At 41.8% G+C, this 59,779-nt stretch overlaps 2 protein-coding genes across 2 annotated transcripts in view; one reads left to right on the forward strand and one right to left on the reverse strand.

Annotated features, from left to right (window-relative positions):
- MYH7 (myosin, heavy chain 7, cardiac muscle, beta) overlaps positions 1-646 on the reverse strand; it is a 21,323-nt gene extending 20,677 nt beyond the window's left edge. Inside the window, exons 1-2 of the mRNA XM_006883311.1 lie at positions 446-646; positions 3-98 (exon numbers count right to left, since the gene is read on the reverse strand). Coding sequence (XP_006883373.1) covers positions 3-98; positions 446-646 — 297 coding nt within the window. The remainder of the gene's footprint in view (positions 1-2; positions 99-445) is intronic.
- Positions 647-30,182: 29,536 nt separating this feature from the next.
- NGDN (neuroguidin, EIF4E binding protein) lies at positions 30,183-42,188 on the forward strand. The gene is made up of 11 exons (XM_006883151.1): positions 30,183-30,214; positions 30,582-30,641; positions 31,446-31,517; positions 38,935-39,072; positions 39,315-39,399; positions 39,485-39,537; positions 39,816-39,939; positions 40,047-40,215; positions 41,201-41,357; positions 41,497-41,554; positions 42,034-42,188. Exons 1-11 carry the CDS (start codon positions 30,203-30,205, stop codon positions 42,051-42,053), a joined length of 948 nt encoding a protein of 315 aa, XP_006883213.1. The 5' UTR covers positions 30,183-30,202; the 3' UTR covers positions 42,054-42,188.
- The last annotated feature ends 17,591 nt before the right edge of the window (positions 42,189-59,779 follow it).

Raw genomic sequence — 59,779 nt, forward strand, 5'->3', positions numbered from 1 at the left:
GCGGGCTCATGCAGGAAGGTCAGCATGGCCATGTCCTCGATCTTGTCAAACTTGGGCGGGTTCTGTTGCATCACCTGGTCCTCCTTCACTGTCACTGTCTGCAACAGCCCATAGACAGACCTTCCCGTCACCCCACACTGTTCACCCTGAACCTCTCTCTCCTGCCGTCACAAGGAACACTGTAGAGTTTTCTCATAATGGAAGAAAAGTTATCAGGACATTGGGGCTTGAGAAGAGAGAGCAGTAGTATATCGCAGAGAAAATAGGTTGAATATTGGGAATGAGAAAGGCTCTTTTGAGGGTTTGGACCCACACCTAAAGGAAAGGACATTCTGACTGTCCTCAGGTCTGTGAGGGGTGGATGCTAGCTCGACTCCTCTCTTGTGTGACCCCAAGAATGGAGGTATCCAAGTGTCCTCTCACAACAGCCTTGCCACCTACCTACCTTGCCATTCTCCGTCTCAGCGGTGACTTTGCCACCTTCTCGAGACACAATCTTGGCCTTGACAAATTCTTCTTTGTCATCAGGCACAAAGACATCCTTCTTGAGGTCAAAGGGCCTGGTCTGGGCCTCAAGCCGTTCCTTCTCTGATTTGCGCAGGAAGGGAGCAGCAGCCCCAAAGGCGGCCATCTCCGCATCTGCCATGGCGACTCCTGCTGTGTGAAGGAGAAACAGCTCAACCTCTTCCCATCAGCCTGATTTCCTCTTCCCCTCCTTGGACTGTCAGTGCAAGCAAAATTCTCAAGAGTCAAAAGGGGTCAATGGCAAGCTTGTTCTTTAAGCAGAATGATCTCACCAGCCCTCACAGGGTAGAAGGATAGCTAAGTTCTGTCCTTATTGAGTATCTCCTTGCAGAAGAAAGAGTACTATTTGTTTCTTGTGGAGGCAGGAATCTAACTGCTTTCCTCTTTGACGCTCACCTGTCGATGACCCTGCCTTCGCTAGTTAAAGGTATGAGCCTCAGAGTAGTCAAGATATCCTCCGCAAGGCAGGGCAAAAACTAGAGCTCTGTAGGCATGCCATCCTCCCCAGACTCTGTCATCCTCATCTTCAACTCTTCTTACCTTGGCTTCCTGGATGTGTCTACAGATGGGGAAGAGGCACAGGCCTGAAGGAACCTGGACACAGGGAAGGCAGTGTCATCATAGCCTAACCTGGCCAGCATCATCTGCCTGCTTCCCTTTGACTCTGCCCTCTAGCACTCATCCTTTCCCCTCACTCCTGAAAGCGGCCTGGAATTGAGGGTCAGCTTCTCTGATGCCATCTACATTCTTGCTTTTCAAATGTTATTCTCCAAGTACTAGTAGTTCTAGCAGTTTCCCATTATCGCCTCAACTCTGAGCCTTACATTCCCTTACTCCTAGAAGATAACCCACCCTTGCCTACATACGTCCAGTGACTGTCTGAATCACCTGAGAAACAACTAAGAGCCACATCTATTCAGTGCATTATAGTCCACAAATAAATGCACATTCTCTTACTGAACCATCACCCCATTTTACAGATGAGGAAATTAAGTTAAAGTGACCTGCCTGCCCATAAGTACATAACAATAAGTGGTAGAGCCAAGATTTGAACACAAGCCTCATATATCCAAAGCTATCTCTCTTCCATCATATCCCTACGTTTTTCTCAGACAATGTGGACATTCTCAGTGAGGAGATACCATGGGCATCCTGTCACAGATACACCCATCACAAAGCTAAATGCTCTCCACTTGTCCTCTTAGGGACACATATAATACAGCTCACTCACATTCGTACAAAGACGCACTCTTGATAATTCAGCACATGAGTGCCCTCAGCAGTGTGTCGTATTGGCCTTAAAAACAGATATGCACACTTAGATGTGGGTAAATAGACCCGCACTGCAGTATGTTCTCATGGGTATAAAGACGAGATACACACACATTCACCACTCCTGGATGTACACACAGCCATCTCCACATGCCTGGACAAGAGCATGTATATGTTCTAGACCTTCTATGTGATCTTTTTTCTGACATCCTCTTCCCTCTCCCTCATTTCACAACCTGGGGCTCCTTATCCCAGAAGACATTTGGCCCCCTGCTCCTACCTGAGAGCAGCAAGAAGAGAAAGACACAGAGCAGAAGAGGAGGCTATAGCGTCAGACCTGGTCTCAGGGGTTGTATATATGGGGCAGCAGGGCGCCCCCACCCCCACCTGCACCCAGGCCCTAGCCAGATTTAGAAAGGGTTGTTGTCACTAGAAGCATTTCCCCCAGGCTGCCCCCCCCTTTCCCAAACAGCTCTCCCCTCCGCCCTCCCCCCACTTCAGCTAGGAAACAATTGGAAGTGGTCGTCATTGTTATGGCATGGAGTGTGCAGGGTCTGAGTTCCAGGGGGCGGGGTGGCTCAAAGTGCAGCAAAAATATCTCCTAGGCCAGACCTCACATTCCACAACTGGTAGGGGGTAGGAGTAACGGACCAGGACCACCAGAAACTCAGGCAGGCTGGACCTCAGTCCTTCAGCAGGGCTGTTTCCTAGCCCCTGATGCTGCTGGTTTCTTCCCCCCTCACACCCCCCAGGACTTCCACAGTGTCCTCCCTGGTCATCACTCCCCATCTGGGTCCTGTATCCTACTGTGAAATGGGAGGGGGCTGCCTGCCAACAAGAGAGAAGGGTTGGGGGTATGGGCTCAGAGTGAGGAGCTAGACTAAAAAGCAGTTTGAAGGCGACTTCCTAGCCAAGAGGCCAGGGCAACAATCAGGGAGCTTAGATATGCAGACTCTGGCTTGGACACCAACTTCCCTGGACCAGCAGGGCAATGTGCTGAGGTCACTGAGCCTCTGAGCCAGAAAAGCCTTCACTGATCTGTCCAACCCCATCATTTTACGGAGAAGGGAAGTGCCTTACTTAAACAGTCACACAGGGCAGCAAGCTTCAAGAAGGAAAACCTCAGCAGAGGAGAATGGAGTGGAAGGGAACCTGGGAAGGCAAGCTCAGAGCCCAAGGAGGAAAGGACATTCTCTCTGTGTGGGGAGGGAGAACCCTACTGTATGGCAGGAGCAGAACCAGCTTTCTAGGGTCTTACTCCAGAGCCCTTCACCCTGCCCCTCTGGTGCTGAATGCCCTAACTCCAGCCAGACACTCAGAGCTGCAGCTAACATAGCTGCTAGCTACCCTAACCAGCACGATGCTGTCCAGCCCACCTGCCCTCTGGTGTTCTGTGAGGCCATCTCTGCCCAGGTCCAGGTAGGACTGATGTTCTTAACAGGTAGGATAAGAGACAGGAATGAACTATTCCTCTCCTCCAGACCATTAGTAACAGACATTGAGGAGGAAGGGAAAGGGAGCAGAGGCTCAGCCGAAAAGCACAGAACACACTCCCAGTGATAGATGGGCATGCAGGCTCCACCAGCTCCATTTCCAGGCAACTACTCTGGGGTTTGGTTTGAAATTGCCCTCCCTTCCTTCCCATGCCCAGTTCCTCAGCGCATGCGGATTCACTCATCTGATTAGCTTTCAGCTTGGAAGGGAAAAGCAGGCCTGGGGGATGGGGCACAGAGCAGGTTCATTTTGAAGGTGAGGTGGGCATGGTGGGGAAGGACAAATCCAGGTGTAGGCCTCCATGTGACTTCTTGGTAAGCAAGGCACAGTCGGAGGACACTGAGCTGCTGGAGTAGGGAGGGGGGATGTATGCAAAGGGACCGGTGAGGAGCCATGAACACTGCTGCAGTCACAGCTCTGCAGTCACAGCTCTGCAGCCAACATGGTCCTGGTAGGCTCCACTGTTTCCATGGCCAGTAGAAAATGCTAGGGGTCCCCCCAAGCCCTTGCCAGGTGCGGGGGAGTCAGGGCCAATAGAGCCATCAGACACTGCTACAGAAGAATAAAAACTATTTCATTCATCCCTTCCAGCTTTTCGGGCATAGACATGCATTTGTGATTTCCCAGCTACCAGGCTCAGATGCAGGCAATTGAGATCCACGTAGGAGAATGTTGTCTTCACCATGGGCCTGCCGCCTAGGCTGTGTAGTTAAGATTTTTCTACATTCAGTAGAATCAATGACATGTTGCTTCCTTCCTCTCAGGCACTGGCCTATTGGTGCTTGATGTTGCTATTCACTACACACTGTTGTGAACTAGAATCCACCTCTGTGCTATGTATCTTCTGCAGATTGGAGGGGATGATGTTCTTAAATATCCCTACCTACTCCTCAGAACCTCTAGTGCCTGTTTGCCTCCACTATGATTCTCTTTCTCTGTTCAAAGCTGTCTGAAGACAGAGAAGCTTTGTTGAGCATTTGTTGTTGTAGCATAGAGTAGGAACCAACCGATCCATAACTTACCCTCCAGCAAGTTTTCAAAGGTAGTTAATTGCATGGGAGGAGATTGTCCATCCTTCTCCCACAGAACAGCTGGTGGACTCGAACCACGTGTCTTTGGGATTGCAGCACAGCTTCCTGCCACTAGGCCATCAAAGCTCCTTTTGTTTAGCACTTACTGAGTTCTATTGTGTACACTTGGTACAAGCAGTCAGGAAACCAGAAGACATATTGCACTGGGCAAGCTCACTGTCAGGAATTGCTCCAAACTTCTGAGGAGCAATGATGTCAGTTTGAAGACTAAGGTGTACCTGATGATTCAGAACATGGTCTTTTCCATCACTTGCTATGCATTTGAGAGCTGGACAATGAATAAGGATGACAGAAGAATTGATGCCTTTGCGCTGCGGTGTTGGAGAAAAGCACTACCCCATGGACGGCCAACAGAACAAACAGGTATGTCTTGGAAAAAGTGCAGACAGAGTGCTCCTTAGTGGCGAGGATGGTGCAACTTCGTCTCACATGCTTTGGCCATGTTGCTACGAGAAATTATTCCTTGGAGAAGGACATCATGCTTGGAAGGGGTGGAGGCTCAATGAAAGAGAAGATCCTCAACAAGATAGATTGATACAGTGACTACAGCAAGGGGTTCAAATGGATCAGAGATTATGAAGATGGCACAGGATAGGACAAGGCTAAGATCTGTTGTTTAAAGGGTAACTATGAGTCGTATTCAACTCGATGGCACCTAACAACAACAATATCCATTGTGTACCAGGCATTGTTCTAGTAAATGAGGATAGACACATAAGAGCGATCCAAAGAAAGATACCTCCTTGGATAGATCTGCTTAGTTGTTGTAGTAGTGAAATTTGGGGGTAAGCTTAGAGCCAGAGGCTTTGCATGCATGCACATTCCTGATAGAAAAAACTTGAGGGTGAGGAGCAGGGATGCATGGGAGCAATTAAGGATTGTGCAGCATATACTACAGAGTGACGGCAGACAAGACAAAGGAGGGCAAAGCAAGTGCTATAAATAAAGAGGAGTGGGGCGAAGGGGGGTGGGCAGGCAGCTCCACCAAGGTAGACCAAATAAGGCCTGGAGTGGAAGGAAGGTGATCTGTCTCCCCTCTTCACCCTCCCCAGCATTGTGCCTGCTTTGTCTGGGTCCTGTCACCACCCTGATCAAGTGTCAGACCCAAACAGGAGCCATTTGCTGTCAACATGCCAGAGGAGAAGTTGCTAAATTTACTACTAGGAATGGAGGGAGACCATTAGGGAAAATTAGAAGTGACTTCAGCATGGAAAGAGGGAAATCAGAAGAGAACCCCAAAATTCAAAGGGAAGGAGAAATGACACAGTCAGAAGTAGAGGACTTGGTTCAGGAAAAGAACAAGGCACATGGGAAAGGATAACCTACCAGGGAGGAGGCAACCCCCCGCCCATTTATCTGCCCCTGGAAGCTCTGACCTTGGGGGGCCCCTACTCTTGTACCACACGAGCCTAGGATTAGAGAGCCCAGCTTTGTGCCTGTCTCAGGTTTCCCTTTCAAACAGCTGCTGCTTCTTGTCATTCTTTTGTCTTCCTGCTGTCTCTAAAATCTTTTGTACCTTTCACCCCAACCCCCCAAAACTCTAGTCTCTGCTTTCAGACAGACAGGGAACAGCTGGAAAGGTGGAGGCGGAGAGACAGGTTTGGGGCTGGTTCAGTTCAGGTTTAGGGTGGTTTAAGAAGGTAGATATTGATTTCACTGAAAGTTTGCGGTTAGGTGCCATTCAGTCAACTAAGACTATAAAGACTGTAAGAGCAGATTGAAACCTTGCGCTATCTTGTGCTTTTCTTACAATCTTCATCATGTTCAAGCCCATTGCTGCAATCACTGTTTCAGTCTATCTGGTTGAGGGTCTTCCTCTCTTTTGCTGACTCTCTACATTTTCAACCATAACAAATGTCATTTTCAACCATAACAAATGTAACTCACCAAAAAGAAGACTTTATGGAGAGGCCAGCCTGGATTCCAGAGCTGGAGGCCTCAGAGTGCATGGGAGGGCAGCCTGGTGAACAAGTTTGGATTCATCATAAAGCTACTTTGAAAACTAACTCCTTCATTTGCTAACTGTGTGATCTAAGCCAGTTATGGGACCTCATTGATTGAATCAATTTTGCCATCTCCTATGTGGAATAGAGAGCTTTGGTAGCTGAGTGGTAAGGAGTTGCACTGCTAATCCAAGGCTTGCAGTTCAAATCCACCACCTGCTCTGTGAGAGAAATAACTATCTTCCCATGCAATCTGAAAACCTACTGCTTCTGAAAACGCACTGAAGGGTCAGCTATGAATCTGTTCTGACTTGAGAGTTCATAATAACTACTATGTGGGACAGTCACATTTCTTTTCTGAAGTTACTGAGACAGCACTTAGAGATTAACACAAATAAAGAGTTTAACATAGTGACAAATACATAGTAGGCCCTCACAAAATAGAAGCTTTTATGACTAGGACATAGATCCAAGGAAACCATATTGCAGTCAGATGTTGCTGTTTGCCATTGAATTGGAACAGACTCAAGCCTATCCTTCTCTCATAAAGTAGTTGGTGGATTTGAACTGCATGCCTTTGGTATTGCAGTGCATCTTCTTACCACTAGGCCACTAAAACTCACTATGTATTTTGCAGAGAGATAGGTCTAGTTAATCTACCCTAAATTTTTTATTTCCCTATATTTCTCAGTCCCACTAAGTCAACCTGGATCAAGGGGTCAGTGGTCCGGGTCAGGGTAAGCCAGAACATATAGCAGCCTTGATGTCCCTTCTGTCTAGATTGTGACAGCCATTAGGAACAATGAGACCAGGAAGGCCAAAGTCCCAGGCCATCTACACCTAGTCCACGTCCACCCTGCCCCTCTCAGTAGAGCTAGGTCGCCATTGGCCAAGGACTCCCAATGCGAGTAGAAGCCTTCAATGGAATCTGCTTCACCATCAGAGCCAAGCAGCAGCTAACTTTTTTGCATTCTGACCAGTATATCTGAAGTATTCTAGGCTACTTGGAAGTGCCTGGTAGGACTAAGCTGGCTTTAAAGCCTGGGAGTTGCAAGTAGAGGGGAAGCAGACTAAACTGGGACCCTCAAAAAACGGGTAGTCTTTGGATGACTAGGGGTTCTTCAGGGTTTTGACCATCTCCTGGGCTAAAGCCAGACTGACCTTAAGAGGAAGAGATAGAGAGAGTTAGATATTTCTAGAAAAAGAATGGCCTGGGTACTATGATATGAAATAACTTGACAAACTGAAAACTAGCAACCTAGAAGTCACCTGATGGACATTTTGGTATCTAGACCTGGAGCCCTGCACATTTTCCTATATTAGACTCTAATTAGGGACTTGACACAAGTCCTTATTTCTTCACCTGAATAGTTCTTTTCAAGGCTTCTCTGTGAAAGTGTCACATGACTGCCAGGTCTGGATCATTGTAGAGACTGAAAGACCACAGAATTTATTAAGAGTGAAAAGTAATTGCTCAAAGACCAACAGTCGGAGTAATCAGTAGCTCCCTTTGCAAGCGGAGAAGAGATTATGCTCCCTTCTCTCATCAAAGACTCCCTTCCCTTAAGCAGGCTTCCCTAGGACCAATGCCAATTTCCCACCTCTTCCCCTCCCCCCATAAATGAAAGTGGACTCGCACAAGCACACATGTTTTTACATGTGCATGCCGTCCATCTTTGAATATACATATAATGGCACAGTCTCTGAGCAACCTCTAGTTTTAAAGCAAAGCATTGCTGTTTGATGAACTTGCTAGGAATATCTTCTTCCCAGCTACTGGGCGCCCATCCCAGGCCAGCCTCAGCCTAGTCAATCCATTTTTCTTCCTCCCTCCAGTTGAGTCCCAGACAGTCAGTCAGTCAGTCAGTCAATTATTTCCTTTACTGAACCCTGCTGTGTGTCCAGTTCTATGGGGCTGGGGGAAGGGGAAGGGTAGCAAAAGACAATCACTCACAGGCACAGGATTATAGACGCTTCCATCTGCTACAAATATTAAAAACCAATACTGTTGTTGTTATGTGCCATCGAGTCGCTTGCGACTCATAGTGACCCTATGTACAACAGCCCTAAACTCCGCTCTGTCCTGTGCCAATCGCACTGTCTCTGACACTCCCATTCCAATTATCCCAGTCACTGAATCAATCCACCTCATAGAGGGCCTTCCTCTCCTGCACTGTCCCTCCACTCTCCCAGGCATGATGTCCCTCTCTAAGGACCGGTCTCTCCTCACAACATGTGCAAAGTATGTTAGATGGAGCCTCAGAATCCTTGGCTCTAAGAAGCCACCCAGTTTAACCCTTTCCAGGACAAATCTGTTTGTTTTCCTAGCAGTCCATGGTATTCTCAATACTCTTCTCCAGCACCACAGCTCAAAGGCATCAATTCTCCTTCTATCCTCCTTGGTTATTGTCCAATTCTCTGATGCATAACAAGTGATTGCGAAGACCATGGTCTGTATCAGACGCCCCTTAGTCTCCAGAGAGACACCATTGCTCTTCAGTACTTTGGAGAGGTCCCTAACAGCTGACTTTCCCATGGCAATGCGCCTTTTAATTTCCTGGCTGCTGGTGCCAAGACTGTTGACTATGGAGCCAAGCAAACTAAAGCTGTGTACAATGTCAATCTCTTCACCATCCATCCTGATGCTGCCAATTGGTCCAGTGGTGAGAATCTTTGTCTTCTTGACATTGAGCCTCAATCCATATTGTAGGCTGCAGTCCTTGATACTCTGCAGCAGGCGCTTCAGGTCCTCTTCAGTTTCAGCACGCAGGGTTGTGTCATCCGCATAACGCAGGTTGTTGATAAATCGTCCACCAATCTTGACCCCACATTTCTCCTCATAGAACCCAGCCTCCCGGATAATCTGTTTTGTATATAGGTTGAAAAGGTATGGAGATAGGATGCATCCCTGGCGTACGCCCTTCCCAATTTTGAACCATGCAGTGTTCCCTTGCTTTGTTCTGACGACTGCCTCCTGGTCCAAGTATAAGTTTCGCATTAGAACGATCAAGTGTTCTGGGATTCCCATTCTTCTCAGAGTCAGCCATAGTTTGTTATGATCTACAGTCAAATGCCTTTGCATAGTCAATGAAGCACAGATAGACATTCCTCTGGTATTCCCTGCTTTCAGCCAAGATCCATCTAACATCAGCTACAATATCCCTAGTACCACGACCCCTTCTGAAACGAGCCTGGACTTCTGGCAGTTCTCTGTTGACGTGCTGTTCCAGTCGTTTTTGGATAATCTTCAGTAAAATCTTGCTTGCATGTGAAATCAGTGAGATTGTTCTGTAGTTTCCACATTCTGTTGGGTCACCTTTCTTTGGGATAGGAACAAATATCGATCTCTTCCAGTCAGTTGGCCAAGTGGTCGTTCTCCAGATTTCTTGGCACAATTTGGTGAGCACGTCCAGGGCAGCATCTGTTAAGTGAAATATGTCAATTGGTATACCATCTATTCCTGGAGCCTTATTTTTTGCCATTTCCTTTAAAAGCAGCCTGAACTTCTTCTTTCATCACCATAGGCTCTTGCTAGACATAAATAATTTGGTCCAGATCTGGAACAACCCAGAGGCATACAAGTTCCTGTTCAGTGTGAGCTGAAATCATTAAAGGTTTTAAGGTAATGGAAAACTGAAGCTTGAAGGGCTTTATGAACCAGTGGGAATGAAGAAGTGTTCTAGATGATCAGCAGAAGAATGGTGCGATGAGAAAGACAAAGGATATATACCTGGTCAGATCACTGTGGTTCTGAAGATACAACCACAACTCAACAAAACCAACAAGTTGAATTCAACCCATGGCAGGGAGGTCACATTATAGAGAGGGAGGGGTTATCTTCATGTGGTGTGCCTACCTGTATCAGGCCTCATGTACAGTGTTTTAGACACATCCTCTCACTCAGTACTCATATTTGTCTATCAACTGAATATGCCTGGGCAACTGGATTCAGAGCTAAATTAAGCTAAATGAAAATGTTTAAATTTGCTCAGTGAAAATTCTTTTGCCCATTTTGTAATTGGGTTATCAGACTTTTTCTTTTGGAGGTCCAGGAGTATTCTATAAACTTTCATTATGAGACTCTTGTCTGAGATGGTTTTGCCAAATATTTGTTCCCAGTCAGCAAGTTTTCTTTTCATCCTGTTGGAAAACGTTTTTGATGAACACAGGAATTTAATCTTTAGAAGGTCCCATTTATTAATTTTATCCTCTTCAAATTGTACATTCCTGGCTGTATTTGGCAGTCTCTTTATACCGTAGACTAGGGCCTCTAAGTTTGATCCCGGTTTGTCTCTTATGAACATCAAATGGCCAACAGACATATGAAGAAATGCTCCAAATCACTGGCAGTAAGAGAAAGGCAAATAAAAACCACGATGAGATGCCATCTCACTCCAGTAGCAGTGGCAAAATTTAACAGGACAGCAAGTAATAAATGTTGGAGAGAATGTGGTGAGATATAAACTCTTATACATTGTTGGTGGGATTGTACAATCATACAACCACTCTGGAAAGCAGTTTAGAGCTTCCTCAAAAAACTGAACATAGAAATTACACGTGACCCAGCTATTCCGACTCTAGCCTGACTTGTTACAAAATACTTTCCATGAACTTTGCCTTGTTTCCAAGACATGCAGAGTGGAAAATATGCTGAACACCATGAAGAATAACTAAAGATTCTAGACCAGGAGCATATCACTGTGGCATCATGAAAGCAGGTTTGAGGGGCCTGGCAGGGACATTGTTGGGCACATCTAGAAGAGGAGTCTGGGAGACACCAGAGCAGCAGACAGCAGCAACCAAAGCCTGGAGAAGAGTGAGGCCAGTGGACCAGAAAACCACAGAGCAAGACAAGATAGCACTTTAAAGGAAGAAATAAATTGCTTTGCCGACAGAGTAGGTACAGAGAATGAGAAAAAGTCATGATTGCATGATGTTGGCAAGGATGGGGATCAAGTGGAACAGGCTTTTAGGCAGGGGGAAGGACAAAATATTTTATTTAAGGGGTTTTGAAGTAACAGCGGAACATCTGAGGAAAGTTATCTTGCATCTCTTTAGGAAGTTGAAACTATGAGGCTGGTGAACAGGCTGGTAAATGAGAACTGACTGCTCACAGGCCATGATGGGAGAAGCCTTGAGGTTGGATAAGAGATCTCTGAAATGAAGGCATAGAGAGAAGATTAAAGGAGTGAGGAGGTATCAAAGATGAGAAAAGAAGCTCACAAAGAACCAAACTGAAGACTCAAAGAGAATAAGAATAGTTTCCTAGAAAGGCAAAAAGGTATAGAATGTTTTAGGTACAGTAATGCTTTAAGAAGAGCAAGTGACCAATAATATCAGATGCCAAGGAAGAGGTTGAATATAAAGAAGGCAGAGAAGAGGAATTTAGGTGATCTTGGAGAGAGCAGATTCTGTTGAGTTGCACATAGGGCACAACCCAAATTCACCTTCAGTGAAGAAAGGCATGAGGGGACAGAGAGTGAAAGCAGAGGGTGTAAACAATGCATTTGAGGAATTTGGCAGTAAAATGAAAGAGATTAGACAACAGTGAAAAGGGAAGAGGGCCAAGGGACATGTTTTTAAGATAGGAGGATCCTGAACATGTGAGCAAGGATGAGTGGGGCAGGGGTGTGTTAGGTGTATATATAATAAACGATGCCTTTGCCCTGTTCTCCATTCACTTTCACATTTTCTGGTCCTGTTTTCCTATCTCTCGCTTTCTTTTTGGAAGCTGAGAGGCTGTGCTAGAATCCCTGGAGAGCTGAGTCCCACCTCCACACAGTGAGCTCACACACAGGAGACACTATTGTCTTCCTCCTCATCTTTGGGCTCAGAGCAGAGTCAGCCTCAGCCATGCCTCTGATTCTTCAGCTCCAGAAGGGTCTCAGCAGCTTGAGCTCCATGATACAAGGACAAACATAGGACTAGAGGGTAGGGATTAGCCCTAGCAAGTGATCTGGAAACACAAACAATACTCAGTGGCTCAACTTCTTCTGTTTGCTTATGCTTCAGTATTTTACCTTTACCTAGAAAGTTCATAATCCTGGTTTGAAAGTACAAATTGCCTTTTCATACCTCACCCCATAACTCAGCCCTGAAGTAACTTCTCGGCCTCTCTAAGAAGTGTACTTGCTCATGTTCCCAGAGAAAATGATGCTCTGTGTTTCAGCATTTCTGCTGCTGGGTGTGCAAGGCCAGCTTTTGTACAGAGTCTTCATTCTAGTTGCTTTGCTAGAAATTCCCCAAAGTTCTCCATAATACTAGAAACCAATTGAGTATTTTATAAACTTTTGTTATGAGACTCTTGTCTGAGATGGTATTGCCAAATAGTTGTTCCCAGTTGGTAGGTTTTCTTATCACCTTGTTGGGGAAAGTTTTTGATGTACACAGTGATTTAATCTTTAGAAGGTCCTATTCATCAATTTTATCCTCTTCAGATTGTGCATTTCTGGCTGCATTTGGCAGACTCTATGACGTAGACTAGGCTTTCTAAGCTTGATTTCTGTTTGTCTCTTATGAACTTCATGGTTTGGGGCTTTACTCCCAAGTCTCTGATCCATCTTGAAGTGATTTTTGTGTATGGTGTGAGATGTGGATCCTGTTTCAGTTTTCTGCAGGTAGCAGTCCAGTTTTGCCAGCACCATTTGTTGAAGAGGTTGTCATTTCCCCATTTGATAGGTTTTATTTCCTTGTTGAATATCAGTTGACCAAAGATAGCTGGGTTTACTTCTGTGTTCTCAATTCTGTTCCAGGCCTCCACAAGAAAAAGACTGATAACTCAATTACAAAATGGGCAGAAGGTATGGAAAGAATTGTTACAGAGGAAGATATTCAAATGGCCAATAGACACATGAAGAAATGCTCCAAATCATTAGCAATAAGAGAGAGGCAAATAAAAACCACAATGAGATACCATCTCACTCCAGTAGCAGTGGCAAAGTTTAACAGGACAGCAAGTAATAAATGTTGGAGAAGATGTGGTAAGATTTAAACTCTTATACATTGCTGGTGGGATTGTACAATGGTACAATCACTCTGGAAGGAAGTTTGGTTCTTCCTTAAAAAGCCAAACATAGAAATTCCATATGACCCAGCTATTCCATTGTTTTGAATATACCCTGAGAAAATGAGAACTGAGGCACAAACGGAAACTTGTACACCAATGTTCGTAGCAGTATTATTCACCATTGCAAGAACATGGAAACAGCCCAGATGTCCAACCACAAAGGAATGGATTGAGAAGTTGTGGTACATTCATACAATGGAATACTATGCAGCATACAAGAGCAATGGTTTTGTGAATTACTACCTAACTTGAGAGGAACTGGAGAGTATTATGCTGAGCAAACTAACTCAGTCCCACAAGGACAAATGCTGTATAAAAACATTATTGTAGCATGAGTATGAGAATCCAAGGGAGGGGAAGGTGGAAGCAGAGGAGTGAGGATGGGTGGTGGAGGTGGTGTTGTTAATCATGGGGTTGCACAATTCAATGGGAGAGTGAAGAAAATGGAAGAATCTTTTGTAAAAATAAGTGTACTCAAACTTTGTAAACAAACCTGTATAAAATTAAAAAAAAGAATACATGTACATATACACACATTGTGCAGACTTAGAAAAGAGGATGATGATAAAACCCCTGAACCTGAGACTCAAGGTCAGAGTTGGAACAGAGGGTCCCAGGAAGTTGAATGCTGTAAAGGAAACTTTATAGAATCGTCAACAGCCTAAATGACAAATAGCCTCAGGGTCTCATGACTCAGTCTTGCAACTAGGAGCTGATTAGTTTAGAACATCTGAAAGGGATACTATTTTTATGTGCAGCACCAACTCATAGTTGACCCTTCAGTGGGTTTTCAGAGGTTATAAATCGCAGGGGAGAGACTGCCCATCTTTCTCCTGTGAAGCAGCTGGTGGATTTGAACCATATGCCTTTGGGTTGGCAGGGCAACTCTTTACCCTCTAGACCCACTGTCGCACTCTGAAGGGGACAGTGATGGGTTATAGCTTCAGCACTGGTACCAAGAAGAGAGAAACTTTATCAAAGAGTTTTTAACTTAGAAGATACAGACACTCTGAGAAGAAAGAATGGGGAAAAAGACAAGATGAAAAAATAGGAGAAGAACTAGGAAAGATGCATCAGCAGCCTAAAGGAGGGCAAACAAGAGTGTACAGCAGAGTATCAACAGAGGTGGGACCAGAATTGCTGAGTTCAACTGTAGGAACATAGGCAGTGGAGTGAGTTAGTCGAGACTGCCGAAAAAGAGTGGCAGCTGATTGCTGGCCTTCTGAGCACCACCAGAGCAATTTAAGAAGCAGTTTCATACATTTACCAACCAAACCATCAGTGAACTGTGTATGATGAGGTACACACCGCTCCCTCCAAATGACACAGCATAACATATCTGCCTCCCCTAAACCTCACTATGCCCCCGTCCTGCAGAAAGCAGCCAGAAGACTTCGTCACCCCCTATCACCACAAGGGTGGGAATGTTAGACTAAAAATCAAAATGGAGGTTGAAGCTCAACTCAGAATTCCCTATGCCAGGAGATTTTCCAAAACCAAAACTCAAAAAATCCTATGTCAGGACATTTTCTGAAACCAGAACTCAGAAAACGCTATGTCAGGATATTTTCCAGAACTAGAACTCAGAAATTCCCGTATTAGGACCTTTTCCAAGACCAGAAACTTTATGCACCAATGAGCTACTACGTCAAACTCATCTCACAACCCCCTAAAACACACTTGCCAAAACCCCATATAAGGCTCCTTAAACCCAACACCCAGTTTTACTCCCCTTCCTGAGTAGCCTGGTGCCCAATAAACTTTGAGAAATGTTTCAAAAAAGAAAAAGAGTGGCAGCTGTGTGTATGTATCATGAGAGGAGGTGACCTTGCCCAAAGTCAGAGTCTTATGGCTCTGAGACATCAGAGAAGGGGGCACAAACCCAGCCTAGCCTTCCGTGCCTGGCCCCTATGTCTGAGATTACAGTGTTGGCTGCTATGAACAACTCTGAAGGGGTGGTGTAAAACTAAGCAAAGGGTTCTTTTGTGGTACTGGGTTCCTAAGAATAGCTGTGGTTGAACTTGGGAGGTGTCTCTATGGTCTACATGCCCTGGCCTTGTTTTCAGAGGTGTCCCTATGTCTGGTATCCAATGGTGATGATTGCTAGTTGTTAGGAGAATGGGAATTGTCAATCCACTTCAACTTTTATTACCTCTGGTTGTCCAGCTCCGCTTTGAGAGAGGGCATAGCAACAAGGACAGAGGGCACACTGGACAAGAAATTGCTCTTAATATGTTAGGAAAGGGGAGATAAAAACTTCTAGCACTGGAAGGTAAAGATGGTGCAGGAGTCTGAGAAGAAGAGGTGGGGTTGAAGGGTGGCTAAAGTGGGGAAGGACTTCAGTGTTGGCAAAGACTTTCTGCTCCTTGGGGAAGTGGTGGAAGGAAGGAAGGAGAAAATGTACAGGGTAATGGGAAGAAGAGAAGGGATGAGGAATTTTAATGAGGCTACAAAGGAAACAAGGGACCAGAGGAGAGTGAAGGAATGACTGTGAGTTAACAGAGAGAGGAGCACGTGGAAGGAGAGAAGTGGTGAAAGACAGGAGGCCTTCTCAGGGACCAAGAGTAGGGGAGGTGGCACAGCTCTTAGAAGAGCTTGGACAAAAGACTCTCAAACTCCATTCCTGTGAGATAACAATGCTGTTCAAATCCCTCCTAATCTCCCCTCCTATTATTAGCCTCATGTCTGTCCTCTGAAAGAGGAGGCCACCGGTCACTGGACTCTGTCCTTCTCCCCTATGCCCTTGGTTAGAATTAGTCAGACGTGCCTGCATGGTCATCTGCTAACCTGGTCATCTGCTAACCACGGTCCTTGGGGCTTCTGGGCAATGTCACTGGAGAAAAGTATGGAGGGGGGCATGAAGGGAGTGGGAAGGTCATTCTACATACTCTGGGACTAAGCAGCACTTAAACACTGAAGGGATAAAGAGGTATGGCAGAGAGATAAGATCTTTGTCCTTAAAGAGTTTTCATGGCTAACATGAAAGCAAGTCTGGACTTGCTTATTTTTATTAAAAACAAAATGTTAATTTAAAACAATCAGAATAACAGTATTTTAGTTGTTGTTTACCATTGAGGAACTAACCCATAGCTGACCCTCCAGAGGGTTTTCAGAAGCAGTTAATCGCATGGGAGAACACTGCCCATCCTTCTCCCACAAAGCAGCCGGTAGATTCAAACTGTGTGCCTTTGGGATTGCCATTAGAGATTCCTAATATTAGAGTACAGTTCATAAATATAAGAAACACAGTAGCACTGTCACTGACAGGTAAAGGCAAAAGAGAAGAAGCCAATTGGAAAGAGTTTCATGGGAAAGTGAAACCACAGGGCCATGCAGACCATTTGGGTACTCAGCTTCTCTAACTTAAAGGTGAGAGAATCAAGACCAGCCAAATGTTCCCTGAAAGAAAGACTTCATGATCTATTTCTGAAAAATAAACCAGAAAATGCTATGGAGCACATAGTTCTACTCTGACACTCCTGGGGTCACCATGACTCTGAGTTGACTAGATGGCAGTATTTTCCTTCCATGGAAAAGGTAAGCTTTGAGGTGGATCATGAAAGTACTGGGTCTTGAGGAACCACGGTCATGGGCCAATGCTGTGGACATTCTGGAAATTAAAGGGGTCAAGGAGATGACTGACTTCTATGTCTGCTTTTGTGATACAGCTGGTAGGGGACAAGAGTGTCATAAGCATAAAGGTGGAATAGCAGCTTTCTGGATTTTTAAAGACTAGTATTTGTTGCTAATTATTTGAAATTACTGTTCCCCAATTTTCTCCTTATGTGTTTTCTCTTGGTCTCTCTTATCTCCAGTCTCCCAAAATATTGTTTTGATTTCCAAAACAGACAAAAGTTATTGTGTGTATTTTTATCTTGAGTTCTTTTGACTCTGACAAATTAAAATAAAATAAATACATGATGAATAATGTACCAAAGAGGGTGAACAGCTGCTGTTCTCTGTTCCTTTGAGGGTTCCAACTGCTCCTCCAGGATATGGGACATAGACCAGATTCTCTGGATCTTAGTCAAAGAGAGGATGAGAGTAGCCTCTCTTTGTCTCCCAAATCTCTAATTATTGTCCTTCTAAATTATGAAATACTCATTATTTTTTAAAAATCAACCAATAAAGAGTTCTGTAAGGTAAAAGTCATGTACAATCCTTCTGCTATGCCCACAATAATATACTACAGAAATAATCATGGTTAATAGTTGGAACATATCCTTCTGACCTTTTCCCATACATATATTAAATACACACTGGAATTTAAAAAAAAATTGGTTGTTGTGGTGGTGGTGGTTGCATGCCATTGAGTTGGAACTGACTCAAAGCTGACCCTCCAGTGGATTTTCAAAGGCAGTATATCACACAGGGATGAGGGTGAGGGGCCAGGGAGAGACTGCCCATGCTTCTCCCTCAGAGCAGCTGGTGGATTCGAACTGAGTGCTTTCTGGATTGCAACACAGTTTCTTACCACTAGGCCACCAGAACTTCTTTAAAATTAGAAAACTTTAAATGAAATGTTTGTAGCTTTTGGAGGACTCAAAGTCATGGATGATTTCAAAGGCCCCTCTTCAAGTCACCTGCATCTGGGCTATTATCAGAGTATCCATAGTAATAAACTTGCAGAAAGAAAACAATTCAAAAACAAAAAGGCCAAGGATTAACAAGTAAGAGGATATTGACAAACATACTCTGTCTCAGTCTTTCTTGTCTCCTGACATCCACCTCTCTTGGGAGAGAGGTCTCTTGGGCAGGGGATCTATGTGGTGAAAGGAGAAAGAGTTACTAGTAGGCACATGGTGGAATCTCAGTTTATGGGAAATTATTCCAATATTGCAGAGGTTATTTATTGCCTGAGCCTGCTTATGAAAAAGACTTTCCCCCACAACAGTTAGGTTGACATGATATCTGATCATTTATTCTGTGGAACTGATTCTGAACAGGTATCCTTTTATTATGCTCAGAAATTGTCTGAACATTTTTCTGTGTGGGCTCTGTAACTTATCCTGAAGGCCACATTTCTATGTGTCCTTTGTTGTGGAAAAGAGCATGGTTGTGGAGTGGCTGAAGTGTTTAGCTGCAAACTGAAAGGTCCGCATTTAGAAACCATTAGCTGCTCCTCAGGAGAAAAATGTGTCCATCTGCTTCCATAAAGATTTTAGCCTTGGAAACTCTATGGGACAATTCTACCCTGTCCATTAGGGTCACAATGAGTTAGAATTGACATGACAGCAATTGACTGACCTTTAGTCAAAAGTCAGCTAACCGTTCTGACCAAGATCCTAATATAGCTGATGACCAACACGGTTTTAGAGCCAACAGCTGGTGACAGAGGGCTGGAGTTCTGATGGAAAAGCATACGACCAGAGCATCGGAAATACCCCATTCCTTCTTCCACCCTGCTCAGTGCTGCTCCCATGTGTTCCTCACTCTCTGCTTCAGGTCCTGGACTGAGTTAAGACTAGTTGTCTGGTCTGTACCACTTTTCAGAAACCCATGCTACGTGTGACCTGGTCATTCAAAAGGTTTAGAAGTTAATAATGAGCTCAGTAATTTTGCAAAGTGACATTAATATAAAAAATATTCTATCTCTATGCATTAACAGTGAGCAATTAAAAAATTAAGAAAACACCTCCATATGTTGTTGTTGTGTGCTTTTAACTCAGAACTGACTGTCCAGTGAGTTTTCAGAGACAGGTGATCACACAGGAAGAGACTGCCCATCCTTCTCCTAAACAGCAGCTGGTGGATTTGAACTGCATGCCTTCAGGACTGTAGCATGCCTTTGGGATTGCAGTGCAGCCTCCTTCCACTAGGCCACCAGAACTCCCCCATTAACTATAGCAGCTACAGTAAATCAAATGAGATGAGAAGGTCTTCTGTATTATCTGGATGGGCCTAAAATCCAATCACAAGTGTTCTTTAAGAGAGACAGAGGGAGAGTTGATATATAAAGAGGAGGAGATACGGAGGCAAAGATTGTCATAGCACAGTGACAAGCAAGGGCATGAGGCATCCACTAAAGAGCGAGAGGAGGCAAGAAATACATTGTCTTCTAGACATCTCAGAGGGAGCATGACCCTATAAATAGTTTATTTCAACCCAGCAAAATGTATTTCATATTTTGGGGCTCTAAATTGAGGAGAAAATAAATTTCTGTTGTTTTGAGACACTAAACTGGTGGTAATTTGCTATATATAATAGAAATCTGGAGGATAGTCACCTGGCCAACTGATTGGAAGACATCCATATTTATTCCCATCTCCAAAAAAGATAATCCATCAGAATGTGGAAATGATAGAACAGTATCACTAATATCACATGCAAGCAAAATCTTGCTGAAGATTATAAAAAAAATGACTGGAATAGTAGTACATTGATAGAGAACTACAAGAAATATAAGCAGAGCTGTGTGTGACACTAGGGATATCATGTCAGATGGATCTTACTGAAAACAGAGAGTACTAGAAGGACATCTAATAGTGTTTTTTCAACTATGCAAAAGCATTTGACTATGTGGATTACAACATATTATGGTTAACATTTAGAAGAATGGGAAACCCAGAACACTTGACTGTGCTCATAGGAAACCTCTACCTAGACTAAGAAGTTGTTGTCTGAACAGAGCAAGGGAACACTACATGGTTCAAAATCAAAGAACAGGGAGGTGGAAGCGAGGGCAAGGAAGTACAATGTGCAACAATGAATAAACGAAAATCTAACTACTCTGTATATGTTCGTTAAAATCACATGTGAAATAATTTTTTTAAAATTATAAAAAAAAGAAAGGAATGCATCAGGGATGCATCCTTTCTCCACACCTTTTCAATCTATATAGGCAGAATAGATCATTTGGGAGGCCGAACATTATGAAAAAGGACGTGGTATCAAGATTGGAGGAAAATTTATCAACAACCTGCGTTATGTAGATGACACAACTTTGCTCTCCAAAACTGAGGAGGACTTGAAGTATTTGCTGCAGAAAGTCAAGGACTACAGCCTTCAATATGGATTATATCTCAACATCAAGAAAACAAAGATCCTCAGCACTGGACCAATAGGCAGTATCATGATAGAGAAAAGATTGAGGTTGTTAACAGTTTCATATTGCTTAGATCCACAATCGACATTATTGGCACCAGTAGTCAGGAAATCAAAAGATGAGTTGCGTTGGGAATATCTGCTGTCAAGGCCCTCTCCAGAATGCTAAAGAACAATTATGTCATTCTAGAGACTAAGGTGCACCTTATCTAGGCCATGGTCTTCTCAATGATGTGCTATGTATCTGAGACCTTGACAATGATGAAGAATGACAGAAGAATAATAAATGCTTTTGTGTTATGGTGCTGGAGAAGAGTCTTAAACATATCATAGACTGTCAAAAGAACAAATAGGTTTGTCCTGGAGCAAGTGAAACCACGTTGCTCCATGGAAGCAAGAATTTTGAAACTCAGTCTCACATGCTTTGGGCATGTTGTCAGGACGGGCCAGTTCTTAGAGAAGGACATCATACTTGGAAGGGTGAAAGATCAGTGCAGGAGAAGACCCTGGATGAGATGGGTTGACACAGTGACTGTGGCAATGGGGTCAGGTGAGTCAGAGATGGTTGGCTCAGGATAGGGCAAGGTTCAGAGCTTTTGTTCATAGGGTTGCCTGTGACTCAATGATCCTATCTACGTACAACATCTCTGAAGCCTGCCCTATTGAGTCTGTCTCACTGACTTCGACACACCTACCCTCATTACCCCAGTTATTGTATCAATCCATCTCATCTGGGGTCTTCCTCTCCTACACCATCCTTCCACCATTTCAAGCATGATGTTCTTCTCCAAGAACTGGTCCATCCTGGCCACATACCCAATGCATGTGAGATGGAACTTCAAAATCCTAGCCTTCAAGGAAAACCTTGGTTTCACTCTCTCCATGACAGACTTATTTGTTTTCTTAGTGGTCCGTGGTATGTTCAAGACTCTTCTTCAGCACCACAACTCAAAGGCATCAATTCTTCTATCATCCTTAGTCATTGTTCAGCTCTCTGTTGCATAGCAAGTAATAGCAAAGACTATGTCCTGGATCAGGTGAACCTTCATTTTTAGACTGACATCGTTTCTTCTCAGTACTCTGGAGAGGTCCCTGACAGCAGATTTTTCCAATGCAATTCATCTTTTGATTTCCTGACTGTTGGTGCCAAGAGTGTTGACTGTGGAGCCAAGTAAGCTGTAATTGTTAACAAATTCAATGTCTTTTCCATCTATGATTGTGCTGCCAATTGGCGCATTGGTGAGAATCTTTGTCTTCCTTATGTTGAGCTTCAACTCATATTGAAGACTACAGTCCTTGAAGTTCTGCAGCAAGCGTTTCTGGTCCTCCTCAGTTTCAGCAGGCAACATTGTGTCATCCACATAGTGGAGGTTGCTGATGAGTCTTCCTCCAATCCTGATGCCACATTCTTCCACAGAGAGCCCAGCCTCTCGAAAGATCTGTTCTGTATGTAGATTGAAAAGGTATGGAGACAGGTTGCATCCCTGACACACTCCTTTCCTGATTTTGAACCATGTAGTGTTTCCTTGCATGTGATATCAATGATATTTCCACACTCTGTTGGGTCACCTTTCTTTGGAATGGGAGCAAATATCGATCTCTTCCAGTCAGTTGGCCAGCTGGCTGTCCTCCAGATTTCCTGGCACAACTTAGTGAACATATCCAGGACAATGTCTGTTTGTTGAAATAAATCAATTGGTATGCTGTCAACTCCTGGAGCCTTGTTTTTTGCCAATTCCTTCATAACACCTTGAACTTCCTCCTTCATCACCATAGGCTCTTACTCATATGCTATTTCATGAAATTCCTCTGTGTCAGCCAATTCCTTCTGATACAGTGATTCTTTGTACTCCTTCCATCTTCTTTTGATACTTCCTGGATCATTCAACATTCTACCCAAACTATTTTTAAGTATTGCCACCCGTGGCTTGAATTTGTTTTTCAACTCCTTCAGCTTAAGAAACGCTGTGTGAGTCCTGCCCTTTTGATTTTCTGACTCCAGCTCTCTGCACATTTCATTATAGTATCTTGTTTTGTCATCCCGAACTGCCTTTTGAAATTTTCTGTTCAGCTCTTTGATTTCTTCCTTTAGCTCTGGCTTCTCGGCACTCTAATGCAATATTCAGAGTCTCATCTGACATCCATCTTGGTCTTTTCTTCTTCTTCTTCAGTCTTTGTAATGATCTTTTGCATTCTTCATGGATGATTTTCTTGATATGAAGTCATGGTACTAGGGATATTATAGCTAATGTTAGGTGGATCTTGGCAGAAAGCAGAGAATACCAGAAGAATGTCTATCTGTGCTTCATTGACTATGCAAAGGCTTTTTTTTTAAAAATTATTTGTTATGCGTGTACTGTCAAATCAGATCTGACTGGTACAGGAGGAGACTGTCCCTCCTTCTTCAGCAGAGCATCTGGTGGATTTGAACCACGCACCTCTGGGCTTGCAGTGCAGGTTCTTGCCACTATATGCAAAGGCTTTTGGCTTTGTGGATCACAACAAGCTATGGCTGACTCTGAGAAGAATGGGAATCCCAGAACATTTGATTGTGCTAAAAATGTGAAACCTATACTTGGACCAAGAGGCAGTCATCAGAACAGAGCAGGGAGCCACTGGATGGTTCAAAATTAAGAAAGGTGTCCGTCAGGGATATATTTTGTCTCCATACCTTTTCAATCTGTATGCAGAACAGATCATCCGAGGCTCTGTGCTGTACGAGGAGGAATGTGGCACCAGGATTGGTGTAAGAATCATCAACAAACTGCGTTATGCAGATGACACAACCCTGCTTGCTGAAACTGAAGAGGACCTAAAGCACTTGCTGCAGAAGGTCAAGGACTGCAGTCTTCAATATGGATTGAAGCTCAATATCAAGAAAACAAAGATTCTCACCACTGGGACAATTGACAGCATCAGTATGGATGGTGAAGAGAGTGAGATAGTTAACAGTTTTAGTTTACTTGGTTCCACAGTCAACACTTTTGTTAACAGCAGCCAGGAAATGAAGAGACGAACTGCATTGGGAAAGTCAGCTGTGGGGGACCTCTCAAGAATATTGAAGAGCAACAACGTCAGGCTGGAGACTAAAGAGCGCCTGATCCAGGCTATAGTCTTTGCAATTACGTGCTATGCATCAGAGAGAATAGGGATGATAGAGAATTGATGCCTTTGAGCTATGGTGCTGGAGAAAGAGTGTTGAATATACCATGGACTGTTAGGAGAACAAACAGGTTTGTCCTGGGGAGGGTGAAGACAGAATGCTCCTTGGAGTCTGAAGCTTCGTCTGACATACTTTGGGCATGTTGCAAGGAGGAAGTGGTCCTTCGAGAGGGACATCATGTTTGGCAAAGTGGAGGGGCAGTGAAGGAGAGGAAGACCCTGGATGAGATGGATCAATTCTATGACTGGAGTGGCGGGAATGAGTGCATTTGAGACAGCGAGGTTGGCACAGGATAGAACAGCATTTAGGGCTCTTGTACCTAGGGTCGCTATGAGTTGCAAGCGAATTGACGGCACATAACAACAACAACAAACAACAACAGTGTTTCCTTGCTCTGTTCTGAGGACTGCTTCCTGGTCTGTGTATAGGTTTTGCATGAGCACAATCAAGCGTTATAGGATTCCCATTCTCCTAAAGGTCAGCCACAATTTGTCGTGATCCACACAGTCAAATGATTTTGCATAGTCAATGAAACACAGATAGACATTCCTCTGGCACTCTGCTTTCTGTCAAGATCCATCAGACATTGGTGATAATGTCTCTGATGCTACAACCACTCCTAAACTCAGCTTGTATTTCTGGCACTTCTTTGTCTATGTACTGTTCCAGTTGTTTCTGGATAATCTTCAGCAGGATTTTGCTTGTGTGTGATATTAGTGATATTGTTCATTAATTTCCACACTCTGTTGGATTATCTTTTTTCAGAATGGGAATAAATATGGATCTCTTCCAGTTGTTCTCTAGATTTCTTGGTACAACCTGGTAAACATGTGCAGGGCAGCATCTGTTTGTTGAAATAAGTCAATTGGTATTCCATCAATTCCTGAGGCTTTATTTTTTTTTCCAAGTCCTTCAGAGCAGTCTGCACTTCCTCCTTCATCACCATTGCCTCTTGATACATTGTTCATTAAATTCTTCTGTGCCAATCAATTGGTTTTTTTTTTTTTTGTAGAATGACTCTGTGAACTCCTTTCATCTTCTTTTAATGCTTCCTGGGTAATTCAATATTCTGCCCATAACATCTTTAAGAATTGCAACTTGGGGCTTGAATTTGTTCTTTAATTCCTTTAGCTTAAGAAATGCTAAGTGAGTTCAGCCCTATTGACTCCAGCTCCTTGCACATTTCATTATAACACTTTGCTTTGTCTTCCCCAGCTCCCCTTTGAAACTTCTATTATTTTTAGGTGCCTCTGAATCTTATTCTAACAACAGAACAAAATACTGCCTAGCTAGGTATCATTCTTATAATTTGTACTGTGTTTGAGCATCTTGTTTTAGTCACTATGACAATTGGTCTTGTTGAGAGTTTTCCTCTTTTAAGATGACCATCTACTTTACTAAGTATGCTGTCTTTCTTCAAGAACTAGTTCCCTTCTCCAAGGTTTCTGAGATGAAGTCTTCTCCTTTACAGCATTCTGGCTCTATTTCTTTCAAAATAAAAAAAGATTTGCTCATTTTTCTGGCAGTCTGTGGTATATTCAATATTCTTTTTAAATACCATAACTCAGATGCATCAAGTCTTGTTTCATCTTCCCTATCCTGTTTCCAGTTTTCTCATGTGTATGAGGATCAACTATTGTCATATGGAAAGAATTAATTTTAAAAGCTTGCTCACATCATATACAAAAATTAACTCAAAATGGCAAGAATTAGAACTATAAAATTATTAGCATAAAATAAGACTGATATTACATTAAAATATCAACCAATAAAACACAAATAGAAAAATAGGACTTCCTTGAGTAAAATTCTTTCATTCTCCAAGTAATATCATCAAGCAAGTGAAAAGACAGCCTACAAAAAGGGAGAATACATTTGCTAATTACGTATTTGATTATGAACAGAACAAGAGAGCACTGCACATTTTAAAATTAAGAAAAGTGTGCATCAAGGTTGTATCCTTTTTGTCCATACTTATTCAATCTGTATGCTGAGCAAATAATTGGAGAAATTGGATTATTTGAAGAACAATGTGGCATCAAGATTGGAAAAAGACTCATTAATAATCTGTGTTATGTAGATGACACAACCTTGCTTGCAGAAAGTGAAGAGGACTTGAAACACAAGCTGTAGAAGACCAAAGATTATAATTGGCATAAAATAAGACTGATATGACATTAAAATGGATTATATCTTCAAAATGGATCATATCTCAACATCAGGAGAATAAAACTCCTCACCACTGGCCCAACAGACAACACTGTGATAGATGGAGAAAAGATTGAATTAGTCAATGATTTCATTTTACTTGGATTCACCATCAACACCTAGGGTAACAACAAGAAATCAAGAAACTATGCATACCTATGTTTGTTGCTATGTTGTTCACAATGGCAAAGATATACAAACAACCCATGTGCCCACCAACAAAAGAATGGAAAGAGATGTAGTGGTATGGCAACACAGTGGAATACTACACAGCACTGAAAAATGAGGAAGTCATAAAATATATAAAATGGGTGATACTGGAGAACATTATGCTGAGTGAAAATCTCAGTCAAAAAAGGACAAATACTATATAATACCACTTTTATAAAACAGGACTGACATGGGGGCTGAGGGACACTAAGAAAAGAGAGGATAAATAATGTACATCGCACTGAAAACAGATGAGAGAAAGAACTGTGTAAAAGGAATATATGATTAGGCATTATTTGCATGACAACAATCCAGAATAAGAGATACATAGCAAAGTGTACTGGGGGGGGGGAGGTGATTGTGCAACAACGAAAGAATTTTTTTAAGAGAAAAACCAAACTGCAGGAGGGGAGTTTGGAGAAAAATGTGCAACACAACGAATGAATGGAAATCCAAGTTTTCTGTAAACTTTTATTAAAATATCATTAAAAAACTTATAAAAATGGAGAACAGGTACAATAACCAAAAAAAGGAAAAAGAAATAAAAAGACATTTTGCATTGGGAAATTTGCATGCTATCAAGGACCTCTCCAAAGTGCTAAAGAGCAAGATGTGAGTTTAAAGACTAAGGTGCACCTGATCCAAGCAATGGTCTTTTCAATTACTTGCTATGCATCTGAAAGCTGGACAGTGAATAAGCATGACAGAAAAAGAATTGATGACTTTGAACTGTGGTATTGAATAAAGAGTAATCACTACCCCATGGACTGCCAAAGAAATCAAACAAGTCTGTCTTAGAAGAATTGCAAAGTGCAAGAGTTAAAGGGTGCTCTTTAGAGGCAAGAATGGTGAATCTTTGTCTCACATACTTTGGACATGTTGTCAGGAGGGGCCAGTCCTTAGAGACACAGTGCTAGGAAGCATGGAAGGTCAGAAAAAGAGAGGAAGATTTTCAACAAGATGGAGTGACAGAGCAACTCTAACAATGGGCTCAAATGCATTGGATGGTGAGTATGGGGCTGGATAGGGCAAGGTTCAGATCTGTTGTTCATACGGTTGCTATAAGTCGTAGTTGACCTGATGGCACCTAACAATAACATATGTGATAAGGAATTTGTTATTAGTAATAGCCAAAGCAGTTGGCTTGTTAGCATTAGCAGTTCTAATGCCCCCCAGTTGCTGAGGGAGAAAATGGTTAATTTCCTTCCATTAAAATTAAGTCTTCGAAACTGAATGGAGGTTTACATAGATAGGAGTAGTTTGGGGATTGTTTTCCCCTCCCTGTTTTAGGGTTTGATGAGGTTGGGATTGAAAGAAAAGTGACTGCTAATAGGTTCCTTTTCGGGATAATAAAAATGTTCAAAAATTGTGATATTTGCACAACTGTGAATAAAGTAATAACCTCTGAATTCCATACTTTAAATAGTTCAGATGTATGGATATGTTGTTGTTAAGTGCCCTTGAGTCAACTATGACTCATTTCAACCCTATTTCTAGGTATTAAATACTAAATCTCAGTAACATTTTACTCAGTAAACACAAGCAAATGATAGTTAATGGAGCTATTTTTTAAAAATTGCTGTTGCTTTTATGTGCTGTTGAATCAGAACTGATTCATAGCTGACCTTCTAGCAGGTTTTCAGAGACTGTAAATTACATGGGAGGAGAATGGTCATCTTTCTCCCAAGGAGCAGCAGCTGGTGAATTTGAACCATATGCCTTTGGGTTGGTAGCACAACTCCTTACCCAGTACTATATGTCAGCGCTCCAAACTGAAAGAAATAAACAATAAATTTCATGAGCTTATGTTCTTTGCCAATGCTTGCTGATTGAGTTGCAAAAGAATTTTTAAAATTTTAGTATACCATTCCAAAGAAATAAGAACTGCAACACAAACTGATACTGATATACTTACATCCATGTTTACTGAAGCATCAGATATAGCAGAAAAGAGTGGGAAATAACTCTTGGGCCCTTCAACCAACAAAAGGGTAAAGAAATTGTGGTACATTCACATGACGGAATTATTATGTAGCACAAAAAAATGATCCCAAATTTGTGAAATATGGTACAACATTAATGAAATTTGAACAAATGATGCCAAGTGGTATACAATAGTCACAAAAGAACAATTATATATATGAGCACTATAAGATAACTAATATAAAAAGCTAAAAAATTGTTTATACACACATAAAATCCATGGTTAACAATCATGAGAATCAAGAAAGGGGAGCAAAAAACAAGTGAAAATAAAAAGTTGGCTTCCTCTCCATATTTCAAGAAGGTAGGTCCGTCTGAGGAATGTAACTTTTTAATAAATCTGTCTTTACTATTTTACCCTCAAAGGAGGAAAAAAAAAAGTGAAGGAAAGGTTTATACACAAGGAGAAGCAATCTTGGCGGAATAACGATGGGAAGGGAGAAGGAAAGGGGAGAAAACTATTGTACTTTTAACAATCGCAGTTCAAGATTTTCTTATAACAAAAGGAATACTTGACAAAACGGTACCATTTCCTAACGTGTATGAACAAATAAATTTTGAAGTCCAAATAAATTCTAAGGAAAGGAAAGCTTATTTATGACCTAGACATACAGGTATTAGTTTTTGTGCTGAAATGGAAACTCTTCCTGAGGGAAGGGGGCAGAGGAAGGAGAAATAAGTAGTCATGGAACCTTGAGCTTCTAAACTGACCAAAAATTTAAAAGTCAGAAACACGGAATCTGAATGTCCACTTTCTTCTGCCTGAGCCCCGCAAAAGATTGGGAGCCCAAGAGTCCGAGATTGCTGAGTCCAGCAAAAGATTTGTGACCCTGAATGATGCGACTTCCAGGAGAAAGTTCAAAGTCAAGAGATCTGATTTCTAGGTTTGGTCCTTGCCGGGCAACATCAACAACATCTGTGCACTTTCAGTGTTATTTTTTTTTTAAGGCATATAACTCAAAAAACAAAACCATAAAACCTTCAAATCAATTTGCCATTTGAGTTGGAATCCATTTGTAGCACACCTTCCAGCTGATTTTCAGGCGCGGTAAACTGCGTGGAAGCAGTAGTGGCATCCACTTCGTAAATAATATGCCTCAGGAAACCCTATGAGCGTTGATAAATGTGAATAGTTGTAGAGGGGCTTCAAGCCTTTTGTTCACAGCGTCGCTATGAGTCGTGCTCCACTTGAAGGCAATCAACAACAAAAACAAACTGCGTGGAAGGAAGACTGCTCATCTTTCTGGCGCAGAGCAGCAGGTGGATTTGAAAGGCCTGTCTTCAGGTTGGCAGCGCCACCCTTTGCCCACTAGACCAGAAAACACCTAACACTTCATTAGGTTATGAACTGGTATATTTGGAAGTACTGAGAGACGTTGGAGTGTGGAGGAGTGAAATACAGCTTGAGTTTGACCCAAGTTCTGCTATAGCACTATCTGACCATGGACAAGTCATTATTTTCTCATTTATAAAATTACTGTGTTTTTATAAAAGTGGCACTTCTGTGGGCCTTCCCATTGTATGAGGTTGAGTGGTCCGGGGTCTTATTTAGAGATGAAGAGGGACAGGGAACCGAGTCTCTTGTCCACAGAAGCAGTGTTAGAGATCTAAGACTATGGGGTCTGTGATGAGCCTCACACGACCTGCGCTGCACCAGCAGCCAGCAATGGCGGCTCCCCAACATCGCCGCCACCAACATCTATCTATCGGCTGAAGCTCGCCATCTACCGGCTGTTTATGGTAGCTTCTGGTTCCTAAGGAACGCGAGAGGAGGGAGGGTGCGAATTCCGGGTACTGCGACATCCGGGAGCCAATACGCTCTCAGTTTACTTATCTAACTTTTTTCATTGGGCCATTACAATTGTTAGTCAACCATTTGCCACGTTTTTATTGGCTCGTCTTCAATCATTCTATTCAATCGACTACTACTGCTTTCGAAGAATATCTTTACGTCATTATGCATCCTGAGTCAGACGTTTTTAGCCAGTTCCTACAGCCTCGAAAACTCGGTGGAAGGTCGCTATGCGTAGGAACCGACTCGAGGGCAGTGGAGCTGTTTTTCATGCTGTTTGTTGCACTTCGCTCTTCCTTCATCATTTGAGCGGAAGTGACAGAGCGCTTAATCCTATTGGTTTTCAGGCTGTGGTTGTCTAGCAGGATTGCCACAGGAAATTACGCACCGGAAGGGGCGGGCTTAGTGAAGATGGCGACGCCGGTGAGTACATGTGGTTAATTTCTCACATCTCAATTGTAGACTTTTGCTTACACTTCACCTCCTCTAACGAAATATCTCAAAGTAGACGTGGCGCTGTGGCAGAGTGGTGGTGAAGGCTGCTTCAAAGAGGCGGCCTCCCCGAGCCACTGGGGCAAAAGCACCAGTCGGAAGACTTGGGGCTGGAGTTCCCATTCCTCAGTATCTGGAGGACCAGCCTTGCAGTGAGACGAGGCTATGTCTGTATGTTGGAGGAGATGACTCCCAAGTCAGATGTCTGAGAATATTCCCCCCCCCCGAGACGCCCCATTTTTGGATTATCTTGAGGAAAGAATGTGATTTGTCTTTGCTCTCCCTTACTCTTCTGTAGGAGGTGTTAGAGTCAGACCTGCCTGGCGCCGTGACACTTTTGAAAAACCTACAGGAGCAGGTGAGTAATGTCACATTTTAGAACTGGATTAGTCATGTATTGCTTTTGTGGGTCCCGCCTCCACACTTTGGCGACTTAGGAGCAGATCTTCGAAATCATATGCATATGTGAAAGTTGAGTAGTTAATAAAGAAGACAGAAGAATGCACTGTAGATGACAAAAGGACACACAGATCTGTCTTGGATACAGCTCAGCCAGGAAGATTGTCTCCCATACTTTGAATGTATTATCAGGAGGATACCCAGTCTGGAAAAGGGCATCATGCTTGGAAAAATAGATGGGCAGCCAAAGAGAGTACATGGGGTCGCTGAGAGGCTCCATTGCACCTAACAGCAACATTTAAATGCTAGCAGGTATCATAAAACTATTTAAGGAAAACCATTTCAGGCTAGATTTCAAAGTAATTGTTTCCTTTATCCAGAAGAATACAGAACACTTATAAAGAACCCTCCGAAATCATATGAATCTATTTTCTTTGGTTTTGTAGCTAAGCAACAGATGTGGGTAAGGTGACATGATCTGTGCTAAAAGTAACCCTTACACATTTATAAAGTTGACATTTCCTCACGATGCCCTCCTCTTTCCTCGAGGTTTGATAAAGATGATTGCATTTTTGAGATTTTTCTCTTTAAGATGAAAACTTTTTTCTGCCCTTTGATTGCAAACTATTTTTCTTGTAGTATCTCATAACTCAGAAGTTGATAACTGTAATGTTTCAAATAGTTTAAAGCAACTCTGTTTAATTATTGACCTTCAGCTTCTGACATAATGCCTAGTTAACTAATTTATTTGCACTTGTTTTAGGTGATGGCTGTAACTGCACAAGTACAAGCTCTGACAAAAAAAGTTCAAGCTGGAGCCTATCCTACAGAGAAGGTAAAATGAACTTAAAGTGTAAACGTAACTTGATGTTTTTAATAGTTCTTTTATTGTAGTTCCGTTGAGTCTAGTGAAGAAAGCAGATAGAAGCAATAAAAGTTATGTTACAGTCAAGGCAGGTGCTGTTAAGAGATGAGGAGAAAGATTACCCACTAAAAAGCAAAATTAATTAGGAAGAGCTTCTCAGCAGAAGTGACCCAATTTTGAAGAAGAAATTGGAGTTAAAAGGGCAGAAAGAAACATGTACAAAGACCTGAGAGCATGATGATGTTTAGAAAAGGAAGTAAGTGAATTGTGTGGTTAGATGTACGTTTTGGCTGTGTAGGGTGGTTAACTGAAATAACTGAAAAAGCAGACCAGCTAAGAAGTTGTAATATTTAAGATGCTGTTGCCTCTTTGTTAATTGTATTTTGGTTTCTTATATGGCACTTCAGGTACCTGCTAGCAGGGTCACCTAGAGTGGACAGATTTCAGTGGAACTTCTAGACCCTGACACTCTAGATAAAATGGTCTGATTTTTTACAAAAAATTAACCAGTGAAAGCCATTTGAATCACAACAGAGTATCATTTCATATAGTGTTGGAAGATGAGCTCCTTATATTGGAAGGAACTAATAGTGGCTGCAACAATGAACTCAGATATACCAATGGTCATGAAGATGTCATAGGCAAACATTTTCTTCTTTTACATAAAGTCACTGTGAATCGGAGCTCTCTTGCTTATCTCTTATAACAAGAAGATACTATTTTTTTTTAATTATTAAATTTTATTAGTATTAATGAACATTTACAGGGATTTTGGGTTTTCATTCCTTCATTGCTGTACCATTCTCTCTAACCTCTTCCTCAGTTTGTTCTTCTTCCCCTGCCCTCCGAATGTCTGTTTTAATTGTCCAATTGCCACAGTGCTTGTCAAAGCCAGTTCTGTTTAATCTCCTTTGTCAGTGTGTCCTTTGCCATTCCCTATCACTCCTCCCTGAGAGAGACTTCACCCTGATTCATAAGAAGATACTATTAAAGATAAATTAACTTTTTATGTAATAAGAAAAATTGTCAAGCAATCACAAGATTTATTATAATGGGAAAATCTGCTGTCAAGGACCTCTCCGAAGTGCTGAAGAGCAAGTATGTCAGTTTAAAGACTAAGGTGCATCTTATCCGAGCCTTGATATGTTTATTTATTTGCTATGCATCAAGAAGAGAGGAGTAAATCAATTCCTTTGTATTATGGTGTTGGAGAAGAGTACTGAATATCCCATGGGCTGTCATAAGAACATACAAGTCCGTCTGAGAGGAAGTGCAACTAGGCTGCTCTTTAGTGGCAAGTCTGGTGAAACTTCAAAGTGCATACTTTGAACATGTTGTCAGGAAAGGTCAGTCACTTCTTGGAAAAAGGCATCATCCTGGGAAAGGTAGAGGGTCTGAGAAAGAGAGGAAGGCTCTAAGATGAGATAGATTGAGAAAATTACTGTAACAGTGGGTTCAAGCCTAGCAGAGATGTTAGATGAGGATGGCTCAGGATAGGGCAAGGTTCGGTTCTGTTGTTCATAGTGTTACTGTCAATCATCTTTTTGATGGCATCTGAGCTTCAGCTTACTTGGCTCCACAATCAACACTTGTTACCAGCATCCAGGAAATCAAAAGATGAATTGCTTTGGGGAAAATCTGCTGTCAGGGACCTTTCTAGAGTCCTGAAGAACTAGGATGTCAGTCTGGAGACTAAGGTGCTCCTGATCCAGGCCATGGTCTTTGCAGTTACTTGCTGTGCCTTAGAGAGCTGGACAATGACTAGGGATGACAGAAGAATCAAGGCTGTTGCGTCGTGCTGGAGAAGAGTATTGAATGTACCGTGGCCTGTTAAGAGAACAAGCAGGTCCATCCTGAAGAGGGTAAAATCAGGCTATTCCTTGGAAGCAAAGATTTTGAACCGCTATCTGACATACTTTGGGCAGGTTGCAAGGAGGGACCAGTACTTAGAGAGGGATATCATGCTTGGAAGGGTGGAGGGACAGCACAGGAGAGGAAGACCCTGGATGACATGAAGTCAGTGATGGGTAATAGGGTGTTTCACAGATGATGAAATTGGTTCAAGATAGGGTTCAGAGCTGTTTTACATAGCATAGGGTCATTATGAGTTGGAGTTGACAGCATGTAACAACAAGAAGAACAAGAAAAATCGATGCCTATAAATTAATCTCTCATGTAATGCCATAGACTGGAAGACGTATTGTCATTTTAGGGATACTGAAATGATGAAAATTATTGTATCTTACAGTTGAAATATGGTAGTTTTCAAGTTAAGTCCTTGTAAATCTCAGGGAGTGTGGGGCATTATGGAAGGAGTGCTGTGGATCCTGTAATCTTTTGTGTACATTAGGAAAAACACTGGTGTTACTGGTTTTATAAATAGAGTTTTATCCCAAGACACTACTTAAACAGAACGTGAAATAGCTCAACAACAATGTGAGAATTGTTAGAGTATGTTAATATGAATCACTGAACAAGTTTTAAGTAGAGAAGTAACAGCAAATCTTACGTTTCAGAAAGAATGAGCTGTATTTCAAGTGTGTTATTTCATGCTTTTTCTTATATTATCTTTTGTTCTTAGTGTTTTCCTCTTTGATTTTTGCTTTATCTTCCTTTGTTTGTTTCATGTACTTCAAACCCACTTCGAACTTCACATGCTTAAACATGTCCAGACAGCCTACCTCTCAAATTCTTAGCTTGACTTTGTTCTGAGTACTACGTTTTGATTCACTTTAATGCTGTTTTTAGATGGGTTTCTCTTGGATGTTTTAGATGGGTTGCCAGCATGTATCTTTAATCTTTACACATTTATTTATTCATAGAGCGTATTCTTACTAACTTATCTTTCATGCCCTTTTCTAAGAGTGTTGTTGAATGTAGAATATGATTTTCAAGGCTGTTAACTTTTCAGAAACAAATTTCCAGATCTTTGGTTCAAACCTCCCCTGAGTATGTTTAAACCATAAACTTCCAGTTAGTAGTCAAGTACTTAATCATTTGTACCACCCAGAGACTCTTTTTCTAGGTGTTTTAAAGGCTGCAAAGTGCTTTTATATTTTTGGATCCTCATAATTATTTGTGAGGCTGAAGGAACTATTGAATGTACTTTACAGACGTAGAGGCAGTCACATAGTTTACTTGACTCACCCAGTATTGATTACTAAATTCTGAATTACTAAGTCATAGCTTAAATCCAGCTTGTCTAGCTTTAAATTCTTTGCTCATTCACCTGGGCCTAACTAGTGCCAATCTCAAGAGTCTTGAGTATTCATTTAAAGATACCTTATACTTATTCAGTCTCCTAACCAAAGAATTCTACAAGCTGCAGTATATGAGGAAGAATGTGACATCAAGATTGAAGGAAGACTAACAATTTATAATAAGCTGGTGACACAGCTTTGCTTACGGAAAATGAAGAACCTTTGAAGCATTTATTGATGAAGCTTAACTACTAATCTTTACATGGCTCGTTCCTCAACATAAAACAAAAATTCTCACAAATGTACCAGTAAACATCATGGTAAATGGAGAAAAGATTGGAGTTGACAGTGCTTTCATTTTACTTGGATCAGATTTATAGTTAACACCTGTGGAAGCAGCAGTGAAGAAATCAGCTTGGACAGACTTGCTACAGATGACCTCTCTAAAGTGTTGAAGAGCAAAGATGCTACCTTGATATCTAAGGTGCACTTGCACCAGACCATGCTGTTTTTGTTTTGTGTGCATGTGAACGTTGGAAAGTGACTAAGGAAGGTGTTGTTGTTGTTGTTGTTATGTGCCGTCGAGTCACCTGCGACTCATAGTGACCCTATGTACAACAGCCCTAAACTCCGCTCTGTCCTGTGCCAATCGCACTGTCTCTGACACTCCCATCCCAATTATCCCAGTCACTGAATTAATCCACCTCATCGAGGGCCTTCCTCTCCTGCGCCGTCCCTCCACCCTCCCAAGCATGATGTCCCTCTCTAAGGACCGGTCTCTCCTCACAACATGTCCAAAGTAAGTTAGACGGAGCCTCAGAATCCTTGCCTCCAAGGAGCCACCCGGTTTAACCCTCTCCAGGACAAATCTGTTTGTTTTCCTAGCAGTCCATGGTATTCTCAATACTCTACTCCAGCACCACAGCTCAAAGGCATCAATTCTCCTTCTATCCTCCTTGGTCATTGTCCAACTCTCTGATGCATAACAGGTGATTGCGAAGACCATTGCCTGTATCAGACGCACCTTAGTCTCCAGAGAGACACCACTGCTCTTCAGCACTTTGGAGAGGTCCCTAACAGCAGACTTTCCCATGGCAATGCGCCTTTTAATTTCCTGGCTGCTGGTGCCAAGACTGTTGACTATGGAGCCAAGCAAACTAAAGCTGTGTACAATCTCAATCTCTTCACCATCCATTCTGATGCTGCCAATTGGTCCAGTGGTGAGAATCTTTGTCTTCTTGACATTGAGCCTCAATCCATATTGTAGGCTGCAGTCCTTGACACTCTGCAGCAGGCGCTTCAGGTCCTCCTCAGTTTCAGCAAGCAGGGTTGTGTCATCCGCATAACACAGATTGTTGATAAATTGTCCACCAATCCTGACCCCACATTTCTCCTCATAGAGCCCAGCCTCCCGGATAATCTGTTCTGCATATAGGTTGAAAAGGTATGGAGATAGGATGCATCCCTGGCGTACGCCCTTCCCAATTTTGAACCATGCAGTGTTCCCTTGCTCTGTTCTGACGACTGCCTCCTGGTCCAAGTATAAGTTTCACATTAAAACGATCAAGTGTTCTGGGATTCCCATTCTTCTCAGAGTCAGCCACAGTTTGTTATGATCTACACAGTCAAATGCCTTTGCATAGTCAATGAAACACAGATAGACATTCCTCTGGTATTCCCTGCTTTCAGCCAAGATCCATCTAACATCAGCTACAATATCTCTAGTACCACGACCCCTTCTGAAACCAGCCTGGACTTCTGGTAGTTCTCTGTTGATGTGCTGTTCCAGTCGTTTTTGGATAATTTTCAGTAAAATCTTGCTTGCATGTGAAATCAGTGAAATTGTTCTGTAGTTTCCACATTTGGTTGGGTCGCTTTTCTTTGGGATAGGAACAAATATCGATCTCTTCCAGTCAGTTGGCCAAGTGGTCGTTCTCCAGATTTCTTGGCACAACTTGGTGAGCACGTCCACGGCAACATCTGTTAACTGAAATATGTCAGTTGGTATACCATCTATTCCTGGAGCCTTATTTTTGGCCATGTCCTTCAAAGCAGCCTGAACTTTGTCTTTCATCACCATAGGCTCTTGCTCATATGTTGTTTCATGAAATTCTTCTGTGTCTTCCAATTCTTTTTGATACAGTGACTCAGTATATTCCTTCCATCTTTTTTTAATACTTCCGTGATCATTTAACGTTCTGCCGAAAGCATCCTTGATTATAGCAACTCGAGGTTTGAATTTGTTCTTCAGTTCCTTGAGAAAAAAATAATGCCTTTGAATTATGGTGTTGGTGAAGAGTATTAAATGTACCGTGGACCAGTAAAAGAACAAGCAGATCATCTTGAATAAAGCCAGAATGTGTTTTAAAACCAAAAATGGTCAACAAGCAAATGGATGGGAAAACTGGTACATCTACACAATGGAGTACTATGCAGCAGTGAAAAATAATAACCTTAGAAAACACTACGCAACATGAGTCTGGAAAACATTTTGTTGAGTGAAATATCTCAGTCACAAAGGGGCAAATACTGCATAAAACCACTGTTTAAAACAATGAGATGGATATGGGAATGGAGAGAGCAGGAAAAGAATGCACTGAAATAGGGAAGGACAATCTGAAATGGATGTTTAGACATTTTTTGTATGACAATTAAGAGTCTAAAACAGGACAAGCATTACAAAATTAATTGAGGGAGGAAAATATGTATGTATGAATGAATGAATGAAAACCAATCTCTTTTTGTAAACTTGCACTAAAACCACAATAAAAAAGTAGTAGTGGATTAAAAAATAAAATAGACAAAAAATGGCAAGGCTTTGACTCACATTCTTTGGGCATGTTATCAGGAGAGACCAGTCCCAAGAGAAGAACATCATTACTTGGTAGAGAATCAGCAAAAGAGGAAGACCTCTTAACAAGATGGATAGGGCTTAAACACAGCCGCTGTTGTGGAAATGGTGTAGGAGCCCAGGTAGTGTTTTGGTTTGTTTTTATAGTATTCAGGGTAACTGAGTCAGAACCTACTTGGCACCAAACAATGCAACAGCTTAGTGAGTTGAATCTCACCTCAACCCATTGATTGTATAATCTTGGGCAATGTATTTAACCTCTCTTAAAGTTGGTCTTCCCAAGGTTGTGGACTTTGTAAATAAATTCATGTCTACACATGACTTTATTTTTTTAAAAAAACAAAACTTGGATATCATTTACTTAGTTTTTCTACCTGCAAGTATAGTGGTTTAAAAAAAAAAATTTAGAAACTCAAGGAAATGAAAAATCTACTTTAATCACCACTTTTATATAACCACTGTCTTAATTTTGAGGGAGATATTTTTATTATAAAGTAATATATGTTAGATATGGGAGAAAGATAGGTAGTCTCTTCCTATGAAATTAACTGCATCTGAAAACCCTCTGGATAGTCAGCGATGGGTCGTTTCTGACCCTACAGCACAAAACAACAATATATGTTAGATGTCAAAACTTTTTTTAAAGCAGTATAGGCACACCATTTTTTGCTTTTGCTCATTTCTTCTCCAGAGGTAACAGCTGTTAACCTTGTGCTGCCTTCCAGACATTATTCTATGCATATAAAAATGCACATCATACTTTTCACTCTACAATTAGTGCCATAGTATACATTCTGCAGTTTGCAATTGGCATATGTAAGTGGTTGCTTTTACTGGTATTTACAGTTCTTCTGTGGGAGATAAAGTCAGTACTTGGTTGTTTTGATTAAAGTAGTTTAAAATGTGGCATATCTAGACATATTTTTGGTTATCACAAATTGGAAGAGTTACTAAATAGAGGAAAACAAAATATAGCTGACATTCTATAATGCCCCAAACACACTTGCCACAGGAAAGAATTAACTGACCCAGATATCACTTAACTTTGATGTTGAGAAACCCTATTTTGTAATCTTTATTGGTTTTTATGCTCTTATTGTTTCTCAGTTATTCTCAGTGCTTTATTTCTTGAGTTGGTATCATTTTCTGTTGGCCATCTTGTAGAACTAGGCAACTACTTTGTGCAGAATACCATCAGAATTTTATGAGTACTGAGGGGGAAATTTTAAACTCTGAGAGAAACATTATCTTGTCTGTATTATACTTAGCAAAATTAGATTTATGGTTTTGATTCTTTTTTTCTTTCTTTTTTTTTAAATTCTCTTACTTAATTTAGGGTCTCAGCTTACTAGAAGTGAAAGACCAGTTGCTGCTCATGTACCTTATGGATCTGAGCCATCTCATCCTGGACAAAGCCTCAGGTGGATCTCTTCAAGGACATGCTGCGGTTTTAAGACTAGTGGAGATTCGCACGGTATGAGGAGTTTAGTATCTTGGGATTCTGAGTTTCCGAATCCTTGACTCCAAGACTATCATACAGTTGCTCTCCTTTTCAGTGAGTGAGTTTTCATGTTAAAGAAACCAAATGAAAAAAGTACTTTTCACATGTGCTGCTTTGTTCATATTTTAGATGCTTTATCTAGCAGGTTACTCTTACCCCTGATATGTGTTTAATTTGAATAAGAACTATAATCTTATTTAACTACCACATTTTAGGTTTTGGAAAAGATTCGTCCCTTGGACCAAAAACTGAAGTATCAAATTGACAAACTGGTCAAGACTGCAGTGACAGGCAGCCTGAGTGAGTGAAAGAAGCCACAACATAATGTGGGGATCATTATAGGGTTCCACAGCTTGTAGAACCTCCTGGGTTTTTTTCCTTTCAGGTGAGAATGACCCACTTCGCTTTAAGCCTCATCCCAGCAATATGATGAGCAAGGTAAGGGATTGCATTATCCTGCCTTTCCTAAAGAATCTAAACCTAAATGAGCCTTGTTGTGACCCAGGATCTCCTAGACTTCCTTTAATACTGTTAGTTCCTAGTTTATCACTTAAAAAGGTTGAGTGGGAGAGTTTCTTTTCCTGCTTTTGTTCATATTTCTTTATTCATTTATTCATATTGTTCATCTTTCTTTACTAGACTACTCTAGCTGTGCTTTTTCTTCTTTAACCTAACCAGTACTTCCTAAGTTTGAAGGCTTTGTGTTCTATTTGTAGTTGAGCTCAGAGGATGAGGAGGAAGATGAAGCAGAAGAAGGTCAATCTGAGACCTCAGGAAAGAAATCTGTAAAAGGAACATCTAAGAAGTATGTTCCACCACGCTTGGTTCCTGTGCATTATGGTATGAACTGTGGCTGCTGCTTCCTCAGCATAAATTGATTCTCTTCTGGGTTTTCTTTTTGTTTCTTTTTTGTTTTGAGATAATTCCTGTTGTTTTTTGTCACATAGATGAAACAGAAGCTGAGCGAGAGAAGAAGCGTCTGGAACGAGCCAAAAAACGGGCCCTGAGCAGTTCTGTCATCCGGGAACTCAAGGAGCAGTACTCGGATGCTCCAGAGGAAATCCGTGATGCTCGGCATCCTCATGTAACCCGCCAGAGTCAGGAGGATCAACACAGGTTTGCACTTAGAAACTTTTCATACTGTGGATACCTGTCCTCAAGATTTGAACAAATATTAAGTCTGATACCAAGAGCTCTGTATAGGAAATGTGGAGAAACTTGGGGCTTTAGTTTCTAAGAATTTAAGAGTTTCAAGCACAGAATAATAACAAGAAGAAAATGGCCTTCCCCTATCTCCCAAGTGTTCTAAAACAAATGCCATATGAAGAATATGTTCAGTTCTAGTAGGGCTTGAATTGCTTCACATCACTGCCACAGCATTCACTTCTATGGAGAAGCCGATAAAAGCAGGTTTTCATAATGATCTTGAGTTGTTGTTAGGTGCAGTCAAGTCCAGTACGACTCATAGCAACTCTGAACAAAAGATCTGAACTCTGTTCTGTGCCATCATCATACTTCCTGACACACAAGAGCCCATTGTGGCAGTCACCACATCAGTCCACTTGGTCAAGGTCTTACCCCCCTTCACCAGCCTTTCACACTACCTAGCATCATATCTTTCTCCAAAGAATAGCCCCTCCTAGCAGCATGCCCAAAGTATGTGAGACAAAGACTCAATGATCTTGAGAGGGCTAAATAAATTCAGGGAATAAAAGTGAGGCATCAGTTGCTACTTGAATATAGACTCATTGAGTTTTGTTCACAGCAGTTTCTGTGGTTGATAGATTTAGTTAAAAGACCCATTTAGAGAATCTTAGGTCTAACTGCTGGGATATAAGAATTTCCTGGTAGAATATTGAAAAGATCTTGTGTACAGGCTATGTGGGTTCATGCCTAGAGAGAAGTCCTAGACAAAGAGTTATTTCATTGGAATTGCATCATATTCTTTATGTCCTTACTTTACAACTCTGTTGATGTGCTATGAAATTTCTTTGTGTGTCTGAAAAGGGGAAGCATAAATAGCTGGGCCCAAGTTTTTGGCTGTAGCTCTCTATGTCTATTGTCTGAACTGCTCAAAATGGGTCTTGTCTTCCTCCATCAGGATTAACTATGAGGAGAGCATGATGGTTCGTCTAAGTGTCAGTAAGCGAGAAAAAGGACGACGAAAACATGCAAACATCATGAGCTCACAACTTCATTCCCTTACGCACTTCAGTGACATCAGTGCTTTGACAGGAGGAACTCCTCATCTTGATGAGGTGAGATGGAGATACAGGTTAGGAGGGTCCTTCATGTTCTCAGCCACATGTATGGGTCATGTTACCATGAGGAATTTGGTGTGGGATGCTGGTACTTGGAAGTGCACTGCCATTCCTCCACTTCTCCATCTGTCTCCAGGACCAGAATCCTACTAAGAAGCGAAAAACGATGCCCAAGAAAGGTCGGAAGAAAAAAGGTCAGTGAAAGATTAGGGCTTAGGTGACACAGATTTAGAAGGATGAATCAGAATGCCAATTTTCTTTATTTTCAACTTGGGTCTCACCAGCCTCTTAGTATTTTTATAATGGACACAAGTCTTTTTAGATGGGGTTTTTGTTTGGTGTTTTTTGTTTGTTTTGGTTTTTTTCTCCTTTCCCCTTTCCCAGATTGGAAATTGGCATGATTCACAGAAGCAATTTCTGGATTCCATTTCTGAGTTGCCAGAGTTTCTTTTTAGGCTTCCTTGGGTATAACTGTCGAAGTGTCACTTGAAGGAAACATCCCAGATCAAAATTTTATTTCCACTTCAGATCTTTCTGTCCTGGGAGGATGTGAAGAGTAACCCCCAGGGGAACAGCTTCTGCTGATCCTGTCTTTGTAGATGCCTTTTCTTTCCCTCCATGCCTTCACTCTCTGACTGTCCTTTGCCTCATTCTTGATTTCCCTTCCTTTCAGGTTTTCGGAGGCGGCGATGATGAGTGTACATTTTTCTGGTTTTTTTGGTCATCCTGGGATACTTCCAGTTTCACTGTATGTAGGATTTTGTTCTTGGAATTCATTAATTTTTGGACATGTGGAAAGCTTCTTGTTAATAAAATAGATTTTACTTACAAATTGAAGCCCTCTTTGCAGTTCTATTGTCTGAGTGGACTCACTGGGTATTGTTCGGGGGAGGTAAAAGGGTAAAGATGAGATTTTCTTGGGAAGAGAGAAAGTTGATTTTATGTATTTTTCCTTAAGAAAGTTTGGTTTGTTTTGTTTTTTCAGAAATTAGAAATTGGTTTAAATATACTGAGAGATTCATATAATCAGTTTTTCTATAAAATTTCACCTATGACTTGTTACTGTCTTAATTAAAACATATTAATGTTAAGGTTTATACTGTTTATTTGTTCTGCTAACAAGAGTCTCATAGATGAGTAGCTATAACAAATAAGATTTTATTTTCTCACTAGGAGGCTAGGTGTCCAAGTTCAAGGTTCTGGCTCTGGGGAAAACTTTCTCTTTCAACTCTGAAGGAAAGTCCTTGTCTCATCAGCCTCTACTTTCTGATTCTTTGGTGATCTCTGTGTCTTGTAATCTTGGCTTCAGCTTTATTTGCACATTTTCATTTAGTCCTTTTTTTAAGTCATTAAAAGTTACTGGCTTGAGTGCTTGCTTCGGCAGCACATATACTAAAATTGGAACGATACAGAGAAGATTAACATGGCCCCTGCGCAAGGATGACACGCAAATTCGTGAAGCGTTCCATAAAAAAAAAAGTTCTTGGCTTGAGATATACCTACATTAACCTGGTCTTATTACATAATAATCAACTCAAAATTGAACAACTCTATTGTCCAGTAGGAATCAACCCATAGCTGACTCTCCCATGAGCTTTCACAGGCTATACTCACAAGGGAGGAGAATGCCCATCTTTCTCTTGTGGAGCTGCTGGCTGCTGGATTCACACCACCTGTGTTTGGGTTGGCAGTGCCGCTCACCCACTAGGCCACCAGAGCACCCTCCAGTTTGGACAATAAGTTCAAAACCCAGTAGAACAAATTATATTAGCATTCAAAACTTGACAGTAATCCTGTGATTTCTGAGACCACGTAGACCTTCTGAATCTTGAGAAGTGGCACCTTTGCCATCAGTTTCAAGTTTGCATTCCAGGCTCACTTGCAAGTGCTGCCCTGGCTTCGGGCAACCCTATCTTCCAGTTGGTGACCCTGCTGCCTCTCCCTGGCAGACTCCCATTTTTCTGCCCCTTGGGTGTGGCAGCCCTGCCCCCTCAGCTTTGAGTAGTAATCCCTCTGGCTGGTGTTGAGTTGGCAAAACTCCAACTCTAAAACCTAGGAGGCTGCAGCCCCACTCTTTGAAATCCAAGAATCCCATCCTTTGAAACTGATAAAATCCTATTTCCCGTGCTACTTAAACAATTCTACAGATTTTTTAGCTGCTCCAGCAAAGATCTTTTCTTAAAGGACTAAAGATACAGTTTCCTCCCTGTAGGGTTCCAAGAAAGAGCTTTTTCTCCTTTCATTTCACAAAGGTCTCTTTCAGTCTAAGCTGTGGTAGGTAGTTGGATCCATCACTCACAAGCTTAATATCTTTAACAAAAGATCATACAGCCATGTCATTAGTGAAAATTCTGGGACATGTGTCCTTCCTTAGTTTATATAATAGAATTTTCTAAATTTTTTAAGTTCTATTTTAATCTTGCACACTTTTTAAAGTCTATCCTTTTTCTCTTGCATTTGAGGAAAGGAGAAGCCACATGATCCCTTTAACATCTTACTTACAAATCTCATCAGCTAAATGTATCATTTACATGTTCTCCTCCCGTGTGCTTAACTGCCTCTGAAAACCCACTGGAGGGTGGGCTATGGGTCAGTTCAGACTCTGCGATACACAACACACACCTTCGTTTTCTAGCACTGCTATCATAGAAATAGCACAAATGGGTGACTTTAACAAACAGGAATTTATTTTCTCACATTTTATGAGATTAGAAGTCTGAATTTAGGGTGCCAGCTCTAGGAAAAGTTTGCTTTCAGCTCTGGAGTTAGGTTCTTGTCTTTTGCTTCAATTTCTTAGTTGCTTGAAAGTCTTCTTGTGTCTCGGCTTCTATCTATTGCCATCTTTGCTTCCTTGCTTGCATTTATGTAATAACCTCTTATATCTCAAGAGATTGACTCAGCGTACACCCACGCTAACTCAACCAATGAGATGATAAACACGAGGATAGAAATTGGGAGAGAGATATATAATACACACTGTTCCCCACCCACTCACTGCTTTTAGGTTGATTCCAACTCAGAGTGAACCACCATCTGGTTTCGGAGGCTGTCATTCTTGGCAGGAGAAGACTTCTACCTTTCTCCACTGCAATAGCTATTGAATTTGAACTGCTGACCTTTTTATTAGTTACAGTACAACATGTAACCAACTGGCCACCAGGGCTCCTTTAATAAATATTTTGGGGAGACATACAATTAAATACTTAACAATATATCTACTAGCCACCAGGTGGCATTAGTGGTTCAGGAAATTTACTTTGGCACTTGACTGTGATCTAAAAAGCATACTAGAACTTTTTCTAATTAGCAGGATTTATTGTCATTTCCACTTCTGAATATTTTTCTTTCAAAAGTAGTGAATGTAAAAAAACCACAGTAATGAGTGTCAGTTATTGAAAGTTAGAAAGTTCATCAGGAAAGAAGAGTGAATGAGAAGACTAAGTACAAAGAATCAGATTAGTCTTATATTTACCAGCTTCTCTGAGCCTTTTTCAGCTATAAAGGCCTCAGTTTACCAGATCCTGTAAGGCCAGCTTTTTACTAAGAACTGGCAAGAAAAGACTAGCAAACAAGGAAAAAATTCCTAGCTTGAAATCTCAAGGAAAGGAAATCCCACACTAGACAAGCTCAAACCAGAAGACTAATGGGAATTACATGTATGAGTCTTGCATTCCATCCAGAGAAGACTGCTTTTGGAGTCAAATCCCTCAGTGACCTGTCTTAAAAGAACAATAAACCATATTTGGTATCTTTTTTCCCTTATCAGTCTTTGGTCACTCTGAGTTATACTTGACTCAGTGACACCTAACAACAACAACAACATCAGTCTTTGGATAATACAAAATGTGGTAAGAGGAATGGAAAGTGAGTACAATTAATCGATTGGGTTTTGCTTAATTTTTTAAAGGCTTTGGAACCCATAAGCTGCTAATTTTTACGTCTGACACTCCTGAGCAGTGTCATAGAGAAGAATGTAATTTGGAACATATTGTATCACCAAAATTATGTTGATAATGAATGAGTCAGTGAACTTGTATTCATACTCTTCTTTGTTGGGACAGGAATTTGTTTTCCATCAGAAGAAAGACTGATTGTAGTGCTGTTTTTTAGCTAATTATGATCTTTGGCAAAATACTTAACCATTGCTGACCTTAAATTTTCCACAATTCAAAGATGACTGTATTAAATCTCTGCAAATCCCTCCAACTCAAAGAGCCTATAGAGTTTTTCTCACAGATCATTTTAGAGTTAAAAGAATATCTTCCTATGCAAAGGACCCACATTTGATTTCCTTGAATGAATGCAGACAGAAAGCCACAACAATTTGAGATCCTTTTCTTTTCTGGCTCAACTAACAGAGCTTCAACTCAAATATGCATTAGTTAGAGCCATTACATTTGCTTCTTAGGACATTACATTTATTTCTTAGTTAAAGTTTGTGAATTACAAGACATTATGTTTATTTCTTAGTTAAAGTTTGTGAATTTCAAGAATTACCAAGGGCTGTTGGAGGAATTTTGTTTGAAAAGTTTACCTTGTATCATATACTGAACTAAGAAAACTTCTATACTTAATCTTTAAAAAACATCATCTTTGCTTTACTCCAGTTCAGTGAAGGAGCTCAGATACTTAGGTTAAACAACTTGATGATGGCTAGTAAACTGATGGACCGGTGCTTGGAACCTCACAGAGGACTGAGGGCCTCAATTGTGTTTATGATTGATACACACACATGCACAGGTAGTCTATAACATCTGGCTGCCCTCTTCTCCCTGCCCCTTACCTATTAAAAATTATTAAGTTCCAGACACTGTTCTGCCCTCTTGGCAGGACAGCAGAGAACAGAACAGACAAAAATCCTGCCTTTCTAGAATTCAGATTAATTCAGTGTAGTCTTTAGACTGTGACATCATGTTTTCCTTGGCCTTCTGATAGCTATTATGCATGATAAATGTGATAATCACTGCATTATGGAAACCACATTTCTGACAGGTACTGTGAAAGGTTTCTAACAAAGAATCATTTCTGAAAGTATATTGGTTTCATAAAAACTTTATAGTCAAAGATGGTAGTTTACATGGTTTCTCAGTATGTAAAACAAGTATGTGGATTTACTTGGGTTGAAGTGGGATGACGGATCTTTGACTCAATGTACTCATAATACGTTCTTCTAAGATTTCGGAAAAGCTCTGTGGAGCATATGGAATTCCATGGAACATAATTTGAAGATCACTCTTTGGTAGGTAAGCAAGTGAACTAAGAATTTTGTGATCTCTTTGTAAGTCTTGTTCTTGCTCTTATTTCTCTTACTCATGGATTCAATTCTCTGAGTGTTAAAACCACGTGTCATATTTCCTCAGTGAAATACTGAAAACAGTCCATTTTCAATATTCACTCAGTAATATCTATCGGTGTCTGTAAACTCTTGTCTGGCTTTACCATGGTGTTGAGAGTCCTGCTTTTTGTTTTAATCTAGTAGCATCTCTACTAAACTCTTAGAAGTTTGAGAATTCTTGACCAAGGCTTGTATTTTTGTCTCTCAAGCTTTGTTCTTTTATTTAGCTTTTGAGAAATTTCTATTGAGCTTACAGTGTTCTTTGTGGATACTTTGTTAGAAAAACACCTACGTATATAGATGACCTGATTCTGTATGTTTTCAGCACCATGGAGAGTTCATTCCTGGGTTAATGGGAAGTGTGGTGTGAGGTTAAACCATGGAGCTGTCGGCTGTAGACCTGTTAGCTTACAAAGCGCCTATTTCTATCCATCCAGATCTTTAGATCTGATTAGTATAAGTTGAATTAGCAGCCCTTTGTCCTCTGAAGAGTCCTCTCTCGGCTCTGGGATCTTGTCTGTAAACTCCACATTTATGTTTAGACTTAATTAACCATGTTGTTGTTGCTGTTGTTTATTATCAAGTCAAAACCTACCTATGGCTAACCTTTCTGTGGGTTTTCAGAGGCAGTTAATCACACTAGAGATTGCCCATCCTTCTCCCACAGAGCAGCTAGTGGATTCATACCATGTGCCTTCGGGATTGCAGTGCAGCTTCTTGACACTAGGCCACCAGAGCTCCCTTAATTAACCATGGTTTTGGCCAATTTATGGGAAACATTAATCCGATACTTTCTTCTACTGTAGAGGTAACATTATTCATATTGTGATGCATAATACAAGGTTTTTACTAGCCCTTAAGAAAGATTCTGTCCCCCTACTCTTCTTTGCTTATTATATACCCTTGAAGAGACTTAACAGTTTCCTTTTCATTCCTTGGGCTCAGCCTCTTTTTCTGCCTCTGCCTGGTGAGAGGCATCATTACTCTGGCTCTCTGCCCAGTCTCGCTTTTGTATTTCTTTGATCTCATTGTTCACAGGGTCTCAGAGAAGCCCCAAGAGCCATGCCTTTGCATGTTTAAGCTATTGATGCTTTTGAAATAACAGAGTGTCTATGTGTACAAAGTGTATTAAAGGTCTATCTTGAACAAATTTGGGTCAATAGGTGGCAGTAGTCACCTAGTCCCGAGGCCCCAATACCCCCTAAACAGAAGCACATTTGATGGCTATTATATTTAAGGTTGTGAGAAAGGAGGTCACATTGAAATCAAAATGGGGAGAAAAGCATTCCCTTTTGGTGCAATCCAGGAAATGTTGAAATGTACCAGATTACCTCTGTGAGAGTGTTGTGTGGAAGAAGATAGCTATCAGATAGTGAAGACATTGGGAAAAGGAGTGGGGCCTTGGAATTCAGGGAGGACGAGGGTAGTAGATCGAATGTACTAGGGCTTCTGAGAGCTAGAAGAGGCTGTTAAATGAGGACCTGGGCTGAAAGGATGAAGTCTAAGACTGGGAAGAGATAGGAGAGGGAGGGGCAGAGCTGTGTGAAGGGACCCTGGAAAGGGTGAGCTGTGAAGGGGAGAACTGCGGCTAGAGGGGGAGGGGGAGGCTGCTGTAATACTGAGCCTATCTAAGGGGGGAAGAAGGGGGAGGTATTATTGGTCTATGCTGCAGCTGCATTGGCTCCCCTCCCCCACACTTCCCAAGGAGCCAGAACAGTACTGGCAAATCTGTCTTCATATATTTATTATTATTAAAAATGTGACGGATTCTTCCTCCCTGGAAGCACAGCAAATACCACTGATCACATTTCCCTCCCCTTTCCCTCTGCAGAGGCTTGGCATTCTCCTTTTTTATTCTCGCCACTCTATCCCATCCCCCTCCCTTGGTCTGTTTGACTGTAGAGGGACCCTTCCCTTTCCTTCCCTCAGCTTGGTGGCTCCCTAGGGGTTTCTAATGATGGCTGGGAGTTTCCAGGCAGTGCTGGGAGGGAGCAGATGAGTGAGGGGCCTCCATTGCCCCATGGAGGGAGCTCCACTCTTACATCCAGTGGAGAAAGGAAATGACTTGGAAATGAAGGTAAAATCCTTTCTTCGGCTAATGAAAGAAGAAGCAAGATCTCCTATCCCTCTCAGTACCTGACATCCCTCTACTTTCCTTGGTCTCCTACTGCCTGAATTCTAAGGAGAAGCCACCTTGGAATGGAAAAGGCCAGGGTTTCTCTCTGTCCTCTCTCCCATATCTCCCATATCTCCTTCTCCCCAGGAGAGCCATGTAGAATTTATTCTTCTAGTCTGTGTGTTGTGTTACCAAGAGATTTAAAGGGCAAAATCTTTCCCCTCCTGAACCTTGACTCCCATGCCCAAGCTCTCCTAGAGGCCTCTTTTGTTGTTGTCTGTAACCCTTCATCATACCCGTAGGTGGTGCTGCTGTTGCTCCACATGCAAAGCCCTCCCCAGCACTGCTGTCCCCACCCCCTGTCATCCTCCCTCTTTCCCCAGCCCTCTACTGCCTGATTGTTATTCCACTAGCGTCTCCTCTACTGTTCCCTTCCTCAAATTAATTTTGTGGTGCTTTTTTTTTTCCCTCAGTGCCATCTTCTTCCCCTGCCCCCCCCCCCACCGGCTCTAGCTCTGTTTTTCTTTTTCTCTGTCTGCAAAACCTCCATCTCACTCTCCTAACTAAAATCTATACTCTTTCTTACCTCTCTTTTTCTTTATTAGTGTTGGTATTTCACAGATGACCCCTAGTGAAAGGAGGTTGTAGATGAGGATGGTTAAGAAGAACACAGGGTGAGGGAAACGAAGAGGTCAGTGTTGAAGACCAGGTCGGAATTATGAGAGAAACAAATGGAAATGAGAAAGTAAAGGTTTCCGTTGTTGTCTGAGTCTGGTCAGTTTGTGGTTTGAATAGTCCTAGTTTCTACAGTGTTTGATTCCACCTGCTGGGAAAATTGGAGAGGAAGTAAAAAGGACTAGGATAAAATGAGCTTCTTCCAAAACCTCTTGATTCACGATGAATACTGGGGAGAAGCCAAATTCTAAAACCTGTTCAGTAGTCCCTTAAGAGATGGATGTCTCGTCATTCATCTTTTGAGTTCTCATAAGGTCCTTGCCAGGCCAGCTATGATGTCTGCTTGGCAGGTCTTCTGGCCAGCGAGTTAATACAGAGTGTGATTCTGGCTGCAGTACCTCAGCCTGCTTTTCTGGCCTGCTTTTTCCTTCTTCCTTCCATGTGTTTCCTTTCTCTTAGCTGAACTCAAAGGTCACTTCACTCAGCCCACACAACTTCCTTTATTGTTTAACCTTCTCAGAATAAAGCCCAGCAACCATAACCACTAATTCTTGCCACACCCCCTCTTACCTCAGGAATTCTCATCGTGTGATCAGACTCCCTCAGCTAACTCGGGAGTATTGTCCATTATAAAATTATCCAATTCTAGGATGGCTAATTTTACTGAATTCTTTATTAATTAATAGCATCCTTGTAACTCCCTGGATAGTAATGCAGAGTCTTTCCCTTGTGTTTCCCCTAGGAGTTGTCCATAATATAGAGTGTGACCTCTTTTCCTTGTTCCCTGGCTGTGTGTAGCCTGGAGAAGAAAAGGAAATCTTGAGTTTAAGTGGTAACTGTAATTGGTTCACTTGCCTTTCCCCAGAATGTCCGAGTCAAGACTGACTCCTGGATTATGGAGAAAGGCAAAATTTGCCTGCCTAGCAAAGCCCTGGAAAGGGCAACAATGTGGAAAACATTAAACAGCAGCTTGACCACTACACCCTTCACTTCCCTGTCCTCCTGTCTTCCTACAGTATATGTAGTGGTGGAGCTCTATGAGCCTAGATGACCTCTTTGTTTCCTTAACTGTCCTTCTCGGAGACTTCTCTTGTCCTATTGTGGAGATTCTAGTTAGGGTCACAAAGCAAATGAAGATTCCTGTTACAGCCCTCTCTTGAAAGAAGGCTCAATAAATACTGGTTACAGAAAGTTATAGAGATATTTTACCTCTGTCATGCTCTTGAACAATATATTAATTATTCCCCAGGTGCTTAAGCTACTGTTGCTGAAATGGGTTGATTTTTGTTGTTGTTTCTTTACATTCATGATTCCTCTAGTGGAAGTGGTTTGTCTAATATTGTACAAATAACTCATTAGCTGAGCTGGCATTAACATCTATATCCCCTGACATCTAGATCTGGCATATTTTTTTCTGTCCCTGAGAAGCCAAAGCACCCATTTCATCCCAAAAAGACACAGACACCCTTGGAGTCAGTAGCTTGATCAAGTTTTACATCCATCCTAGCTTTGATTGACCTACTGAAAGAGAACATTAGCAGTTGGGAGAGCTGAGATTTACAGGCCATCCATTTGAGGGAAGTGGCTTATCAGGAAGATGCTAGCATTTCCTTTAGACATTACACAGTCCAGCCTATCGAAGGAGCCTCAGTAGTGGAATTTCTAAAGCCTTTGTTTCTCTTTCTCATTTAGTTTGAACTTACTGCTGACTCATGCATCTCTTACCCTACGCCTTCCATTCTGACCGAAATACCACAACGCTAGGAGACACACAGCAGTAGATAGTGGAAACCCTGGAGTCTCATCTCATTTCTTCTCACTGCTCAATCACAATAAACTCTTCAGTCCCAGGACCACTAAATAACAAAAGGCTCTGAGGACCTATTTATTAAGTTATACAGAATTTCTTTCCAGCATTAAACAATCACTGTGGCTATCCTGATAAGTATTCTTTCCATTTTTGTTCTTAACTAGATTATTACATAGGAAATATGTTTAGAATAGCATTCATGTTTCCACTTCGACCCAGCCTATGGCAGCTTGCTCTGAGAAGTGCTTTGTTTCATCTACCAGCCTTGGGTTTAGCCCACGGGTGGGCTCTGGAGACTAGAAAGCCCCTGAGTTTCTGCTTCCTCTCTCCCAATTTTGATTCACTCACTGCGGGATCTGGCAGTTAACCCTAGGTGGTAAGGAGATCAAATCAGAATTCTAGCTAGGAAAACCTTGTCTCTCAGCTACAATGACCCTTCTTTGCTACTACATTTAGTTCTGTGGCAGTTAACACCAGAAAGCCTTCATGTAGCTTCAAGCCCTCCTCCTCACTTCCCTTCAGTCAGTTTTTATGTAATCTGTCACTGAAGGCAGACCTCCTTCTTGTCTATTTTTTTTCTCTTCCCATAGCTTTAAGCCCAAAAGCTTCCTATATACCTTCCACCAAAAGGGTGCTTTCTCAGGCCCAGCCTGTCCGATCTCATTGCTCAAATCAGCTCTGTAATGCTCTTTCTTTCCCCTCAGAGTATTTCTAACAACCCCCAGAGAGCCAACTGAACTAAAATCCCATTCCTCACCCATCTCCCTGCTGGAGCTCCTGGAATCAGGTTTGTAGCCTCCTGTCATCCTAGCCTCCTTTTCTGTCCACTTGGAAGCTTTTCTCCATTGCTCTTGATTTATTCCTGGGTTGGCAGAAATATCCAGTATTTAAGAAGATCCTGCAGAAGGGATTTCCTGTCTCCATCACCTTAGTTGACCCTCTGAAAGACTTATCCCTGCCCCTTGCCTTCAGTGCTGCTGCTTCCCCTCTGCCTGGCATAGGCAGAGCACATTCAGTATGTGGAAGTCCTCAGGCTGGACATTCCATCCCTCCGTCCATCCATCCCTCTGTATCCATGGTGGCAAACAAAGCATGGCTCTGCCCCTGACTTCCTCTTCTTCCTTTTCCTATTCCTTCACCTTCCCCTACTCCTCCCTTCCCTTGTCTACTACATTCTTCATTCCTCTTCTTTAAATCCCTTCTCCAAGTGCTCAATGTCACCCATCTGCACCACTCGCAATCTTTCACTTTTGATACCTATCCTCCCCCATTGCATGCTCATCCTGAGAAAATGGCATGGCATGCAAAGAATGACAGCCGAATGCGTCCCTGGTTGCCAAAGTAAAATATCCTTTTTTTCCTTCTTAATAGTCAGTTCCTATTTTGTCCTCAGTAGTCCTTATGAGCCAGGGAACCCCAAAATGCAGGCTTTTTCTTGAGATGGACAAGCTCTTCTCTTGGCTTCTTCTAGTGTTGAAGAGAACAGGACAGGTTCCGGTGCCCCTTTTCTTTGCTCTTCCCAAGTGTGGCCGTGGCTCTGTCCATACCTCTGCTTTCTTTCCTCTTATTTCTTTGGTTTGTCGCCCTAGCACAAAGCAGCAGCAGGACTGAATGAGTCCGTCTCGAGCCTTTGCCAGCCTGTGCCCCTCACTTTTGCCCCTCCCCCCTCGCTGTGCGTGCTGTTAGGGGGGGATTGGAGGGTGGTGGCATGGTGCCAGCCAACCCAGAACCATCTGCAGTGTCTTCTGCACTGAAGCGGGGCTCGTCTCTCCCGCCCTCTTCCTTTTCCACTCTTCCTCCCCCATTTTTAATTAGCTGCTGAATTAATTAAATCCCACATGCTAATTAACATTCCTACAGGGAAGAGTGCCAGGTCAGAAAAGTAAGGGTGGTGTAAAGCAAGGTTTCTGTCTACCTGGGATATGAGATTTGGAGATGAGCGGGTGAGTGGAAGAGGAGTAAAGGGTTGATGAGGAAAGAAGAATCTAAGAGTGGAAAGAAACCTGGAAGAGGTGTGAAGATGAGAGAGAAATCATGGAGAGTGAAACCTTAAAAAGGAAAATAATTAGAATTATTAACCCTGGGGAAGTGAAAGTGTCTTGAAGCCTCTAAAGGTTAGGAGATAGAGCTGAGGGTCTCAGACATTGCCATGCATGAGTAACCTGAGAAATAATGATACAGAGGATGTTAATTTGCTGCTTTGAACATCATGAAAAGAATTAAATTTCAATTTTAATAGAAGTACTTTAGGTTAGAAATGAAGACAGACTTCCTCCTTACAAGGAATGCTCCATGAGAAAGGCTTTGTAACCAGTCCAGAATAGTTAGTTTGCCCAAAGCCAAGGGAGGTGTTACCTTTTGAAGGTTTTTTGGTAGATGAGACGAGTTACTTTTCTGAAGCATATACTGGAGAATCAGGAAAATCCAGGATGGGGAACATCTCCTCAGCTTGTTGCCGGCAAGTTGTAACCAACTAGTAGCTGATCTTCCAGAGGATTTTCAGAGGCTATAAATTGCACATCATTCTCCCTTAGAGCAACTGGTGAATTTGATGATGCATTTGGATTGAGATTACAACTCCCTACTCACTAGGCCACCAGAACTCTCCTCTTAGAAAGGGAAAATTCAGGACTTAACCTCAGTTCCCTTTATTGAATTTTAAAATGGACTTTGAGCTTGCTGCGTGTGGTTCTGTCAACCCTTTATGACTGAGCCTTCTCTTCCAATCAGGTACTTGCTTCCTTTGGAGACTTAGAGCTCTGATTCCTAACTATAACTATGGAAAGATTGTTAGCATAACCTCTGTACTTGTGGGATAGAAAGTAAAGGCAAATAGGCATAATTTGCTTATGGGGCAAGAAGGGAAATTAGAGCACGGGTTGACAGAAGCTAGACCAGGGAATGGCTAGCACAGAGGCTTCCACCAACATTGCTGTGGTCCAGCTGAAAAAAGTAGGAACAGCTTGCTTATCATTTCTCCTCTGAAAAGTTAAATTTCATTCAGTGCAAATCTAAATTCCTTCTTGCCTTCTCCTCAAACTGAAATCCCGGAGATTTCATGAAGTTCACTGGGCCTCCTGGTGGCAGCTGCTCCAGTGTTTCCAGGCCTTTTGGGGGCTGAAATACACCGGTGGCACGTATATTTTACCTACTTCCCTACAATAATTCACTTAGATGGTATTTTTGGTCATTATTCATACTGCAGTAATTACTTCACTTAAAAAATTTCTGATATTAGCTGAGTAGACTATAGAATATCATTAATAAATATTTATTATCTACCTACTCTGCTACCTACCAGACATACTAGATATGCTTTCTGTCTGCCTGTCTGTCTTTCATCTATGATGGGTACCTATGTGTTTTTACATATATGCATAAATCCGTGTCATTTTCTAAATTGGAATTTCTGGGCTGGGGAAGAGGATAGAATCCCATTCTGGTCTATGAGTTTACTGCATTAAATTCATCAGAGGAGATTTGGGTTTTCATTATTTAACTTGCTAAAAAAAAAAAAAATTAAAAACCTCTACTTTGAGTAAATATTACAAAAGGAAATACAGTAACATTTCCTTCCATTGTTGTTCTTCATGTCCCTCCTCAGAGATACTCCATGCATTTTACAAAAATAGAGATCCTGTCTCCCAGAAATGTTACTTTGGTAGGACATGAACCCTTAGAATTTTTTTTCCTAAGAACTTTGTAGGCAATTCTACTGTGCAGACAGACTTGAGAACCTCTAGGTTACATGAATTCCTGGGATCCTTTCCAGTTCTTTCAAGCACTTAAATTCAATGACTGAAACTCACATGGTCTATAATATTAATAAAAATGATTAATATGAAGACTAACAATCATAATCAAGTATTATAGAGATTCTCTGAAAAGATCTGGCTTTTGATAATTATTTCAATTTGGTTAATAATATAATGTCTACCATTTGAGTACTGACTTAAGTTGGACTTTCAGCTCCCCATGAGGTAGATCATTGAACCCACAGAGATTATTAAGTAGCTTGCTTATGCGATATATGTCTACTAAGTGGCATAATGAAGATTCAAACTTAGACCTCTTACCCCTCTTGATCCTGGGTAATACTCATCTTTCTGATCCTACTTTCTCTATGAGATTGTACTATGCTTGGTATTTGTTAATATGCTTTTTTCACTTAAAAACATCTTGGACATCATCTGCTTCATCTGTAAAGGTTGTTACGTGCTATTGATTTTATTCTGTTCCTAGAGATCCTATGTGAGAGTAGAGAGCCTCACAGAATTTTCTTAACTTTAATCAAGGATACTTTAGGCAGAATATTAAATGATCCAGGAAGTATTAAAAGAAGATGGAAAGAATATACTGAGTCACTATATCGAAAGGAATTGGCAGACACAGAAGAATTTCATGAAACAACATATGAGCAAAAGCCTATGGTGATGAAGACGTTCAAGCTGCTTTGAAGGAAAGAACAAAAAATAAGGCCCCAGGAATAGGTGGTATAGCAATTGACATATTTCAGCTAACGGATGCTGCCCTGAACGTGCTCACCATGTTGTGCCAAGAAATCTGGAAAACAACCACTTGGCCAACTGACTGGAAGAGATCTATATTTGTTCCCATCCCAAAGAAGGGTGACCCAACAGAGAGTGGAAACTATAGAACAATCTCATTAATTTCACATGCAAGCAAGATTCAACTGAAGATTATCCAAAAACTGGAACAACACATCAGCAGAGAACTTCCAGAAGTCCAGGCTGGGTTTGGAAGGGGTCGTGGTACTAGGAATATTGTAGCTAATATTAGGTGGATCTTGGCTGAAAGCAGGGAATACCAGAGGAATGTAGATCTATGTTTCATTGACTATGCAAAGGCGTTTGACTGTGTGGATCATAACAAACTGTGGCTGACTCTCAGAAGAGTGGGAATCCCAGAACATGTGATCGTGCTAATGAGAAACCTGTACTTGGACCAAGAGGCAGCCATCAGAACAGAGCAAGGAAATACTGCATGGTTCAAAATTGGGAAGGGCATGCGCCAGGGATGTGTCCTGTCTCCATACCTTTTCAACCTGTATGCAGAACAGATTATCCGGGAGGCTGGGCTCTATGTGGAGGAATGTGGTGTCAAGATTGGTGGAAGATCTATCAACAATCTGTGATATGCAGATGACACAACCCTGCTTGCAGAAAGTGAGGAGGACTTGAAGCGCTTGCTGCAGAGGGTCAAGAACTGCACCCTTCATTATGGATTGAGGCTTAATGTCAAGAAGACAAAGATTCTCACCACTGGACCAGTTGGCAGCATCAGGATGGTTGGTGAAGAGATTGAGATTGTTCACAACTTTAGTTTGCTTGACTCCACAGTCAACACTCTCGGCACCAGCAGCCAGGAAATTAAAAGACGTATTGCCATGGGAAAGTCTGCTGTTAGGGACCTCTCCAAAGTACTGAAGAGCAATGGTGTCTCTCTGGAGACTAAGGTGCGTCTGATACAGGCCATGGTCTTCACGATCACTTGTTATGCATCAGAGAGTTGGACAGTGACTAAGGAGGATAGGAGAATTGATGCCTTTGAGCTGTGGTGCTGGAGAAGAGTATTGAGAATACCATGGACTGCTAGGAAAACAAACAGATTCATACTGGAAAGGGTCAAACCGGGAGGCTCCTTGGAGGTAAGGATTCTGAGGCTCCGTCTAACATACTTTGGACATGTTGTAAGGAGGGACTGGTCCTTGTAGAAGGACATCATGCTTGGTAGGGTGGAGGGACAGTGCAGGAGGGAAAGGCCCCCTATGAGGTGGATTGATTCAGTGACTGGGGCAATTGGGATGGGTGTATCGAAGAGGAAGCGATTGGCACAGGACAGAGTGGAGTTTAGGCCTTTTGTACATAGGGTCGCTATGAGTCACAAGTGACTCGACGGCACATAACAACGACAACAGTCTTTGACTCTGAGAAGAATGGGAATCCCACAATACTTGATCGTGCTTATGAAAAACCTATACTTGGCTTAGGAGGCAGTTTTCAGAACAGAGCAAGGAAACACTGCATGGTTCAAAATTGGGAAGGGTATACTCCAGTGATGTGTCCTTTTCAATCTATATGCAGAACAGATTATCCAGGAGGCTGGGCTCTATGAGGAGAAATGTGACATCAGGATTGGAGGAAGACTTCAACAACAATCTGTGTTATTCAGATGACACAACCCTGCTTGTTGAAACTGAGGAGGACCTGAAGTGCTTGCTACAGAAGGTCAAGGACTGCAGCCTTTAATATGGATTGAATCTCAACATCAAGAAAACAAAGATTCTCACCACTGGGTTGATTGACATCATCATGAAGAGATTGAGATTGTTAACAGCTTTAGTTTGCTTGGCTCCACAATCAACAGAGATTGGGAAAGTCTGCTGTCAGAGACCTCTCCAAAGTACTGAAGAACAACGGTGTCACTCTGGAGACAAGGTACACCTGATCCAGGCCATAGTCTTTGCAATTACTGGCTATGCATCAGAAAGCTGAAAATTGACTAGGGATGATAGAAGGAGAATTGATGTCTTTGAGCTGTGATGCTGGAGAAGAGTATTGAATATACCATGGACTGCTAGGAGAACAAACAGGTTCATCCTAGAGAGGGTAAGACCAGGCTGCTCCTTGGAGGCAAGGATTCTGAAGCTTCTTCTGACATACTTTGGACATGTTGCAAGGAGGAACCAATCCTTAGAGAGGGATGTCTCACTTGGGATAATGGAGGGACAGTGCAAGAGAGAAAGACGCTCAGTGAGATGGATTGATTCAGTGACTGGGGTAATGGGGGTGGCTATGTCAGAGACAGTGAGACTGGCACAGGATAGATAGAGCCGGGATTAGGGCTGTTGTACATAGGGTCGCTATGAGTCGCAAGTGACTCTACACCACATAACAAGAACAACAACAGTCTTTTCTGAGGCGGATCACCAGGTCTTTTTTTACACAGAACTGCTAGATGGGTTTATAACTCCAGTCTTTTGGTTAGCAGCCAAACATATAACCACTGTGCCTTCTACATAGAAAATCTCATACATCAAGGTGGAACCTCTTCAAAGCTGATCTTCGAGCCAGTTTGGGGAGGTTGTAAATCACAGGAGAAGAAACTGCCCATCATTCTCCCTAAGAATTCTTGGTGGATTTAGACCACCAGAGACACATGGCGTTTGAGTGAGCAGCACAACTCCCTATGGACTATATGCACCAGACCTCTCTATGTATATAAAGGTAGCCCTTATGTTTTAACTCATTCTTTAATTTTATGATTGTTCATTCAATGTGGATAAAGGAAAACCCTCTTGATCTTTGCTTATCCAAATTCCTATACCTGTTATTATCCAGTTCGTGTATATCTAGACATCTTTCCATGCATTTCTGCATGTACAGAAATAACTTTATCAGCATTTATGTAGTCAGTATTTTATTTTTACATAAATGAGAGCTCTGTATACATAGGGCTATGCGACTTACTTTTTCTCTTAAAACTATATCTTAAAAACTTTTCAATGTCTAAAGATCTTCCTCAAATTTTTAATTTCTACTTCTTTACTATTTCTCTAGTGATGAGACTGATACTAAACAGTGCTATTATAAAGAATGTTGAATTCTTTGACTTCCAAATGTCCAGAAATGGAATTACTGGGTAGCAGTTTTCATTTAACATCATGCTAATGGTGACTAAGTTGCCCTCCAAAAAGGCTAAGCCAGTTTACACTTGCACCAGCAGCATGTGAGTGTGTCATGTCCCTTGCCAGCATGGGATAAACTACAGCTCTTCACCCAAATTTACTTTATGTTAATTGCTTCTTCTGGATGATCTCTTATAGAACAAGCCAATTATTGACACATCCCTTTTGATTAAACTCTAGGGTGACTTTCCCCCTATTATTTGTGACCTCAACTCTAGGCTTGTTCTCTAAAATACATAAGCCTTCTTAAGAGTCTGTGTAGATTTTTGTTTTTGGGGTTTTTTTTTATACATCCAGGTGCCTGTCTGTATTTCATGTTTATAATTGCTAATGGATGTGGAAGGGTATAGACATAACCTTTCTTAGTGGCGGGAGATTAACTTTTCTAATTACTTGTTGGCATAAGGAGAGACAAGTTGAAGAATTAAATAACACTCTGTAATAACAAATTGCTTATTTTCTACTTTAACACCTTTGTTTAGGAACTGTCATCTTGACTTTTTTGTGATTTAATGTGTAAGTCAGGCTGCCTTGGAGTGAAAACCACTGAAGGGTAAGATCAGGGTACATGTGTGTGCTCATCAGTTCTTCAGGATGCCTTTTGAGTATAGAACAGCATTTACTAGCGTTTGCTGTGTTGATTCCAGGCCTACCTTAATGATTAAAAGGGGGTATAGATCGACTACATCTGTGGAAGGAACCGCTGGAGAAGCTCAATATCAGCTGTGAAAACTAGGCCGGGGGCTGATTGTGGAACAGACCACCAATTACTCAT

Source organism: Elephantulus edwardii, unplaced genomic scaffold (genome assembly GCF_000299155.1).
Source record: "Elephantulus edwardii isolate Elephantulus edwardi_28Jun2011 unplaced genomic scaffold, EleEdw1.0 scaffold00026, whole genome shotgun sequence".
Classification (NCBI taxonomy): Eukaryota; Metazoa; Chordata; class Mammalia; order Macroscelidea; family Macroscelididae; genus Elephantulus; species Elephantulus edwardii.

What these genes read in the sequence shown, in the direction of transcription:
- NGDN (XM_006883151.1), top strand. An exon ending in GAGCCTATCCTACAGAGAAG is followed by an intron (nt 31,518 to 38,934) that starts GTAAAATGAACT and finishes TACTTAATTTAG; the next exon opens with GGTCTCAGCTTACTAGAAGT. An exon ending in CTTGGTTCCTGTGCATTATG is followed by an intron (nt 39,940 to 40,046) that starts GTATGAACTGTG and finishes TTTGTCACATAG; the next exon opens with ATGAAACAGAAGCTGAGCGA.